Source organism: Aphelocoma coerulescens, chromosome 1 (genome assembly GCF_041296385.1).
Source record: "Aphelocoma coerulescens isolate FSJ_1873_10779 chromosome 1, UR_Acoe_1.0, whole genome shotgun sequence".
Classification (NCBI taxonomy): domain Eukaryota; kingdom Metazoa; phylum Chordata; class Aves; order Passeriformes; family Corvidae; genus Aphelocoma; species Aphelocoma coerulescens.
Genome location: NC_091013.1, coordinates 105,458,256 through 105,526,908, shown reverse-complemented (window position 1 = coordinate 105,526,908; position 68,653 = coordinate 105,458,256). Strand labels below are relative to the sequence as shown.

The following is a 68,653-nucleotide window of genomic DNA, read 5'->3' as shown; positions in this document are numbered from 1 at the left end:
CTCCCCTTTGGTTTGTCTTGAACCTGGAACACAAGATCATCATTTTATGCTTGTTTGGAGAAAGAAAAGTCTTGAATGAAATTAAATAATTAAATGAATGACTGAAGAGACTCAGCCACTGTTTCTCACTAGTTTTATCCAGTCAATGTCCTTTCATAGCATCATGGAATCATTTCATTAATATATATCTGCCTCTTCCTGCAGATTTGTAGGAACAGGTTGTGTATCGGGTCTTATGAACAACTGTAGTGAGAAAAAAGCACAATGGCAAAGGGATAAGTCAAAAAACACCTAAGTATCCTTTGACTAGCAGAGTGTACAAAGTATATATTTGTTTCTCAAAAGCAGTCTCAGAAGTCAAGAACCATTCCTGGGTCAGCAGTACAGGGATTATCTTGGTTTTCACCCATGAGTGTTTTCCCAGATCCTGCTCTGGCCACCCTCAGCTCTCCATAGCAGTGTTTGTTGTTTACTTGTACCATTTTTCTTCTTTGTTCCCTCACCAACCTCCACAACATAACACTTCATCCTTCCTTGCATCCATCATTGCTACTGAATTTAAATTAGGTGAAGCCAGAGAGAGCTTATAAAAAATGCATGCTCAGGTCTGTCACTTTGCTTTCCTTATAAATACCATGGAAATGGCACATTTTGTACAACCAGGCTGCACTTAAGTCTTTTATAAACCCTTCTTTTCAGACATTAACACTGGCAAAACTGTTTCACAGGTGAATTTTTTTTTCTGACATCACTTCCAAGGTACCTGCCCCCTCCCAGACAAGCATTATTGTAGATGACCAGATCTGTCTAGGTTTTAGTGCGGATGCTAAGGGAGAATATTGGGAAGATTTGCAATCATCTGTCCTTTATTACTGCTGAGGGCCAGTAAGAAAGTGTCATGGTGCTATTGGATGGTAAAGTGCCGCGACCTTCCCAAGAGCGCCTCTAAGGAGGAAGCCGCTCGGTGCAGCCAGCACACTTGCACACACACACCGGATAGCTAGCAAAAACAGTCCAACAATGAATGAGCAGGAAGGGTCTTCACATGGGGTTCTACAGGAGAGATTTTAATGCATCTGCACTCGTGCAATGTTCCAGAGAAGTCTGGGGAGAACAATGGGGGTTCCAGGGTGTCTTGGTTTGAAAGACAGGTGTCTGCTAAGGAAGGCAGGAGCCTCCCTTGGAATGGCAGATGCAACCCCCCTTCCCTCTGAGTTATTATAATTTTGAAATCAAGGGGCTTTTAGGCAAAGATGTGGAAAATAGGAATAACAGTTCTTTACTATTATATATATATATGTATATAACAAGTCAAACAAACAACAATAACTATGGCATTAACAGCAAACAATCACAAACCCAGTCCCAGCCTTCTTGGCTGTCAGGCCCTTTCCCCTCGGGTGCAGTTCCGCTCGCAGCCGGCAGGGGCGCTGGCGGCTCCCGGTGAGCAGGGCAGGTGCGATGGTTTCCCACGGCCGCAGGGGGCGCTCCGGAGCGAGCTCGGGGAGCACGTGGCACTGGTGCCCTGGGATCCCGGGAAGGGATGGAACAAAGGCTTCACAAACTCCTGGGCAGCCAATCCCGGTGTCCAGCAGGACCCTCAGGAACAGCAGGCTGGAACGGCAGGGATGAGCACAAATCCTGGGTGGCAGACAAGACGTATACAAACGGGGAACCCCCTGGAGGTCTGGGCAAGCAGGGCGAGCAGGGCTACAACATAGCGAAGGCTCGAAGCAACGGCAGGGCAGGGTGGCCACAGCCTGGCTCCCAGCGGGGCACGGAAGGCGGGCTTTCGGATCCTGGGGCTTCTCCAGCAGAAGGAAAAAACAGCCAAAGAAAGCAGCCGAAGAAAGCAGCTTCCCTCTCTGTCCAAATGCCAGAGACCGACTGCCCACACACCCAGGTGAAACAAAAGAGTAGCCATATGTGCCCCACCCCACAGCCAGCTCTTTCGTTTTTCTTAAGTGCCCAGCCATTTGTCCCCCTAGCAACTCGTATAGGGAAAATTCCTTTAACAGGGAAAAAAAAAAACAAGAAAAAAAAACAAAACCAGGAGAGCTCCTAAAACCCCAACACCCAACACAGGGTAAGGGAACCAATAGAGAAACTCTGAGGGCATATCAGGTAACAAGGGTTGCGGCAGCAAACAGAGCCAACCAGGGGAGCAGAACTGGGGTACATTAACATGACAGAACAAAGCATTCTGGGGGAAGCCTTTCAGTCACCATAAGCTGGAAAGGAACCTAGGACTCATCCCACTGCAGGACTCCTTTCATTCCTTGTCCAGCAGGCCCACCGGCCTCCACAACTACCCCTTCTATATTAATTAAAAGGGCTTTTCCTAGGGATCTCAAAAGCAAGGGTTTTTAAGCAACTGAACACACACAAAACAACAAAAAAGATTAAAAGAATCCATAACACCACTTTCAACAGGGAAGCTAAACACCTTGAGAGTCCCCGATGTCCCAGCAAGTCCTCAAACCACTCAGGTAGTTTTTCTTTCTTTAAGTCTATGATTAAGTCTTTCATCTTTTGGATGCTGGTATGGATGCTTTCGCTATATGTTCTCCTTGGGCTGCGCTACCAACCAAGCATCCCCGGCCAATGTTGTCAAGACCATCCAGAAAAAACTGGCAAGGCAGGTGCTGGGCATCATGGTGTTGGGTGTGGGTACAGGCTCAGGTAGCTGCTTCTGTTGGGGTTTTCAGACAAGATTGTTTAAAAAATTTGCAAAATTTCAGGAGGGGGCCTTCCTTTCTCTCCCTCTTTGCATTTCCCTTTCTTTATTAATTAAAAGTCTGGGAGAAAGGGGGTGGTAATGAGGTGATGGGATATGGGGTTACATGGCTGAGGAAAGGGTAACGAGGAGTAAATAAAAGGGGAGTGCAGTGCAACAGAAAGCATCCCAACAGAGGTATTGGGGAGCGTGGCTGCAGGAAGGGCAAAGCGGAGGGGTGGAGACAGGGAATATTAGCTGGGGGGAAAGCAACAGGAGGATCAAGGGGGTAGGGATTGCAATAATGAAGGCAATTTGGGAAAGACTTAAGGAGACACCACGAGTTAAACTTATCCGCTCAACGTCTTGGTTGAAGTTCTGGTGACAGGACAGCGGGTCGATGTCTGTAATGGAGATCTGCACTGTCTCCGGGCTGCATTTCTTTGGTCTTTAGGTTGTTCTCTGTCAGTCTCTGGCGGGGTTGTGTCCATGGGGGCAGTGTTTGCTGGGCCAGTGTAAGGCTTGATGTTCTTTCCTGGAAGCTACCTCGGGCCTACAGGGATGCCCAGGGTGGCAAATGCCAGGAGGAAGTGTCAGATGGTATCTTTGGCCTTCTCTCTTGCGTGGGCCAAGGCAAACACGGCTCCTGAAAAAGTGTTGCACAGAGCCATCCCGTGCTCTGCCGGGCGTTTCTTGAATGCCGCTGGTGGTGGTGTTGACAAGTCGGGTGATGGTGGGCACCCCACAGGTCAATGAGAGCCTTTGGCTACACAGTGTTTTAGGCAGTCTTTTATAAAATGCCCATGCTTTCTACGGTTAAAACACCTCCACTTACCCCTTGATGATGCCACTAAGGCTTCAGCCACTCCTTTTGAGACCACTGTTGATATTATGTGTTCAGTGGATGTCAGTTTGGCACAGGCTTCAATCATTTGGTCTATTGTAGGCTTAGGGTCGAGAGGGAGGGTCCTTAAAATTTTCTTACACTCTGAATTTGAGTTGGTCATTGCCAGACTACGTAAAATCTCTTTGCTGGCTTCTGCATTCTTGACCTGCCTCTCAATAGAACTCTTTAGACGATCAATAAATTTAATAGAAGACTCTTCTGTGCCTTGTCTAACATGTGAAAAGTTCAGGGTGGGAGTGGCATCATCTGGGACCTGGAGCAGTGCTGCCTCTGCTACCCCTTTGATGTCTCTTAGGACAGCCTCGGGGATGATTTGTGCCTGGTTCTGGAGGCGCTCCAAGTCACCTTCTCCGCTCAGATGCTCAGCTGTCAAATGAGCCCTAGTACCATCTCTTTGATATGTTTGTAGGAGCCCTCTTAATTGTTTTTTCCATGTCCTTTCCCACAGCAAGAGAGTTACTGGCAGTCTGTCAAGCTGTAATTGGAAGGATCTGAGGTCTGCTTTCCTTCTGCTCAGTCAACAAGTTATGTTCTTGGCATCAGTGTTCTCAAAGTTATTGGAGTAATGCCGGCTTTTTGCTGTCTCCGGAGAGAAGAGTTCTAACTCCGAAATAACATGCAACAAGAGGGTTAGAGGCTCGCTTCTGCAACACCTTGGGGCACACCACAGGCACAGGCTGAGTGCAGACCCACAAGGCAGCACAACCCAAAGTCAGGGCAATTGTCCTGGGGGAAGTCTTCCCTCTGCTCTGGTCTACAGTGGGGATATTCAGACTCTTTGGCAACTCCTCTGTATTTGGGTTTGTGTGGCCAGGTTTTGATAGTGGGGAGGCTACAGGGGTCCCTTCTGTAAGAAGATGACAGAAACTTCCTCCATCTCTGGCAGAGCCAATGCCAGGTGGCTTCAAGGCTGATCCATCACTGGCCAAGGCTGAGCCCATCAGCAACACTGACAGCACCTCTCACAAAAAGCATTCAAGAAAGTAAAGAATACTGGGCTACTTCAGCTGGACAGAGAAGAGAGAATATGTGAGTCCAACAGCCCTGCAGTGTCCAAGGTCAGTGCAGAAGGAGGGGCAAGAGGTGCTCTGGGTGCCAGAGCTGAGATTGCCTGGCAGCCGAGAGTTCAGCCCATAGTGAGGCAGCTGTGCCCCTGCAGCTCATGGAGGGCATGGGGGAGGAGAGATCCACCTGCAGCAGCTGGAGGACTCCACACCAGTCAAGCTGAGCCTTAACTGAACTCAAGAAGAGTGGAAAAAGAGGAGTACAAGGAAAGTGGTTTAAGATTTGGTTTTTATTCCTTATTATCCTACTCTGATTTGATTGATAATAAATTAAACCAATTTCCCCAAATCAAGTCTGTTTTGCCTGAGATAGTAATGAGTGAGTGATCTCTCGCTGCGCTTATTTGATCCATGAGCCTATCAGTAGATTTTTGTCTCCCCTGTCCCTCTGGGGAGGGGAGTGAGTGAATGGTTTTTGGGCCATACCCTCACTGCATCCCATGAGAAGTTTTTAGCTGTTACAGACCATGAGTGAAAATCAAGGAATGCAGGAGCTGAGTAGTCCAGCCTGGACAGGGAAAATAAATGTGCAAATGAAGGAGTCATGAGTCTACCTTGCAAGAAAACCTGTAATTTTGAAACTGTATGGAGATAACAAATTCATTTTGAACATACTTGTGAATGTTGTCATGGCAGAACATTTACAAGAGCACAGTTGCTCTGCAATTAATAAAGAGTACAAAAGTGTTTTTCAATTTCGAGGTGAAAATGGCTTGAGAAATGCAAAAAGCACTCCTATTAAGCTGCAAAAAGACAGCTACAACCATATTTCACCTTCTACGTGTGTGGTGATGCGATGTTTTTATTGTATTTTTGTATATTCTTTGTACCCTAATGGTTCGTCCCTACCTTCCCTACTTCTACTCCCAGTTGGTCTATCCCAGATCCAAGCTGCTCCCTCAGTGCTCCCAAAAAATGGTTATCCCCTCCACTTGTTCTGGCACCTTCCCTATCAATCACCCAAAGCCCTCCCGGAGTTCTGGACTGTTCTGTGCCTGTCACCAAAGCCCTCCCTAATTACCCTTTTATGGTCCCCGTCAATCCGCTGAGACCCTGCCCCCTCGGATACCTCCCCTCTTGGAAATCCCCTAAACCTCGAGGTCCCATTGGGGCATGTGACCCCTTTTCCTCCCCCCCTCAAGACTACTGGTCCGCATGAATGTCTATCCCTGTCCATACACCCCCCCCCCCCCAAAGACCCCTATTGGTCCCCTGTCAGGCCATCCCCGTTGTAACACCTCCCTTTATAAGCTGCTGCACAGGTCTGATCTCTGCTTCTACTCCTTGGACTCCCTTGGGCAATTAACCTGAAACTGTATCCAAAGGCAAGCCTCCCCGCAACTTTTTATGCTCTCCGTCATCGGGGCTGCCGACAGCCACAGCACCTGGAGCCTGGGCAGAGCTGAACTCCAGAGGAGCAGCTTTAAAGCCTCAAGCCTTCGGCTGCTCCCCACTCCTGCCGCACACCACAGGTGCTGGCCAGGGTTAAAGATAGCGGTCACTGCAACATACGTGCTGTCCTCTCTTCCCTGCTGGCTTTGTAGCACTGCTTCCAACATGACCATGACCTCAGTGATGGATTGGGAACTCCCACTGCCCCTCCCCTCACCAACATAGCAAACACCAATGGATCAGTACAAGTCACACAGCACACAGCAGCCCATGACCAGGGGCATCAGACTGTCACCTTTGAACCCAACAGGTTGAACATTACTAGAGTGGCAGCTAAAGCAGAGTAACAAATTTATCTTAGGAGATGGATTTCATCCAGCCTGTCTCTGCTGTGCTATTCCGCAGAGGAGAACAGGGCCACCTCACGATTTATTTTTCACACCGTAAAGAATGTTTTCTTTTGGGCATGTGACCATAAGGATTGTCACTGTGCTTTTGGATGGGCCCCTCTGGACCACAAGCTGGAAGAATTTGGAGGTAGTGCTGAGAGTGAAGCATCTCCTCCTTTGCAGAGTCAGCACAGTTTGGTGGGACTTCTCTGCACATCACACTGCCTAACTCAGCTTCATTTTTCCAACAAGTTTTCCATCTATACTTTTGGACCACTTTAGGCTTTGTTCAGGCATCTCTTTGTCCTCTGCTGTTTGGCCATGTCAGGTTATTTATTTCGTCTTCTCTTGTCTTTTTTATCATTCCAGTTGTGCTTTCCTTGCCTGACTATCAGACTACTCTCCCAGCTGCAGATCAATTCCATTAAGCACAGAGGCCAAACAGCCAGCACATAGTTCATTAAGATGGTTTCTGAGGAGTGTTGTTCTGAGCTCATTAAAACCCTCTTGGGAAAATCCTCCTCTTCTCTTAACATGGTGTCGCGGGTTGGGTTTGTAACCGGGCAGAAACACCAATTTAGTGTAGTGGTTTGGTCCAAAATACTCATTACTGTTTATCTTCTGTGAGATAAGAATTAGGAGAAATGCAAAGCAGGCACCAACTTGAATGAATATAAAGAAGTTTATTACCAGACCTAAAAGAAGAAAAGAAAAAAAATTTATACCACCTTTAGAACTCTCCTCCTCCCCCCACCTTCCTCCCGTCTCCCACTGACAATGTAGACAACCCTTAAGATGTTCAGTCTGTTTACCACTTCCATAATAACCTGGTTCAGTCCATTTAGAAAGAGAAGTCTCTTTTTGCTCATGCTATGAAAACAGTATCACACTGAGACAGCCACCCACTTCCAAATATTGTTCAGTCCATTTAGGAAGAGGAGTCTCTCTGCTTGCGATGTGAGTCCCTTCCCCCGACTTGCAGCTTTTCCCGCAACTGCTTTCGAGGGTCCACTCTTGAAGTTTTTCGGGGTACAATTTTAAGGTTGAGCTGTTCAGAAAAAAAAACAGAGGCCCTTCTCCTTCCCTGGGAGCAAAGGGTCATCTTCATCTTTAAGACTATCACTGGAAGCATCTCTAGGAATTGAGGTTTTTCTCCTTTCCTCTTTGGAGCAAAAGTCCTCATCTGGTTCATCTGGTTCATCTCTCTCTGTCCAAACTTCTCATGAAATTACAGCTGCGTCAGCATCTGCCTATCTCAGCGCAGGTGCTTCTGCTTATGAGTTGAACACTCCACCCCCCATATCTTCATGAAATTACAACAGGATACTCTGATATATCATAGCTTCACAACAGACTTTCAGCTTTAAGCATCTCCTCTCTCTCTTCCCTCAGGTTTTCAGCTCTTCACAGCACTAAAAGGGTTAATCTCACCTCGGCCTTACAGCTGGAATGTGGCTTATCGCAGTTGGTCACCTGACCTCTGCGGACCGAGGTGCCGCTTTGCTGAATCTCGGCCGCAGTGGAGGGGGGGGTTCCGAGCCGCTCCGGCTGCCCACGGCAAGGCAGGGGGGGGGGGGGGTTCCATGGCTGGAACAGGCTCCAGGCTGGCCGTGGCCCGGCCCGGCCTGGCCCAAGCAGGGCCTGGCCGGGCCTGCTGGCCCCTGCACGGGGCCCGCAGCCACCTGTCCCAGCGCCGGAAACGAGAGAGAGCTGAGGTGGGAGTTTGTCTATTCTTAAGTGTGTATCACAGAGGCGGTCACAACTTTAAGTGGCTTAAAGAATTGTCCATATTCAAACTGGCCAGCTGATAGGTTCTATCAGGTCCCAGAGGAAGCTGTAAGCACCCCTTAGCAAGGATATCCCTTCCGGGACTATGCTTGCTAACCTATGACACATGGATATCCAGCTGAGCTCCATTCCTGAGAGGACAGGACATACAGAGATATATATGACTTCCTATACATTAGGTGTTGTTAAGTCACTCAGCAGTGCTCCACAAACCCATTGCACAAAACAGCTGACATCCTTCCTCCTCTTCCTCAACCCTCTGCTCATTATTTGTCTAGTGACAAAAAACTATTACACCTTTCTGCTGTTTATTTGGCCAGGCAAATGGCCAGTTGCTCAGGCAGGAGCAGGTCCCCTGGCACTGCAGAACGACAACTGTTTTGGGCAGGTAACAGTTTATAGATCAAATCAACCATTCTTCAAATATCAACCCATTATGACATTTCACCTCTCTGTTCCCTTGGGAGGGAATCCAAGTGGCATTCCTTTGATTTTCACTCTATCCCTCACTGAAAAATGTAAACAAATGTTGGAAAAAAAGACTTTCAAATTGTGTGTGGAGGATAAATTCTCTCTTATCCTCTTACTGTTCTACGCATATTTGCAGGTCAAATGGGCTTCCAAGTTTAACTGAAAGAATATGGAAATGTGGCTGTAGACAGGGAAAATGTTCAAAATCCCAGCCTAGGAAATGGACTATTAAGGAATACATTTAGGACTGTCAGTTCAGTGTGCAAGCTGCAGGTTGAGCTCCACATGGTGGGAAATGGCAGGAGCCTGAGGCCAGAGGCAGGTGAGCAGTTACCCAGAGACACACCAGGATCCAATGGCTCCAAAAGAAGACCCCAGACTATCACACATAGGATGGAAAATACTTTTGCTATTAAAAAAAAAAGTAAATGAGAAAATGCTTTTAAGTTCTGTTGTGGTCTTCAGGAAGTAGAATCACAGAATCACAGGATGGCTTGGGTTGGAACAGACCTTATAGATTATCTCATTCCAAACTCCCTGCCATGGGCAGGGACACCTTCCACTAGACCAGGTTACTACAAGCCTCATCCAACCTGGTCTTGAACACTTCCAGGGATGGGGCAGCCACAGCTTCTCTGGGCAACCTGTGCCAGTGCCTCCCCGTCCTCACAACCAAGAATTTCATCCCAATATCCCATCTAACCCTGCTCTCTGGTAGCATGAAGCTGTTACCTCTTACCCTGTCACTACATGACCTTGCAAATAGTCTCTCTCCATCTTTCATGTAAGTTCCCTCTAGGTGCTGAAAGGGGCTCTAAGGGTTCCCTGGAGCCTTCTCATCTCCAGGCTGAACACTCTGAATTCTCTCAGCCTTTAATCACAGCAGAGGCGCTCCACTCCTCTAATCATCTCCATGACCTCCTCTGGACTTGCTCCAACAGGTCCATGTCCTTCCTATGCTGGGACCCTGGAGCTGGATGAAGCTCTGCAGCTGGGTCTCACCTGAGTAGGGTAGAGGGGGAGAATTCCCCCCTTCCCTTCTGCCCACGGGGCTTTGGATACAGCCCAGCACACAGGAGTTTTCTGGGCTCCTAGCGCACACAGCTGGGGCATGTTCAGCCTCTCACCCACCAGCATCCACAAGTCCTTCTCAGCAGGGCTGCTCTCAAAACCATTCTCCACCTAGTCTGGATTTGCGCTTGGACTTGCCTCAACCCAGATGCAGCACCTTGCACTTGGTCTTGTTAAACCTCATGAGATTCCTAAGAGCCAGTTCTCAAGATGTCCAGGTCTCTCTGGGTGACATCCTATCCTTCATGTGGGTCACCTCCACCAGTCAGCTTGGTGTCATCTGCAAATTGGCCGAGGGTCCACTCAATCCCTTTATCTGTGTCATTAATGAAGATATGAAATAACACTGGTCCCAGTGCCCTGAGGGACAGGCCCCTGAGGGACACCACTGGTCACTGATGTCCATCGGGACTGAGCCACTGATCACCACCCTCTGGATGTGACCATGCAACCAATTCCTTATCCATCTCACAGTCCTGTTGTACCTGCAGAGAATTCTGGCATCTAATGCACTGCAATTAAGGTATAAAATTACTCTGCTTGTGTAGCAGACACTGTACATTACGTATTGTTCTAGCAAAAAGGTAACAGTATGTCCAACCAAACTTCAGCTGTGCCAAAGGAAAGTGAAATATTTAGACTTTATTTTGGGGAAGGGGCAACAAATGATAAATCCAGAAAGAACAGAGGCAATAATTGAGCTCCCATGGCCGGTCACAAAAAGCAGGTACAAGGTTTTCTTGAAGGTGCGGGGTTTTGTTGGCTGTGGATTCCAAGGTTGGGGGAACTGACTAAGTCTCTGACTAAAGCAAACAAGAATGAAGAGACAGAGAAGAGCTGGCCACAACTGGACCCAGGTGCAGCAGGAGCACCAGACTCATTAAGTTGGTGGCAGCAGTAGCAACTCAAGCTCTAACACCACGACAAGCATAAGATGACTTAAGAAGATGCATCACCCTGAATCCAGTGAGCCTATTGCCTCTACCTGATGATGGAGAACATCCCAGTGTGAGCAAGTGATGCACATTTCAAAGAAACCACAGACTGATTTAACTGATGTTCCCTCACATTACCCAGATACAGCTCTCTTTGTAGATGGCTCATCCTACTCCCTGCAAAGACATCTCTTTTCAACCCCCCTGCCATGGGAAGGGGCACCTTCCACTAGACCAGGTTGTTCCAAGCCCCTTCCAGGGATGGGGCAGCCATAGTTTCTCTGGGAGATCTGTGCATGTTTCCTGCTCTTTCTGAATATTTCTCTCTCTAATTATATCACTTTACCCTATGTGATAGTCTTCAGAACAGATATAATCATGCTTTCCCCTTAACACAGTGATCCATGGGATCTCAACTAAGAGACAGGATTTAACTTACTTTATACTTCTATTTTCTTGTAATTTTACATATTTATGTCAGAGAACACATGACTCATCTGCATTCAGTTGAAGGTACCTAACATTTGGTTTTTGAAAGATGCCATTGCCACACAGTCACAGAACTATAGAATGGTTTGGGTTGGAAGGGACCTTAAAGTTTAGCTCATTCCAAACTCCTGCCGTGGAGGCGGCAAGGAATTTCAAACATGAAGCATTAAAGATTCTACTGGATGAAAAGCTGGATATGATCTAGCAAATGAGAGATTCGACTGTACCTGTGGTTCTGGCTGTGGCTGCTGACAGAGAACATCCTGCAGTTGTTTGATCATAGGCTTGTGTTATGTCTGCAAAAGAAAACAGACCAAAAGAAAGAAGAGAGGCTTCACAAGGGCCTGGAGCAACAGGGCAGGGAGAAAACAGGTTTTATATTTAGGAATAACATGTCCAGCTCTGGGACCCCAAACATCAGGACATGGAGCTGGTGCAGCAAGTCCAGGGGAAACCATGGAGATGCTTCAAGGGCTGGAGCGCCTCTACTCTGGAGACAGACTGGGAGAGCTTGGGGTGTTCAGCCTGGAGAAGGCTCCAGAGAGAAGAGAAGCCCCTTCCAGTGCCTAACAGGACTCTAAGACAGCAGGAGAGGGACTTTGGGCAAGGGCCTGGAAGGCCAGGAAAAGGGGAATGGCTTCCCACTGACAGAGGGCAGGGCTAGACGGGATATTGGGACGAAATTCTTGGCTGTGAGGATGGGGAGGCCCTGACACAGGCTGCCCAGAGAAGCTGTGGCTGCCCCATCCCTGGAAGTGTTCAAGGCCAGGCTGGATGAGGCTTGGAGCAACCAGGTCTAGTGGAAGATGTCCCTTCCCACGGCAGGGGAATGGAACTGGATAAGCTTTGAGACCGTGCGATCCCAGCCCACCCCGCCACGCGGGGTTCCCGCACTGTCACACACCGCCCTTTTCGCGCATGGCGGCGCCTCCGCCCCGGTGACGTCACTGCCGCGCGTTGGCATGTGACGTCACGAGCGCGCCGGGCGGGCGGGCGTTGCTATGGAGGCGGTGGACGAGTGGCTGCTGCAGTCGCTGCGACTGTGAGGGACCCCCGGACCCCCGGCACCCGGCACTGACCCGGGCACCACCGACCTCATACCCGCCCTCTCCCTGCAGGTACCGCGACCTGCACACCTTCGAGCTCCAGGCGCCCACCCGACTCATCGAATGGGCCCGCGGGAGCCGTGAGTGCGAGGCGGGGAGTGCTGAGGGGAGGAGAGGGACTGGGCTGGGGTCTGTCGGGGAGGGGTGGCTGTGCCTGGTCGGAGGAAAGAAGGAGGCCCAGGGGCCGGCCTGGAGCGCGTGCAGAGGGAGAAGGGGGAAAGGAGGATGTAGGGTTGGACAGGCTGGGGTCCCGGAAGGGAGGCCAAGATGCAGGGCCAGGACCCCAAAAACGGGGCTAAGTGGCTGGAGCTGTACCGGTTTCAGCCCGGGCTCGAGTTCTGGGTCTGGGAGTCCATGGACTGTGCGGTAACTCGGGTTTGCCCCAGGGACGGTGGGCTGGGCAGGGGGGCAGCCCTCACCGTGTTTCTGGCTCTTCACGCCCACCCCCCAAGGTGTCTGTGTAGCTGGCTATGGACAGTCTGATGGGAACGAGATCCTGCAGCTGATCCCACCGCCAACGCTGCTGACAAAGGAGACCCAGGTGGGTGTTGCAGCCATGGTGGCACCAGACCTCTCTGACCTCCTTGGCCTGATATTTTCAGAGACCAGGTCAGGGCTTGGTGGCCTTCATGAGGTGTTACCTGTTGCTGTGACAAGGACATGGCCAGGGACTGAGCAGCTTTGGTTGAAAGGTAAAGCATGTAAGTCACCTGGTTGTTGTCCAGTCATGTTATCTTGCAGCTGCTCTGCAGACAGCTTGGGTTGTGGACACTTCATTTCCAGGTGTGTGAATGAAAGCATTTCATGGGGAAAGAGGACACATGAGAACAGCAAGGCAAGTGAAGAAGGGACTTGCTGAGCAACCCAGGCCTGGGGGACCACCCTGCAGAGCACCAAGGCTGGCCCTCGGGTGGGTGACCCCTGCACTAGAGTAGAAGGTGGTGTTTGGTCACTGGGTAAGCAGAAAGCTCCTGAGCCAGGTGTGCACAGATGGCAACAAACATAGGCAGAGCTCTTGGCAGCAGCTTTCTCCGGATTTTTGTTCTGACTATTTTGGGGTCCTTCAGTCCTGTATCTCCTGTTGAAAAAGGCAACACTGGATGGAGAAGAGCTATACCAAGCAAGACTGTGCCTTGTGTCTCTGTCATTTTTTTGTGATAACTGCGCACAAGTTGTGCACCATTGTGTAAAGAAATTACTTTGCCTCTGATTTCTAGGGCCTGTGTCCAGAGAGAGATTTCAAGGTAGAATGTGGTGGATTTTCAGAGCGCCCAGTATACAGCCTGAAATATGTGCCGGACACCAGGTATGACCACAAGGCCCTTCCCAGGGTGTATTGGAGATGGAGAGAGGACTTACCCACTGAGAGAAAACTCCTTTTCCATACCTGCTTCCCAACCCAGCTGGTCAATCCTGCCAGCTCAGAGACTAGTGTGAGTCTGGGCCAGTGACACACCAAGAACTGCTGCTGCCTCACCAGTGATCCCTCCCTACTCCACTTCTGAGCAGCAGGGGCCGGTAGAGTTTTCCTGCTCTACCCTTCTGCATTTGGCACTGTGTGGAAATGCTCAGCAGCAGAGTAGGACACTGGTGGCTGGTGTCACTGCTCTGCAAGACTCTATGTATGCAGGTTCAGAAGGTTTTTTTCCTGCTCTGGATTTAGACCAAACAAACACCTCTGGCTGATTTATATCCCTTGTTCAGTCTCTCCTACACAAGTCCCCATTGACTACTTTTGGGGCTGTCTGCATCATTCTTAGTCTAGTCCTTCTGGAAAATGGGATAACTAAATCACAGAATCACGGAATCATTTAGGTTGGAAAAGCCCTCTGAGACCACTGATTCTAGCCATTCCCCCAGCGCTGCCAAGCCCACCACTAACCCATGTCCCCAAGTACCACACATGACTTCTAAATCCCTCCAGGGATGGTGACTCCACTCCTGCCCTGGGTAGCCTGTGCCAAGGCTGGACAACACTTTTAGGGAAGGAATTTTCCAATATCCAACCTAAACATCCCCTGGTGCAACTTGAGGCCATTTCCTCTTGTCCTGTCCCTTGTTCTTTGGGAGCAGAGCCCAGTCCCCACCTGGCTGCACTCTCCTGTTAGGCAGTCATAGAGAGCAAAAAGGTGCCCCCTCAGCCTTCTTTTCTTCAGGCTGAGCCCCCCAGCTCCCTCAGCCACTCCTCATCAGATCCTCATAAAATATTGTCATAAATGCTGTTGCCTGGGACTGTGTTTGTATCGACTGTGTGGAGCATCCCTGCACAAGGAGTTCTAGGATTATGGTCCTTCCAGCCACCACTCTGCTCCAAGCAGAGGCAGGAGCTCTGCTTACAGAAGCAGCAGACCAGTTTGTCCCAGGCTGGGAAAAACAAGAATGTTCTCTGTTCCTGAGAAGTTTTCTGAGACTCTTCTGTTTCCTCAGCTTGCTGGTAACGAGTGGCCCACCTGACAGCTCCCTCCAGGTCTGGCAGGTGTCAGCAGAAGACTCTGGTAAGGGTTTCTGAGCTCAAGTGGTTTCTCAATGTAGTTGTTGCATCACACATTTCTAGCTTCCCCTTCTACCTTTGTATCAAATGGGGAGAGGAGTGCCACTTCCACGTCCTGAGTGACCACCCTTGTGTAGCACAGGCTGAAGAAGGGTACAAGACAAGGATCTACACCGGTTTTGGTGGTTTGGACTTAAGAGCACAAACCTCGTCAGGAAATCAGTATGTTTAGGCCTGTCACAGCAGCCTTGTACTGCATGTAGGTGACACAGTGTCCCCCTAGTAACGCCAGTGGTTAGAAATAAAGGAGCTCCATCCATTGCTTTTTGTGATAGACCGTGATCCACCTTACTTCTTTCAAAAAGGATCACCATTGTTGAGGCTGCTACTGGGAAATACTTGTAAACCACCAGAAAGGAAGTCATTAGAAGAAAAAAACTTCTTCATAGAACATAAACATCTTGATTCACAAATTTTCATGCATTTTTCTCAGCTTTTTGTCAGTCCCTGCTGAATGGGTTGGAAAGGGGTTTTATCCTGGAGAAGGGGTTAGGCATAATTAGATTTCTTACTGGTTTTGTAGGTCAGTTTTAGCTTTGTGAGGCATTGTTGTGAAATGGCTTAATCTGATGGATTGCTTGGCTCTCAGTGGGTTTTACAGCTGTTTCTGTCTCTTCCTAATAGATATTATCAAATCTGTAGGCCTCATAGAAACAGAAAATGACACTGGGCAATCCTGGGCTAAAATTGCCACCATTTCAGCCAGAGCCCCATGGGTCCTTCACAGCTCAAGACTTGACAGAGTCCAAATTACAGAGGTTGAATCAAGGAAAAATGTCTACATAGCAGGTATTTGAGGCAAGCCTAATGTCTGATTTTTGGAAAGGTGGGGTTTGGGTAAAGCAATGCTAATTGCTTGGGTAACAAACATTTCACTGAGTAGGTACTTCTGGACATGTGCAAGTGGTTATAAAGATATTTGCCACAAGTATATTGTCTTGAGGAAAGAGGTGACAATGGTCAGGTCCATCTCCAGCTGCTTACCACTTGCATTACACTGATTTATCACGATTCTGCCCCAAATCTTTGCACTACCAGAGTGCTGCAGATTGTTTCAGTATGGAGAACTGGGTTCACAGAGGGCTGCTGTGTGTGCTATCCCAAACAAGGGAGGTGACAGCCTGGTTACGACAGGTGGTGGGTGCAGGTCTGGTTTCCTTGGGGATCTGAGGACTCTACCTTCACCTACACAGTGAGACTCAGTCCCAACAGAGCTCATCCTGGGGAGGGAAGAGGGGATGTGTGTGTCCAGTGGCAGTATCACAGTGCTGAGGAAAAGGAATGTCTGTTTGTCATTGTCCCTGTGCCACAGGGACTCACAGAATCTTGGGAGTGGTTTGGCTTGGAAGAGACATTTAAAGCTCATCTTATTCCAACCCCCTGCCATGAGCAGAGACATCTTCCACTAGACGAGGTTGCTCCAAGCCCCAACCAACTTGCAGGCATGGGGCAGCCACAGCTTCTCTGGACAACCTGTGTCAGGGCCTCACCACCCTCACAGCCAAGAATTTCTGCCCAATATCCCATTTAACCCTGCCCTCTGACAGTGTGAACCCATACTCCCACATCCTGTCACTCCAGGCCCTTGTCCAAAGTCCCTCTCCAGCTCTCTTGGAGCCCTGTTAGGCACTGGAAGGGGCTTCTTCTCTTCTCTCTGGAGCCTTCTCTTCTCTAGGCTGAACACCCCAAGCTCTCCCAGTCTGTGACCAGGGCAGAGGGACTGTAGCCCTCAGAGCTTCTCCATGGCCTCCTCTGAACTCATTCCAGCAGCTCCATGTCCTTCTGATGCTGGGAGCCCTGGAGCTGGATGCATTATTCCTGAGCATACATCCTGCTTTCTTTCTCAGGCAATACTGCAGCACAGAAATCCTGAAAATGCTCCTCATTTGACCTGTGACCTGCCTCTCTTTTCCAGCTTCCGGAGGCAGCGAGGAGCTCAGCAGCTTGGCCTTCCTGGACTGCAACACACTTCTTCTGTGCTGCACCACCGGCCGGCTGTGCCTGGCCGACATCCGGCAGCCACAGAGTCTCGTGGAGGCCGTGTCAGTGCCCTCAGCGCCATGCAGCGAGCAGTGGTGCATGGGCACCAGGCATGGAGCTCAGGGCTTGGAGCCAAGCTCCCAGCCTGTGGCTCGCCTCTCGAACAGGGGGCTCCTAACCCTGACAGACCTCAGGAAAACATCTGAGTTCTTGGCCTTGGCAAAGGCCAGAGTCCCCTCTCCTGGCTCAGGTGCAGAGTTCCTGTGCGTCTCCTGGGCTCCTGCTCTGGAAGGCTGCCTTGCCATTTCAGGTAGGTGCTTAGGGTAGAGATCTCCTTTTCTGGGTGCTTTTTGATTTATATTTTTGTCAAGGCCCAGTTCACTCCACCTAAAACCCCCGTGACAGGGTGGCTTTTCAGAGCTGCCCCTGGAGCCAGTGGAAATGCCAGCTAATCATCCTCTGCAGCTGCCTCTTTCCAACAGCTCCGGAAGGGGCCTGCGGTGGGTTCTGGGAGATGCCTGCTGCCCTTCGGTGAGATCAAAGGCCCCAGGCTGACCATAAGCACTGCCATGATAGTGCCAGTGACAGCATGGCTGCAGGCTACAGCACTGATAACGCCAGCTGGGCAGCTAGGCTGCCTCTTGACCAGAGCCTTGCATGTTCACACTCATGAATCCACAAACTGTAGGGATTTGGTCCGGGCTCTCCCCAGCAGCTGTTTCCTTGAGACATGCTCCTCAGAGGCAGACCTGCTCTCTTCTCACAGGCTTCTAGTGGGGCCAGTTTTCCTTGTTCCTGCTGGGAGATGATCCTGAGCCCAGCTGAACTAGAGCAAAGCAATTAATTTCTGCACTCTCTAATTCCATTTTATCCAAGGTTTTGATGGCACCGTGCATGTGTATGACACACAGAGCTGGGACAGCTCTGGCAAGGAAGCAGAGCCCATCTTCGTTCACAAAGGCCATGCATTTGGCGGAGCAGGTGGCAGCGGGGACTCTCCCCTGGTCACTGTGCACACATGGCATCTGCAGAAACCCAGAACTTTGTTGTCAGCAGCAAGTGATGGTTCCCTGCATGTCTGGGACTGGGTTCAGCCCTGTGGGAAGGGTGGGTAGATGGTGTTTCAGTGAGATGAGGCATTTCCTGCCTCTGCTCTAGTTTGTGTTGGCTGCAGGGTGTCTGTTTGCCTGCAGATACTGTTTGGAGACTGTTGCAGTGAGCAGAACCAATTGTAAAGTTTCTATTTTAATAATAGTAAAAATTTTGGCTGTTACTTGTTCTCCTGTGTACCAGCCTTCAGATGAGAGCTGTGCCTGTGGTTCTGACTGTGGCTGCTGGCAGAGAACATCCTGCTGTTGTTTGATCATAGGCTTGTGTCATGTCTGCAGAAAGGGAGAGGGTCAAAAACGAGACTTGACAAGGGCCTGGAGTGACAGGACAAGGAATGGCTTCACACTGACAGAGGGCAGGGTTAGATGGAATATTGGGAAGAAATTCTTCCCTGTGAGGGTGGGGAGACCCTGGCACAGGCTGCCCAGAGAAGCTGCTGCCACCTCATCCCTGGATGTGTCCAAGGCCAGATTGGATGAATCTTTCAGCAACCTGATCTAGTGGAAGGTGTCCCTGCTCATGGCATGGAGTTGGAACTGGATGAGCTTTGCGGTCCCTTCAAAACCAAACCATTCTCCGATTTAATGAAAAAAAAAACAGGAGTTTGAGGAAACGGGCTCTTCTGTGGGATATCCACTGTATTCCAGGCCCAGAGCACGAAGGGAAGCTGCACCCCCCGCGGGTTGTTGACATTTATCACATGCACGTGTGTCACAAGCAGCGGCCTGGCCGCTACTCAGGGAAGTTTCAGTGTAACCACTTGTGTTCCTGCTTGCAGCCTCCAAAAGGAACAGGAACAACTTTTCCAGCCCCAGCCTACTCCAAGCTCTGCCCCTCCCCTTCTAGATCCTGAGAGCACCTGGTCTGAGACAAGGCATTGGTGTCCTTTGGCTCTTTTCCCACCAACTGCAAGTTTAGATTTGATGGAACTGATGTGATTTCCTGGGCTGAGGAAGCAGGCGATGACTCCTGCAACACCCATGCTGTCACCAAGGTGTTGAGAAGTAAAAACCTGCCTGCAAAGGGTTCCCTTCTGCTCTGGGTGTCAGCTGAGGTTAGGAGGGGTTGAAGATAGGTGAGGTGGGATGAAGGCTGTACTTCAAGAGCACCTGGGGAAACTTTACACTGGGAATGTGCTGTACTGATTCACTCTGTGCCATGGCAACAGCTTTCTGCCTGGCAGCTGAGCCTGGAACTTGCTCCATTCTTCTCCCAGGACAAGCCATGTGAGTGCTTCCACTCATCCCAAAACTCTGCCCAGCAGCAGATGAAGCAGGGGCAGTATGTCCTGCCCAAGGCTGGGGATGTTGATGCTTTGTCACTTACTAAAGCCATGGGTCTGTGTCACCACCATCAGTGAAGGCAAAAGCCTGTTTGAGTCCTAGAGGAGCTGAGCTCTCCTGCGGGAGTGCCTGAGCATCCTTTCCACTGCCCAGGGCCCACAGCCAAACCAATCCAGCTGAGCCAGAGCCGAACTGGGGGAAATGGGTTCTGACCAAGAGCCTGGGAGCATTTCTGCCCCAGTGCAGGCAGCAGGGAGGGCTCCTGGCTCTCTAGTCTCTCCATCTGCTATTGAGTCAGTTCCTTCCGGTTGTGGTAAAGCTGAGTGTGCCCTTCCCCTGCACCAAGACCTGCAGGTTATTGCGTTTAGGAGGTGGCCTTTCTGCCCCATGACTGGGACCTGTAACAGCCCCAGGAAGGGCAGTGTGTATACACAGACATGAAGGGTTCCTAGGGAGGGATCCTGGAGCTCAGTGGGTTTTCAGGCACCCTGGGAGCAGGCAATTTGGCAATCTGGTGCAGACTCAGATTGTGCGGCTTCCCCTTCCTGGGGGAAACACCCCCCAGAGGGAGTGTCTCACCTTGGAGGAGGTGGGCTCTGAGGAGAAGACCACTGGAGCCTTCCCAGTACCCCAGCTACCTCTTCCTCACTGCCTCCTTCGCTGGGACATGTGGAGAAGCTGACCCCCTCCCACATCACAGTGATGCAGATAGTGTAACGAGGACAGGGAACTGAATTTGCTTGGCTTTCAAAACAGGGCTTAAGCAATAGCTCAGTTTGTACCCATCTGAACTTCCCTTTTTTTTCCCAAAATAACTTAAGCCTTCTTGTTCAGCTTGAACCAGATTTGACAGGAGACTGGAGATATCAAAAATATTAAGAACTCACAGATGCTGTGGGAAGGGATTATGCACACAGGAGGGATCTGAAGAGTTGCAGCAGGCAATAGGAACATTGCTCCCAGGAATGCACCGCATGGAGCCTCTGTCAATGCCCGTGTGGGATCAGAGTCTGGTTGTGTGACTGTAGGGACTTTGGCTTTGCTGGAGCCAGGTTTGTCTTTGGTGGGGAAGGTTGGGACAGCCTCTGGCACAAATGCTGACACCCATGAAGTGGACCAACTTAAGGACAGTCTCTCCCTCCCCACAGCATCAGCATAGCAAGGGGAGTTCAAGCTGCATGGGACACAAATGTGTCCAACCTCTGCTCTCCCTGGGACCACAGAAAGGTCCTCCAGAAGGCCTGTCTTCACTGAGGCCACAGAGTTTTAACCCCTGGGCAAGGTAACACAGCTGGGGACATAGAATCATGGAATCATTCATGCTGGAAAAGCTCTTTAAGATCATAGAGACCAATCTTTACCCACACACAGCCAAGCCCACCACTAAACCATGTATGTCCTCAATTGCCACATCTACACATCTCTTAAATCCCTTCAGGGATGGGGACTCCACCACTGCCCTGGGCAGCCTGTCCCAAGGCTGGACAATCCTTTCAAGGAAGGAATTCTCCCTAATACCCAATCTAAACCTCCCCTGGCACAGCTTGAGGCAGGGCTTCTCCTTTCTTGCCTGTGAGGGAACAAGCCAAAGCCCTTCCGTGAAGGTCTCCAAATTCAGGCCCATAAATAAATGGAGGTGTTATTTGGCTCATCCTCCAGTCCTGGCTCCAGCTGCTCTCAAAGAGGATGAGAGCAGCATTAACAGATGTTTGGATGTGGCTCTTGGAGACATGGCTTAGTGGCCTTGGCAGAGCTGGGGGAACCATTGGACTCTATGGTCTTAGGGGGTTTTTCCAACCTCCATGATTCTGTGATCCTTAAAACAATCAGCCCTAAGCAGTTCCTCAGCAGGACACACGCTGACATGGCTTGTTTAACAAGCAGCTCGTTAGTGCCCTGTGCTCATCAGGTACTGCACGGCCATGCATTTTCATTTCCAAAAAAATGCCCAGTCCCTGCTGCAGACTACAGAATCCTTCATCTCCTCCTAGGCTCCTCTCTACGTGTCTCTGCATGCCAGGGAAGCTGTCATCAGTGGGAGGGATGGGGTGGCATGAGCAGGACAGGCGCTGCTGCTCCCTAGTCCTTGTGCAGGAGGGAAAAAATTCTTCCCTGTGAGCATGGTGAGGCCCTGGCGCAGGCTGCCCAGAGAAGCTGTGGCTGCCGCATCCCTGGAAGTGTTCAAGGCCAGGTTGGATGGGGCTTGGAGCTACCTGGTCTAGTGGAAGGTGTCCCTGCCCATGGCAGGGAGGTTGGAACTGGATAAGCTTCAAGGTCCCTTCCACCTCAAACCGTTCCATGGTTCTGTGACTTTCTGCCTGTGTCAGCTCCCCTGTCCTTAGCCAGCAGAAGTGTCCAGGCATTGGGACTGTATTTTGCTATTTTTTCTTTTTTTTTTTTTTTCTGAGTTTAATAAACTAGAATAATTTATTTGACAGAACACAGAAACATCACAGACAGGGTGGAGAAACCAAAGCAGCAGGTATCAATGATCAGTACAAAGGAACCACTTTACAAAAAGAAGTACCACGCTGCCCATCAGCTTTACCCAAAAATTATGGGGGGAGGGGGGTGGGCTCAGCTTAGCACCCCACAAACTGGGTGTGGGGGATGGAGCTATCCCCACAAAATGCTCTCAGATGACAACGCTGACTGCAACAGCACAATAAATAGTGGGAATGGCCTCTCAGTGGGTGGTGAGGGACCAGAGACCCTTGGAGGGGGGAAGGGAGTCCAGGCACCACCAACCTGGGAGGTACAAGCATCTGCTGAAATACTGATTAGGGTGGCAAATGCCCTGCTTCTCCCCCACCCCCAAATAGGTGCTAGATCCCATGCAGGCAGAGAGAAACATCAGCCAGGAGGGCTTTGCAGCTTGGCAGGACAGAAGTATCCCTGGCAACATCCTGGTGGGGAGGCGGCTATTCCATCATGACCCTGCCATGGCTTCGAAGAGGCATTTGAGGCCTCTCCCAGAGCAAGCAGTGTGTGCTCAATGGCACAGACCCACAGAATCCCCTCTGCCACCTTAACCTGGCCCCAGCAGCTCCCAGCTCTGAGCTGGTTTCCTCCAGGATGATTATACTGGTGTGAAAATGAATGCAGCTCGGAGGACCTCTGGGGTGGCCACTTTGGGGGTACTTGGGGGAAGAGAAGGGTGGGTGCTGCCCACCCACTTTGGAGCAGCTGGGGCAGGGGCCAAAGTCAGAGCCAGGCTTGTGCATCCCAGGGAGGGAACACATGCAGCAGGGCCGGACAGAGGGGGACTGGCTGTGGGTGAAAGGAGGGGACACCGAGGTGCACAGGTGCCTTTTCCCATGAGAAGGCTGCCTAAAAAAGACACCCCCCCTATTCTGCTGCAGCCCCCCCTCCCCGTAGCAAACTGGTGTTGATACTGGGCTTATATAAAACACATAAAAGAGGCAGCTCATAGGAAAGGGCTCTGGTAAGTGGCAGGGGGCTGGACAGGGACGGGGTTATAGTGAGCCCCACTGCCTCCAGTGCCCCCCTGGCCGTGCCCTGCACGGGAAACAGCAGCTCTGGCAGCTGGATGAAGAGACAACACAGCACAGCTGGACGGTTATAGGTCCTGTGGCCATCGGGTGATCCATAGGCTCCCAGTACAGGTAGAAAACAAAATTAATTAATTATAGAAAAGAGAAGCAGCCTAATGTAGGGGTGTCCCTGGGCCGGGGCAGCGAGCAGGGTGGGGCTCGCTTATCTGTCATTGAGCTGCGGGGAATTTGTCCGCTCCTCCTCATCTTCCTTGTCATCCTTCATGCCTTTGAGTCGCTGGCGGGCGAAGTCTTCAAACACAATGTCATCATCACTAGTGGGGACACGAGGGAGAGGGGTTTAGGTGGGGTGCAAGGTGAAACACCCCCTGCCCCGCAAAGCTGTCCCAGCTTGCCTGGTGAACTCAACCTGCACCGCCACAACATTCCAGCAGCTCAGGGGGCCCCAAAACCTTGCACCCCTCAGCAAACAGCCTCGGTTTTCACAGCCTTATTAATACTTGCCCAATGCACCCAAAAAAGAGCCCTCAAGCTCTCCAGCAGGTGCAGCATTACCAGGGCCATTGGCATTTGCCCCACTCTAGGGGAACCGCAGACCTGCAGGGAGTAGCTGGGTGGATAAAAACCTCCCAAACATATCACCAGCCTGGGGAACTGTGGTGACAACCTCCCCCACCCCCAACACGATCCCAGCAGGCTCTTACTGCAGTTTCTCCTGTTTTTTGGAAAGCCATGCAGGGAAGGGCAAAGGAGGAGAGAAGAGAGAGGGGAACAGCACGCGTCATGCATTACAGGTGACATGTGTGGGGTTAATCACATGTGCCAATGCCATGGCACAGCGGGTGTTAGCAGGTTGGGGGGGTGCCATGCAACCGCCACGTTTCCCATTCCCACATGGAATGTGGGAATTGGGGGAGGAGTGTATTTTAGTCTCTTACTTTGTATCGAGTTCTATCAGATTTGTATCTATGGGCACTTCATTCTCTGGAACTGAACAAAGGGATGACACAGGGTTAGTCACAGGGTGGTGACTGCCATCCCACCGAGGTGGGTGACACCTTCCCCAGGAGCATCTCTGCCCTCCTAGCAGGGTGGGTGAGACCCTCCTGCGGTCATCACTGCCATCCCATTGGGGTGGCTGAGATTCCCCTGGGGTTGTCACCACTGTTCCCAGTGTGTGGATGCAACCCCCCCAGAGTTTGGCTGCATTAGGGTGATGGGGGCACCCCCATGGTTTTAACACTGAGGCCCTGTGAACAGGGTCAATGGAAACCAAGAATCTCCCTCCCCACAGCCTTACTGGTCCCTTTTGCCCCCACCCACCCCCAGGGATGCTGGCCCTGTTACCCAGGCCTGGACACTCACTGTCCCGGTGTACTGGTTCCTCCCTGGGTTTGGGATGCATCAGCGTGAAGGGCAGCTCCACTGCAACGTCACTGCAAAAGACACCAGGGTAAAGCATGGGCCTGCCTGCACTTTACATGCAGAGCAAGGCAAATTTGCAGGGGAGGAGCAGAGCAGCACCCCTCATTACAGCTGCTGTAGAGACCATAAAGCTGGGCAAACCCCTGTGTTATCCTCCATGGAGCTGCTCAGCAGCTCTCATGGCTCTTGGTTGAGCTTGGACCCCAGGGTGGGGGATCAGCACGGGCCCCCTGGAAAGTAGAGGGGCATCAGGAGGGAGAGCAGCACGGCAAAAATCTTGTCTTTAGAAGCTATGGAAGGGATCCAAATCCATTGTCCTTAGGCTGTAGCCAGCAGTGCCATGGGAATGGCAGGAGGTGCACCAAGTTTCCCAGTGCTCGGTGGGCATGGTGACATCAGGATGCGACAGCCTGAGCACAGCCCCGAGCTGCCCCAGGGGCAGGTAGGACAGAACTCAGACAAAGAAGTGCCCCAAGGGAGGACGAGTGGTCCTGTGGTCCCCATAGGACCCTGTGAGGGGAGTGATGTGAGGATGAAGACCTGGAAAGCCCCAGAGACTCATGTAACCACATCCAGAGATGCTCAGCCCTATGAAGCACCTCTGTGCCCTGCTCACTCTCCCCAGCAGCACCCACAGGCCTCTCACTCCAGTACAAGGAGGAGGATGCAGGATTCAAACCCTGCCAACATTCCCAGCCTCACTACCCCAGCCCCACCTCTGCCAGGCTTTTCGCTTTGGGTGAGACAGCATCCCCAACACAGTGGAATCCCAAGGACAGGCATGGGGTCAGAGTGGTAGCACCCTGAAGGGCTGGGGGGTGCAATGCGGGGCTGCAGTGAGGATTGGGGGGTGCTGGGGGGAGTGGAATGTTACCTGGAGGCGAGGTCTCCCAGCAGGCTGGCATGAGTCAAAGGATACAACACATTAGTCACTGTCCCCTCCCAAGGACACACAGCCCCCACACACATTTTGTCCCGCCTGTGCTGCTTAGTCCCAGGGGAGCTTTAAGGGTGATGGGGCCCCACCTGCAGCACAGACCAGTCCCAAGGTTAGAGAGAAGGTGCAGCATGGCGTGGGGGGTGCCCAACACTCACCCTCCTCGTGACACCACCAGCTTCACCTTCACCTTGTAGGAGACAATGATGCCCAGGATCTCCTTGTTGGCTCCATCTCTTAACCTGGAGGAAGGGGCAGGTGGGCATCAGTGAGGGACTGGCCATGGGGACCAGCCCCCTGTCCTCCTGAAGGTCCCCCCCCGGGGTCTCCTCCACCCCAAGCATCACCCCTGGAGCAGGGGCTGGATGCCCACCAGGGCCAGGTCCTGCCCCCCCGCTGCAGGGGGGACAGGAGCCCTGGGGGATGGAGGGGCTCACAGCGTGCTGGAGGCCAGGTTGGTGTCCTCATGCTTGAGCTTCCCATCCAGCGCCAGCCCCCGCTTCTCCCGGTTGTTGGCAAGGAAGGGGGTCAGGGTGTAGACTTTGCAGAATGTTGAGCTCGGGGCCACCATGTCACTAGAGATGACAGCCACCATCAGCCAGAGCCCCAGCTACCCACAGCTCCCACAGCCCCACAGGTCACCCCAGACATCTTGATCTTAGCCTGGTGAACTTCTCCACATATTCCCATCCCTGCCTCAGCCTGATGAACATCTTCCCAGGGTACGCAGAGGGTGGCATCCCCAAGATGCCACCAGAAAAAAGGTCTCCATCTCCCTGTTCCTCCCACCATTCCCTGCTTGCCAAGTGCAATATCCCACTGGGGCTGCACTGGGGCAGGAGACCTCCAAGGTTCCTCCAAGGCCCCCCCCGAGGTCTCCAGGGCTCCTCATGATGTCCCCAAGGAGTACTCACTCAGCATCCTCCACAGCCACCGGGCACTTGTACTGGGCAGTGTTGAAGAGGCAGATGTCGGCATACTGGCGCACTGGGGTGAGACACAGAGAGATGGGAATCAGGGTGGGCCCCCACAGGGACGGGGACAGGGACACCAGTGGAGTGGGGGACATGGCCCTGCTGCTCACCTGAGATCTTGATCTTCTTCACGGTCTTGTTGGTGTTGTTGGTGACATGCACGTTGACACTGATGGGCTCCCCATGGTAGTAGATCTGCAGGGGAGCAGGGCAGGGGGGATGGTGAGATCCCCAGGGTCACCCCACCAGTGTGCACCCCCCAGTCCTTGCCCACCTCCTTGTCCAGGGATGCCTCAAGGTGCAGTGGCTTATCTGACATGAGGAACTGCCGGGTGGTCTCTGCCATGGGCTGGGGGCCGGGTCTCTCTGGTGCGTACTGGACCTTACGGATCACCAGGCGCACTGAGTTCCTGAGGGAAGACAGTGAGAGGAGAACTCAGGCTGCCCATAGGCTACCCTCTTTCTTGGCCCATTCTGGGTCAAATCCTTCTTTTCTTCTGGTCTGCTGGGTCAGAAGGATGCCATGAAAGGTCTTGTCTGGATGCCCACCAGGGCTACAACCAGGCTGCCCACAGCAAGTGTTGGGCTCCTTGCACAGTGGTGTTTATCTCCATCCCAGCCCCAAGATGTTCTCTGACCCATCCCTACCCTGAAGAACACTTCCATCCCAGCCCCATCCTGGAGAGCACCCCCATTCCAGCCCCATCCTGGAAAACAACTCTATCCCATCCTGGAAAACATTCTCATCCAAGCTGGGTAGCAAACTGGGGTGCCCCTTTCCTGCTGCCAGCCCCAGGAGCCTGCCGGTTCCATCCAGGCTGGATGGATCCTCTCTGCTTACCTCTTGTGGATCTTCTCCTCCAGGTTCTCGGCACAGAAAGCTTTGACCTCGTAGTCCACCCCACAGGCCTGAAAACCAGGAAGGGAGGAGAAGGAGGCAGGGAAACCCCTTTGCACTCCCCAAAGAGGTGACCCCAGCAGTGCCCACTCATCACAGCCTGGTGGCATGGGAACATGGAGGGATCTTACCTTCCCCGTGTCCTCTGGGCCTGGCTGCAGTGTGACGGAGCAAGGCAAGTTGGGGGGGATCTGGAGGGGAAAGGGGGGTGAGGAGCTTTTTGAGGGGCTACCAGCACTTCCCTTTCCTGTCCACAACGAAAAGAAGTAAATCCAGGAAGGATTTCCTCATTTTACTATTGCATTTCCCAAATCCCAAAGTGTTACAAAAATACATTATTTTAGAGGGCTTTAATTAATCAGGGGAATTTTGAGAAATCAGGGCCATTTTTGAGGCCATAGGATTGAGCCCTGTAAAATGTCATAGAGCTCCAGAGTGGGTGGTCACCATTGCCAAAGCTGCACCAGGGAAATCGAACGAGCAGGTGCATGAAGCAGGGGGTCTACCCCCCAGCCATTCCCTGCCAGAGCTGTCCAGTGCTAGCATGGATCCCCAGTGCCAGCATGAACCCCCCAGTGCTGACATGGACTGGCAGTTTCCCTACTGATGGCTGCTCTCTGCTCACCGGTTTGAAGATCCACCACCAAAAGTGTGTCTTGATCACAGATAGCAGCATCTCACCCCCAACCACGACCCCACAGGGCCAGATGGGACCCTGATGTCCCCATCGCAGGGTTCACTGTCCCTTCAAGCACGCCAGAGCACCCGCTGTCACCCTACCTCAAAGGTGAAGGGGTAGGCGTGCTCGCCCAGCTTCTTGATGAGCCGCTCCTGCAGCCGCGTCAGGGGCTTTTTGTCCTCGGGGACCGGGGGGAAGGCCTGGGAGTTGGCCACAAACAGGTCCTTGCGGAAGGTCAGCCCCAGAACATCCAAGTCCTCACGGCCATAGCGGAAGGCGCAGGTCAATGTCACAAAGACTGGAGAGGGTGACAAGGGGAAGTTGGTAGCAGGCTGTGGGTCATGGAAGGGACCATCACGGCATGGGGACACCAAGGCAAGGTGGCATTCTGGCTCATGCCAGTCCCACCAGCACTGGGAAGTAGTGGTGGCTTGAGGACATGCCATGTTGAGAATATGGGGATTCAGCAGCCTGCTGTGCCTTGGGATGCCCACCACAGCACCCCCATTCTCCACAGGACAGGGAACCTGCCGTGGGGACAGGGGGGCTGGAAAATGTCACCAAAGGGCCCAGAGATGCCAATGCCTGGGTAGGACTACATGGAGATGCCAGCATCGCCCTGAGGCAGTGCCACTTCTGTGGCCCCAGGGATCCCAAAGGTAGACATTACCTTTTCTCTCCTTCAGGTATTCAGGATCCACCAGCACTACTCCATCTGCAAGGGAATGGCCAGGACAGAAATGCGTCACAGGGATAGGGCAACGCACTGGCAGGATCAGGGAATGCAATGGCAAGGTTATGGGACACAATGGCAGGGTCAGGGCAACGCACTGGCAGGATCAGGGAATGCAATGGCAAGGTTATGGGACACAATGGCAGGGTCAGGGCAACGCACTGGCAGGATCAGGGAATGCAATGGCAAGGTTATGGGACACAATGGCAGGGTCAGGGGACATGCTACTGGGATGGGGGGACACCACTGGCAGGGGGACACACACTGTCAGGGTCAGAGGATGTGCTGGTAGGGGGACATGTTCCCCCTTTATACTGAGAGTCATCACCTCCAAGCTGCCAGCCAGGGCCTGGCAGGAACACGCTGCCAGCAGGGGACAGTCTGCACCTACCACACCCAGGGCATATGCAAAGCCACAGCGAGACATGACTATTATCCCAAATCAGCAGTTTTCTGCTCCCCAAAATCTTTCCTCCCAGACAGCCCAGCCCACCTTGGCATGCATCTCCCTGCAACTCAGGTCCCCTTCCTGCCACCACATACCCACAGGGTCCACCACATCGATGTGGTCCACGAAATCCCTCTTCCCAAGGTAGACAGTGAGCTGCAGGAAGGAATAGTGTGTCAGGGGTGTACAGAGCAGACCCCCAGGCCCCCCATGTTGTCACCACCCAGTGGGGTCCATATTCCTCATCATCCCCAGTGTCACCCTGTACCTGTGGTACCCAAAGTCAACCCCACCCCATTCCAGGCAAAGCCTGGAACCTTTCCAGATCCCCAGACCTGGAGGCACTTTACATCTGGGGACCGTTGGGTGTCGCCCCAGGGGTTTGTACCCCACTGTGGAGCAGGGATGAGCCCCCCAGTGTCACCCTCTCATCTCTCTCCTGATGGGGAAACTGAGGCACAGGGCAGGCAGCTGCCTGGCAGAAGGTTTTCTGCCTCAGCTCCTGCTGCCAGACCCAAAACCCCCACAGGCAGGGTCACCTGCACCCCAGCACTCCAAAACCTGTCTGCTTGACCCCTGACCTTGGGAAAGCCCCCCCCCAGCCCCACTGTGCCTCAGTTTCCCTTCCCGCTGCTGTGGCAGGATGCTGAGGGAGGCAGTAGTGCGCAGGGTGGATCTGGGGTTCAGGGACATGCCCATCCCCCACTCCCGGCCATGCTTGTGACCCCATGGTTTCCACCGCCATGTCCCCCTTACCTTCCCATTAGGACTGGCTTTCTTAAACACCCTGCAAAACAGCAAAGGGGAGGTGAATGCTGGAGCAGGGGGCACCCTCCACTCCTGAACCCCCCACTCCGCTCCTGGCTCCCTGCCCATGGAGCTGTCCACCTTTCCCCCAGGAAGGATCCCTGGGGGAAGAAGCACCCACTGGCACAGTCCTGTTGGGTGCCGGGTGCATCCAACCCTCAGCACCCAATGCCAGGACCCAATTTTGGATAAGGGAGGCATTGGGACCCCAGCCCACCCCTTCGCATGAGGATGGTGCCCAGAGACTACTGTGAAGGGCAGCAGCACCCCAGCACCCAGCTTGCCCTGGAGACCAGAGTGTGGGACCATGGGGTCAAGGCACACAGGATGGGAGCATCCCCTGGGGTGAACCCACCTTAACACCACCTCACATCGATGCATCCCAAAGCCACTGGAGAGGCAAGAAAAGTCTGGGGTGCTCCTGTCCCCAGAGCTTTTCATTCCCATTCCAAAACATGGGACTAGCCCCCAGACACCGCTCTCAGCTCCCAAAATCCCTCTGGAAGACTCCACAGAGAGGAATGGGAGAAAGGGTGTGGGTCCAACATGCCACTGCTGGGAAATGCATGTCTGCTGCAGGCAGGGAGCAAGCAGAGGCAAGTAGGGTGCCTGGCGCTGCCAGATTTTTTGGAGCCTGCCCTGGCACAAAGCCACCCGTAATGGGTTCTCCTCAGATAATCCCTCCTTGCCTTTAAATTCCATTAAAACCATCCGGGAAGATTAGTAGTGGTTTCAGCTGGAAAAAAAAAACAATTTCCCAGGGCAGCTGCTTGGCTCTGCCAAAATCCCCCGGGCTGCTACAGGGTGATGGACCCTCAGCCACACTAGGAGTAGCCCTCAGCCACCTTGGTGCCTGCAGCTGCCCACACCCAGCCAAGGGGCAGGCAGGGAAGGCAGCAGCCAGTGAGTGCCAGCTTGGGGGTGACCATGACCCTGGCAATGGGGTAAGATGCATCAAGAGATGCGTGGGCACACCCCTCACTCCCATATCCCTGAAGTCCTGTGTCCCCACCTCCCTGTGTCCCTGCATCTCCATATCCCTGCATATGTGTGTTCCTGCACCCTGAAGTCTCCACATCCCACTCTCTTGCAAGCCATGGGGACCAGCACAGCCTGGCCAAGCTCTGCCCAAGAAGCAGGATATAGTCTGGATAAGGGGCTGAAGCCCCTCATTCCCTTGTCCCCAGACAAGCCCCAGGAACCCTCTGCCAGGCACATAAAATATTTGGGACATCCTTCTGGGGGTCCCAAGCCACTGGGAACATCAGGAACATCCTGCTGACCCTTCCTGGGTGGCTTTTCCCTGTGGGGGTTGCGGGATTGATTTTTCCCAGTCAAAATGGGAAAGCACTTCTGCAGATGGATGTTTGTCATGAGGGTTTGCTGGTGAGGGTGTGATCCCGCACTGGTGCAAGGAAAGACGGAATTAATGGGAATGCTGCTCCAATTAAATAACTGGGGGAAATAAAGGCCTAAACGTGCCATGGAAGGGCAGCAGCATGCCACAATTTTTGGGGTTTGAAAGCCATGGCAGGATCAGTCTCCAGAGTCAGGAATGGAGAGGCAATGGATGCATCCTCCTGAGAGCCCAGAGCAACTAACAGCAGGATTTTCATGGGTAATTATTGAGGTGTTACATAAAAGCAGGATGAGGAGCATCCCCTGCCAGCCTGTCACCCCCTTGTCACCCCACACCCCACAGACCAGCTCCCAAGGGAGACCCCAAAGAGGGTCCAGCATGCTGGATCACAACCTGAGGCGTGCTGGGAAGCCCCAGCACGCCTCAGGCAAGGCAGCCAAGGCGGTGATGTTCCTGCCCAGCCCTGGGGACACTAACAGAGCCGCTAATGAACCCAGTGCAAGTGAGATCGATCTCAGGCAATGGCAGGCGCTGCGGGAAGCCATTTCTCACCACTCTGCCTGGTACACTCATGCTGGCCCCACACTGGGGCAGGAGTCCCACAGGGCCTGAGACCTGCCCAGCCCCACACTGCAGGTGCAGAAGCCCCACGTTATGGGTGCAGAAGCTCCACAGAATTCGAGATGCACACAGCCCCACATTGTGCATGCAGGAGCCCAGGCTGGCTCCACACTGTGTATGCATGAGCACAGGGTGCCCTCATCCTGTGGGTGCAGCAGCCCTGCCTGGCCCCACACCATGGGTGCAGGAGCTCACATCTCCCCAGATGTACGTGCTGGGGGCCAGCTCTCTCCGGAAGCACCAGTGGGGGAAGGGAAGGGGCACATGGGGACACGGTAGCCTGTTGCTGCCAGTGGGGTGACCCTCGCCCGCCACCGGATCTAGAGGGAGGAAAGGAGGAAGTGTGAAGCCTTCCCTCCCCCTCCAGCCCTTCCTGGTGTCGAAACACAGGAGACACAAGGCAGGAAGTGGCCTCTGCCGCTGCCCATCAGGAGCTTGGGGCCTCACGCCGTGGGCTGGCAGCCCCACTGCCCCCCAAGCCCCTGTCATGCTGCTGCACAGCCGGATCCCATTTCTCCTGCCCTCTCCCTGCCAGGGATCCCATCCCTTAATGAACTTGTTAGGCACCCAGCCAGGGCTAATGATGGCTTTATTGGGTGGCCAATAATTGAGTGAGGTCCATTGGATCTTGGTTGGGAAGATTTATGAGGATTTGATTCCCCTGGGCATTGGAACAGGATCTGACAGCAATGCCATTGATTGCCTTTGAACCCAGGGCGGAGAATCCAAGGGTTTTGCCAGCTCTCACACTAACAAGGCTGGATGGTGGATCTAATTAGCTAGAGCCACGTTAGAAGGGACCTCCGGGGATAATGGAACCACCAGCAACCACATGATACACTTCAACACAACCCCGTGGTGGCGGCCAGAGGCTCCCTGCCAGCTGTGCCGGGATGAGCCTGGAGCACCATGCCAGCTGATCCCAAAGCAAGAGCATCCCACGGGCCCAATGCTGCATCTTGCATTCCTGCTGCATCCATCCATCTACCCCTGCCAGGCTCAGCAGCAGCATCCCCCAGCCAGGTCAGAACTCCACAGACTTTCTTGGCGAGGAAATACCTCAGCTGTGGGATCTGGGATGTGTCTGGATCCTGCTGTTATTACCAGAGTTTGCTCTTCAAACAACGTCCAGGAAGCAGGAGTCTCCCGTCCTGGGCCACCTTCCAGGGCTCTTTCTCTTCCCAGTGGAGATCCCTGTCCTGCTCCCAGATCCCATGGCTTCATCCAGAAGGATGAATGGGATGGTAGAGGGACTGATCAGCAGGTCCGGTGGTAGGTGAAGGTCACCCCCCTGGCAGCAAGATGCTATGGTGGAATGCTACAGAGGGGCTGGATGGGACTATGGGGTCAGAGGAAGGGTGCAAGGGGAGCTTAATGCCAAGGTGTAGGCTCTGGTATACCAGGACCACTGCAGCACTTCCCAGACACCAGGAAACCACCCTCAAGCCACAGGCTAGGAATCCCAGCAGCCAGGAATTCCAGTAGCTATGCATCCTGTGTGGGGGTTGCAGCTGCCCTAGCTGGGTGCTGAGTGGGAAGAGCAGGGAAAGGTGATCGATGGTGCCAGTAGCCATCAACTCAGCTGTTTCTTCCAGCTCTTCCCACTGCAGGGCTTGGTGACTCCCAAGAAAAGTGGGGTGCCACTGCAGGAATCAGCAGAAATGGGCTTTTGCGGTATCAGATAGTAAATCAGCTCCCACAGCTGAACCTCCTGATCAAACCAAGTGGATTTGGGTTTGGAGATCCAAACTGGAGAGGAAGAGGGATTTGTCAGCCTAATTCTTCTCCCTCCTGGCTCCCTCCGTACACGCTGCGTAGGCAGCTCATGCCTCTCCTGTCAGCACGCCTGCTGATGGGAATGCCGCTCACCAAGCTCCCCCCAGCACCCGAAAACCTCTGGAGGCCAAATCAGCTGCATCCCAAGGACTGCACCCAGCAGTTGGGGGAAACTCAGTGGGTGCCCCAGCCCCCTGATCTGTGGGGCTGTCCACCTGCTCCAGGAGTGCAACATGAATTCTCAAGAATGCAGGATATTGAGTCGGGGGGAAGCGGATGCTGTCAGCCACAGCTGGGGCACCAACACCTGGGCAGGCTGGCAGCAGCAACAGCCCCTTCCCAAAATGCTGGGTGAGTTCAACAGGAACCCACAACTCCCATCCTGCCACCCCAAAACACTGCAATGTTTCTGGAAGGTTCTGCCCAGGCAGGGCCAGACCCCCTCATCCTTCTCTCCTGCTGTGGCCATGGCGGGCGCAGCGGCTGCACCGAGGGCCCCTCACCCTGATGCCCAGGGGACATGGAGATGAGCAAGGGGAGGGTGATGGTGTTGTGAGGTGAGCAGGAGCACCCTGTAATCCCTGATTAATGGCCACTATTAATGGCCAAGAGGACAGAAAGGGAGTGGGGTGAAGAATGGGAGTGTCAACCCCTTGACCACTCTACTGCCACAGCCAGAGCCAGCCGGCGAGTGGGTGTCACAGGAGACCCCCCCCCAGGCCTCCCTGCAAGGGCTGGCAGGAGTCACTAGCCTCTCCTTCAAATCCCAACAGCGCCTTGCAGGATGTGCAGCCCAGCGGGTCCTGCCACGTTCTGCACCTGGAGCCCTGGGGAGCACAGGGGGGGTCCGCAGCCACCTCGGCACAGGGGTCCCCAAAAGACAGCATCCCCATGGCAGCATTCCCATGGGATGAAGGCGTCGCACGCCCGAGCTCCAGGGCTGGCACGTGCTCCCTGACACCCCCAGATGTGCCGCATGCCGGGAGTGACATCAGGGCCTGGGTCCCCTGGGGTCACCGGGGTGACAACAGCCTCCCCCACCCCAAATCCATCCAGGCTCCAAATCTCATGGGGAGGGAGCAGTGACGCCCCCGATAACTCCACGGACCTTCGGTGGGACCCGCCAAACACCCCCCTACCACTCCCAGTCGCCGGATCCTCACTACCCCTCGGGGGGGCACCGTATCCCAGCAGCGGGGCGACCCCGGGGGACCCCCGGCAGCTCCAGCGGAGAGCACGGGCAGTGCCTGTCCCACCCACCCCCCATGCCCGGGGATGCCCCCCCGGGATGCTCCGCTCTGTCCCGGTCCTCACTCACCGGGTGCCTTTGTCTCCCATGGCCCCGCCGATCCTGCGGGCTCAGCCGGGAAGCGCCGGCTGGGCTTGGAAAATTACTGGCTGGATGGTGGAAGCAGCAGTGGCGGGGCGGGCGCCGGGCCCGGTGCGGCCCTACTCGGGCCCGCTCGGAACCGCTCGAAACGCTCGAGCAGGCTCGGAAACACTCGGAACCGCTCGGCTCGGCCCGGGCGGACGCCACGCCGGCCGGTTCGGGGTCGCTCGGAACCGCTCGGGCACGTTCGGAACCGGTCGGAGCCGCTCGGAGTCGTTCGGACACGCTCGGAGGTGCTCGGCAGGGCCCGGTTCCGGTGCGGACGCTGCCGCCGCCGCCACCGCCGCTGCCTCCGCCCGCCTCTGAGCGGCGCGGCCTGGGGGGGCGGCGGGGCGCTCGGGCCGCACGGGCGGGGAGAAGATACGGGGAGAGAATACGGGGAGGGGGCACGGGGCGGACAGGGGGTGGGTGGGAAGGCGGCGAGGGGTAGGAGAGTGTGGGGCAGTGCGCGCGCGGGGACACACGAGCACGCGCGCGGACACACGAGCACGCGCGCGGGGGACACACGAGCACGCGCGCGGCTCAGGGCGCCCCCCAGCGGCTGCATGTGGACATACAGGGGCGGGGGGAGCCCCGTGTGTGATCATACCGAGACACGTGTGTGTGAACAGAGACCTGCGTGTGAACGGAGAAGCGTGTGTGGACACAGACACACCAGTGTGAATACAGAGATAGGTGTCTGTGAACACAGAGACGTAACTTGCACATACATGCACACACACCTGCATACAACCGCCATGCGCACACACGTGCACACACACGTGAACACACACAGAGATGTGCACACGCATACGTGCACATACATGCATGCACAGACGTGTGTGCACGCATCCATGTGCGCACACAAGCACACACATACGTGCACATCTGTGCACACACACACCCCATGTGCATACACACCCGTACACGTGTGCGCACACACCCCAGGTACACACACACACACTTGCGCGCACGCCGCCCCCGAGGTATCCATCCGCTCCTCCAATGGAATCCAGCACTCCCTGCAGGAATACGTCGGTACTCCTCCCCCCCACCGCAGTTGGCTGCGTCCCCTTCCCGCCCGCCTCCTGCTGCAGAGCAGCCCATGATTAACGGGCTTCAGGTGGTTCCACTGGTACCTCCATCCCCAGCTGAAGTATCTCCTCCCTATCCCGCCCCCACGGCCACTGTGGGGCAGATGGAGGGGACCAAGGGTGGACACGTCTACCCCACCGTGGGGCACCTGCACCCCACCCACGGGGCATCTTTATCCCATCCTTGGGAACACCTGCACCCCAACTTAGGGATGAATTGGGACAAAAGGAAAGAAAGCACTAATGGGCGGAGGCTGCGGTGAGGGTCTGGAGGGGTGGCTGTGATACCCTAACGTATCCAGGAAGGGATGTCACCCAACGGCATGGAGCCATCAGTGGCAGAGGCAGAAGGGGGGCAGCTCCTGGCTGGGGACCATAAGCCCTGCTCTGGGACTAGTTCGGAGGATTAAAGGATTTAATCTCAGGGTTTGAACTGCCGCTTGGAGCAGGATGGGGACATTTGGTAGTTTGGGCAGTTTTTCACCCCAATTTTGGCAGCTCGTGGAGCTCCAGCATGTGCCAGCACCAAAGCCTCTGGGGACTCTTCCTCTGGGTATCAAATGCCACAGCCCAGGATGAAGCTGTCAGATTGGGCTGGGATAAAAGTGCTGCATTGATCTCGGATAATAAATTGCTCCCTAGCAGGACGGCAGGAATGAAAAACCACGGCCCTGATGCAAGGATGATGGGCAGACTACAGGGTGCCCTCTGGGGCTGTGCAAGGATGGCTATGGGAGCCAGAGGAGCAGCTGGATTCTTCCCCAGTCCCAGCGCAGGCACAGAGGGGCGCTAACACAGGCCTCATCCTGCATCCCAGCCCAGGATCCCGCTGCAGTCCCAGCCCACGCTGGATCCTGCCCCAGGCCTAGCTCCCCCTGCTGCCAGGCTGGATGGGTCCCAGCATGGTTCCTGTCCAGGCATGGGGGGTCCCAACTTGGCAGATGGGGATGGAAAGAGCATTCCAGGATATTGGAGCATCCTGGGATTCTGGACCACTTCAGGATGGAACAGGGCACAGGGAGGGGATCAGAGCAGCTGGAGGAGCTGGAGCACTCAGAGGGGATCAGTGAATCTTGGGGCATTGGAGCATTCCATGGGAGTGGAACATCAATCAGGGAGAGGCTAGAACTTCCTGAGGTGTCACAGCTACACAGCCCAAGCTGGATTCCCCCCCCCCCCCCGCGAGGTTGATTTGTGGGTTCATAAGTCTTAATTGGATTTCCCCAGTCCCCAACACCCACCAACCTGTCACAGGGAGGTTGACATATGAAATTTATTTAGGAAAACCAAAACCCACCAAAAAAAGAGAAATAATAATAAACAAGGAGGAGGAGGAGGAGGAGAAACAGTAGGGGAAGGAGAAGGAAGAGGAGAAGGAGGAGGAAGAGAAGAAGAATAAGAAAAGCTGGAGGAGGAAAGGAAGAAAGAGAAGTCATCTCCTCCTCAGGCTCCATTGGAGTCCAGAACAACCAGTGCCGCAAGACAGAAGGACAGAAAAGCTGGAGGAGGTTTGCACACCCACACACGCCTGTGCACACTTGTGGGTGAGCTGGGCTAGGTGCCAGCTGCACTCCCCAGTATCCAGAGGGGTATATACAGGGGCAGGAGCTAGGAAAGCATTGACTACCTACACACACCAGCAGCAGGGGCTGGAAAAGTGGGATACGGCTGGGAAATGGGCATCCCGGTGTGCCCCCATCATGGTGTAGTACCCAGGATGCAGAACCCAAGTGCAGGACACCCCCGCATCTATCAGATGGAGAGATCCCTGCATTGTCAGGCATCCCTGGGATGCAGGGACTCTCTTTGAACAGTTGTACCTACTGGCACATTGGTGCCAGTGCTGTGCCAGCATCACAACAGGGATGGAGCTGCTGTCCTCTTGCAGCTTGGGGGTTTGCTGCCTTCTGGGACCATCCCTACCCCCTATAGCAGTGTGGGGAGGGGGAGAAAGGCTTAAGGGGGTCTTGGAGGAAAAGCCACGGGCCAGCAGACAGACTCGGTCACCAGGTGGGTCCCACCAGGGTTCGGGCAAAGCATCTCACTAAAGGCATCTCCGAGTAGGTAAGGCAGAAGGAATTCAGGTCACTTCATCCACGTGGAGCAGCTCAGCATTGGGGTCTCCCATTGCTCCTGCAGAGACATGCTCCAGGTATCCTAAGAACATAGGCAAGTCATTGCTAACAGACTAGCCAAGGAGTGAAGCAGCCACTGTGTAGCCCAAATCCAGGAGGGACCTGCTGTGGCACCATTTGGGATAGTGCCATGGGATACTGCAGAGGAGTGGGGATGGGGCAGCAAATGGCCCCATGTCCACTCTTGATCCCAATGTGCCCAACACCAATGCCAACAGTGCCAGAGTTTTCCCATGCTGCTCCCATCGCCTTTCCCTGCTGTGGTGGTGGACTCATTCAGCTCCCATAAGCTAGATGATGCAGCCTGGGGGCTCAGTGCACCCTAATCCCTCAAGGCTGAGCATCCACCCTCAGCCCCAGCTCCCTCTTCAGCTCTGCCCCAGCAGGGTGAGCTGCTCACCGCAGTTACCCTGCTCATGGGTGTTTCAAGTGGCTTTGGTTGGGGTGACAGAGCCCTGGGTTACACACAGCTGGTCGGACCCTGGAGGCTGGTGGAGCCCCTGGGACTGAGGGGGTCCATATGGGTTGGGTTGTGGGACTGGAGAGACCACAGAAAGGCCAGCAGGGTCCATGCACAGTGGTCTGTAGGACAGGAGGAACCAGAGGAGAGCATCGGGGTCCATGCACGGTGGTCTGCATGACCAGAAAAACCACAGGAGATGGTGGGGTGCATGCGTGGCAGTCAGGACAAGAAGGGAGTGGTGGGAGACCACCAGGATCCATGCATGACCAGATCAACCATGGTAGACCAACAGCATCCATGCATGGTGCCAAGTAAGACCGGAGAGACCACAAGAAAATGGCAGGGTCCATGCATGGTGGTCTGCAGGACCAGAGGGATCCCAAAATGTTGGCAGGATCCATGCACAGAAGTTGGTGTGGCAGGAGTTGTGAAGCCACTGTGAGCTAGGGATGTTCACAACATGGTCACCAGGGAAGCTGCTTGCAGTGAGGAGGCTCCCAGGTGGACACCTCAGAGGAACACCTACATAGTGAGGATACAGCAAGGACACAAATGGGACCAGATGGATCCCCTCTGGAGCACAGCCTCCCCTGTGCATGCAAACCACCAGCAGGACCCCCCAGCCTTGGCATATGTGTAGCCCTTGCAGGGGACGTGGTTGTGTGGTTGCATGAGACTGGGCTGTGTGAGAGATATGAGCCCTTCCATGGGTGAGTGGGTCCAGGGGTCCTAGGGAGGTGGGGCTTTTAGCCAACAGATGCTCAGCAGCTGCTGGGAAGAGGCTGGAGCTGGTTCTCTAGTGTGGAACCCAGCAGGGGATGCAGGCACATCCACATGGCCATGGCCATCCCACTCTGGTGTCTCTTCCCTCCTCCAGCTGGAGCCAACCTTCTTCCATGGACCTGATCCGTGGCCCATGACAACACCCCCCATATGCTCTACAGCCACCCCTCAGCTCACCCACTGACCCTCGCCATCCACTGCCCACACCATCCCCCTCTGTCCTGCTCACCCACGCACACCCATGTCATGGTGACCAATCCCTCTAGGAGTGCTTCCACCAAGGACATCATTCCTATTGTCACCCCATGGGGACAGGACCTGCATTCTTAAGGCAGCTTAAAGCACATCCATTCCCCAGCCCCACTGTGTCCCTTGGTGCTCCCAGCCACGAAGGCAGTGTCCCAGGGACCACCGGGTGGACAGGACACCTGAACACCTGCCCCAGAGGGAGGAGACAGTCACCCAGTGGTGGGGAAGGACTGGTGGTGGGTGCTGGCAGCACACAGCCCTTGCTGTGGTAGTCCAGAGTCACTGATATTCCCCCAAACCTCTTCCCCATAGGCTGGGGGATGAGGTTTGGGGATGCTCCCGGCCCAGCCATGGCTGTGGCCCCCCCATCGCCTCCGTCACTCGGCCTCAGCCTCAGGGGGCTGCCCCGCCTCAGGTTCCAGGCAGCCATTGAGCTGGGGGTCAGGGGCCTGTGGGTCATATTCCTCATCCAGAAAGTCCAGGGAGTTGTTACTGGGCAACCCCCGGATGGTGAATTTGTGGGAGACCTTGGTCCACTGCTCCCGATTGCTGGCCACCCGCTCGTAGAGCTCCGCCGCCTTGGGGAAGAGGTCCTGCAGCAATCTGGGGAGCGGGGGATGCACTCCATCAGCACAGGGCTGCACCCCCTTAGTTCAGTGCAACCCCCTTAGTTGAGTGCAACCCCATCCCCACTGTTTGGAGTCCCCCCAACACCTGCAAGACTCCCCCCCACACAGCACCCCTATCCCACCCTAATGGAAGTGGGGGTGACAGGGGGTCCTCCCCACCCCAGCACCAGCACTGGGGCTCACTTGTAGATGGGCATGGCAATGTGCTCCATGAAGCTGATCTGCAGCTCGGGGATGTAGGCTTTCTCCCGGTCCATCATCTCCAGCGGGCTGTTCCCCATGGCTTTCTCCTGTATGGATGGTGAGGGGGGTCAGTGCCAGTAGCACTTCCTCCCATTCCCAGGCAAGACCTCTCTGCTCACTGCCCATGCCCCCCATCCCATTGGTGCCTTGAGCATTGGCCAAGCCCAACCCTGCCAGCTGGTACCTACCAGGTCACCCTGGGAAAAGAATTCTTTGTAGATCAGCTCCTGCAAGAGACAGGCATCAGCAAAGGCAGTGCAGCCTGGGATGATCCCCCATCCCCCCTGCCCTCCAGACTCCTCCCCATGGCTCTGAATCAAGCAGGGACATGGTCCTGGCATGGAGGGACTGCTGCATGGTCCAGGGTCCTGCATGGAGGGACCTCCTCCATGAGGAGCCGGTGTGTCCCTAGTGCCTGGGGACATGCAGGTAGCCTAGGCAGGTTGTAAGATGGCATTCAGGGGGTTTAGCTCCATGGTGTGGCACTCACTGCAATCTTCCTGGTGGTCTTCCAGCCCTTGGTCTGGTCAGAGAGGTCACAGGAGGTCATGAGCAGGCAGAGCAGCAGGCTTCGGTGCTGTTTGTTCTTGGGGTCATATCCCACTGTGGGCAGAGTGTGGGGCAAGGGTTGGGAGGGGGAGCTCAGGACAGAGCTCCATAGCCTCCATCATGCCACACAGGAGGACTTCGGGGACAGCCAGGACCTGCTGTGTCATGTCCCAGCCCTTATCACCCCCAACATTGGAACCACCTGTGCCACCTCCTTGCCTTGGCGGGATGAGTTCCTACCACCCCTCAAATCCCAATCCCCATCTCCATCCCAGGAGCTTCACCTTCTGCCATCTTCTGGAGATCCTTGAAGATGCGGAGGTGGTGGGCCAGGTCAGTGGCCAAGATGATGTCCCTCATCAAGTCCAGCATGCGCTGGTAGTCCTGTGGGCAAGTCAGCTGCCATGACCAGCTCTGGGCCCCTGCCAGCTCCCACATCCCCTAGGATCCAAGGATGGGGAGCAGGGGGTCTGGCAAGAATGCAGGGGCTCAGCATGGGCAGGGGGTGGCCTGAGAGGGGTGTTAAGGTGGGGGGCTCACCTTTCGGGAGAAGTGGTCAAAGATGTTGCAGCCTTGGCTGTTGAGGATAGCAATGGCTTGGGCAAAGTGATGCCTCTGTGGGAGAAGCCAGGACCATGAAAGCAGGCAGGGAGCAGGCAGGGATGCTGCCATGCAGCCAGAACCCAGGAGAGATGGGCAGTGAGAGATTTGGGGGATCTTACCTCCATGACAGAGCCCTCTGAACTGTAGAGTGCAGCCAGGACCGATTTCTGCAAGGTAGAGAAGCCGGAATGATGGAGCTATGGGGGTGAAGACCCCCACAGCTCTGTCCCTGTCCCCATACCCCCCATTCCCCCTTGCCCATCCCAGCTCTGGGCTCGGCTCACCGAGGCCACCTGAAAGGAGTTATTGGTGCCTCTGTGGTCCAGGTCGTGGCACATGCAGGAGATGAAGAGGGCAAAGATCTCGATGTCTCTGCGGAGGGGGAGGAGGGAAACTGAGGCAGGCAGGAGAGCAGGGAGCACCCCAGCCAGGACAGGGGATGGAGAACAGGGACAGGGATAGTGCCTGGGCTTACTCCAGGTAGTTAACAAGCTCCAGGTTCTTGTAGAGCAGGTAGCAGAAGTGGGAGACAGAGAAGGCGTGCATCCAGTTGTGGTAGGGAGGGTCACGGTACCCCTTCTTCACCATCAGGCAGAACCTGGACAGGGGGGCAAAGCCATGCAGGGAGGTCTCACCCCACAGGGACCTCCACCTGGCCAGGTGTCCACCAGGCAACCACGGAGATGGAGATGAGGATGGGATGGGGAAGGGTTGGGAATGAGCAAGGGGAGAGGGATGGGGACAGAGAAGGTGGACAGTGATGAGGATGTGGATGGGGACAGGGATGGGGAAGGAGACGGAGAGGATGGAGAAGAAGAAGGAAATGGGGAAGGTGGATGGTGATGTGGATGGGGATGGAGATGAGGATGGGGACAGGGATAGTGGTCAGGGATGGGAACTCACCTAGTGAGCGTCTGACGGTCCATCTTGTAGTTGTTGATGAAATTCATGTCCTGCAGCATGCTCAGGATGGCCTGCAGAGGGGACAGAGTGGGTGGCAGGGAGTGACAATGCCCAGTAAGTTTCCCCGCGAGACACCCCTGCCCCTGCCCAGCAGGACGATGCTCAGGGGTGCAGCCACATCCCTTCACCCCAACACCCCAGCACCCCAGCATGGGGGTATATGACCTGACCAAGGCCAGGCAGGGGATGGTGGCAGTTGTCCACTGCTGTTGACAGTTGTCCCCATGGTCCTCACCATAGAGGTGTCATCCTCAGGCAGTGAGCGTGGCGTGTAGGTGAAGCTGGCAAAGTTGGGGTCAATGGTGGACACGGGCTGGATGCCCTCACTCAGCAGTTTGGTGTACTCATCATCTGACACCTGCAGGAGCCGTAGCCAGTGGCCCACACTGTGACCAGGTCCCCAGGTGTTCCAAAGGCCACATGAACCACAGTGGGAGCAGAGAGCCCTGGGGTATCACCACCACCCAACTGTGCAACCACCTCAGGGTAAAGTGTGGGTGCACCATGCTGGCAGTTAGGGTCCCACCCCTGTCCCCATCCCTGTCCATGTCCTCATGCTACCTCACCTTCATGTGGTACATCATCATCTCGTTGGCCAGGTGGCTTCGGTACTGTGCCTCATTCACCTTCTTGTACAGCAGGGACTGTGGGGCAGGATCAGGTTATGAGAGTGCTGGGGGTGGGCAGACACCCTCCAGCAGCCCCAAGCTCACCCTGGCACCACAGCACATTCTTATGCCCATTAATTCCCTTCCCATCCTATGGCCAAGTGGTACTTGTCCCCAAGGAATGGGGACCCCACACACACATCCCCCCCATCCCCATTCCTCTGTGCTGTGGCAGAGTTGGGACCCCACCTTGTGTGTGACCCCCTCCAAGCAGAGGATCCCCCAGCACATACATGGGCAATGCTGATGCCGCAGTAGATGGAGAAGGCAGTGGCCAGGTCCTCATCAAACTTGCTGAACCAAGGGCCATTGATCTTGTTGACCAGCTCCGCCACCCCAATGACCTCTGGAGCAGAGGAGGGACAGCAGGGGTATCAGGCCCTTGTTTTGGGTACAGGGTCATGTCTGTGTGCTGAGGACAGCACAGTGTCCATGGGCTTAGGGCAGGGTTGTGCCCAAGTAGCAGGGACAGTGCTGTTCCTGTGGGTTGGGGACAGGATGACAGCCACATTCTGGGGGCAGTGTTGTGCCCAGGGGCTGGGACAGGCTCATGCCCAGGGACAGTATTGTGCTCAGGTGTTGGCAGACAGGATCATGCCCAGATGCAGGGTACATGATCATGCCCATGTGCCCATGGGCTGGGACAGAATCATGGCCATGGGCTGGGAGACAGTGCTGAGTGTCTGCAGGGGGACATGATCACACCCAGGAACTGTGCCCTTGTGCCAGGAGACAGCACTGAGCCCAAGGGCTAGGACAGGACCATGCCCACATTCATGGGACAGAATGGTGCCCTGATGCTGGGGACAGGACTGTGACTATGGGATTGGGACAGGGTCATGCCCATGTGCTGCGGCAGTGTTCTGCCTACAGGCTGGGGACAGAATGGTGCCCATGGGCTGGGGACAGAACGGTGCCTGTGGGCTGGGGACAGAATGGTGTTCGCATGCTGGGGACAGTGCTGTGCCCACAGACTGAGCCAGGACTGTGCCCCTTGAACAGGATTCATGCCCACAGGCGAGGGATGATGCTGTGCCTGTGACTGCATGCTGGGGACAGTGTTATGTCCACATGATGAGTGACCAAACCACTACATGCTGACTGAGGCACCTCCTGGGCCAGATCTGTGCCCCCCTCTTCCCAGTGTGCCTCCCTCACCCCCTCACCCTGGCTCTCATTCTTGATGGGGAAGCAAAGGATGTTGCGGGTGCGGAAGCCGGTGCTGTCATCCACCCCACGGTAGAAGAGCGGGTGCGAGTAGGCATCCTTGATGTTCAGGATCTTGCCGGTGGTGGCCACATGCCCAGCGATGCCCTGGTCTGCCGGAATGCGGATCTCATAGCTCTGCGGGCAGGGGAAGAGGATCACCAGCAAGGCCTGGGAGGAGGGACACAACCCCAGGCCCCCCAACTCCATCCTGTGCTCACCTCATCGTCCACCACTCCACCATCGAACACCTTGGCCACCAGCTCATGGCTGAGCCGGTCCAGCAGGAACACAGAGCATCTGCAAGACACACCACTGCCATTCACACCCACAGGCCAGCTCAGTGTCCCCCCCGTGCCCCCTCACCTGTGTGCCCCACCACCACCACTCACATCTCAGCATTGCTGAGGTTCCGGGCCTCCGTAATGATCTCCTGCAGCAGGACAGAGACATCATCTGCAGGGGAAGCAGTGAAGGGTCAGGGACCCCCAGCTGGGCAGCACTGCTCCCTCATCCCCCACTCATGCAATGAAAGAGGGGGAGCTTTAGCTCAGGGCCCTGGCAGGAGGTCTGGGTGGCACAGAGGGATGGGGGCTGTGTGGGGCATGTGCACGTGTGAGCAGCACATACGTGTGTGCAGCAGTGCACACACGCAGCTGCACGTGTGCACACACGTTTCTAAGAGCTCTGTGGTCATGCCACATGCATGCCTGCATGGAGCCATGCAGCATCAGTGCATGCCAGGTTCTGTGCCAGCTCATATCACCCTTCTGTGACCATTCCCCAACAAAGGGACAAGGTTCTCCCTGTCTGGGGACAGAGACCCCAGTGCCACCACCCTCTGGGGCTGGGGCAGGGGTTGGTCATCCATTCCCCATTCCACTCCCTCACCATGGGTGCTCTCCCATGCACCTACCCAAGTGGGTGAAGAGGTTCTTGGCCACCTGCAGCAGGGCCTGAGGGGACAGAGAGGATACCATCAGTGACTACTGCAAGATGGGGCACACACACGCATGTGACACAGCCCTACACATGCTCACCTGGCACTCGCACTTGAGCTTCTGCTCCTTCTGGAAGGCCAGGGTGCTAGTGAGCACCGTGGAGGTGTAGCAGAAGCAGTGCTGGATCTTGTGCTCATCCGTGTCTGTGTAGCTGGCGGGGGCACACCTCAGTTCTCTGTCCCTATTGGTCCCCCCCTTTCTCCACAGCGACAATGCTCCAGCACCCCAAAAGTGAGGGAGTGCAGCCCCACAGAGAGTCCCAGCCAAAATGCTGCTCACCTCTCCCCAGTCAGTTTGTTGAAGGCGCAGGCCAGTGCCACCACCTGGGAGGTGGCCCGGCTAATGACAGGGACACAGAGCATGGAGGTGACCTCGCAGCCCAACATGCTGCTCAGCTGCTTGTGCTCCTCCTGCAGGGAGAGGCGAGATGGGGCTGGAACCAGCACACCTGGCCTCCCCAGGAAGTCCCATGGGACATTGGGGTGACACCCATGTCCCCAGTTGTGGGAGGGACACAGCTGGTACCCACCTCACTGATGTCCTTCAAGGTGATGGGCTTCTTATCCTCCACCACCTGTCCCAGGCGCCCAAAGGTGAGCTGCGGGGAGAGGGGACATGTTAGCGTGTGGCACCCATTGCCCACCCCCCTGACATCCCAACCCCTCACCACTCCCCCCTGCTCACGGAAAAGCTGATTTCCTCATCCAGGACACGGTCCCCCACCACCTGGAAGAGATGGGGAGAAGGGGGTGCCCATGAGGATGACACCATGTCAGGGGGTGTCACGTAATCCTCTGTGGGGGTCAGGCTTGGGGGACTAGCCTGGTGGCACCTACCTGGCAGAAGAGCTGGTGGTTGTCCTCAGAGACGAGCAGGAGGCAGCAACACAGAGACTGAGTCTCCTGCTTCAGCTGAGGAGTAAGGGGATGGTCAGCACCCCAGCCTGCCCCAAGCACTCCCCAGGTAGGATCCAGCCCCTCCTCTGCTTCCCTGTGCCCAGGGCACCCACACATGCCACAGGGAACCAGGTGCCCCTCCCCAGAACCTCCTTCCTGTGACTGAGCAGGTTCACTGTGGAGGCTACTGATGGCAAGGGCAAGGCTGTTCCCTCTGGACGCTACTGAGGGTCGTACTGAGGTACAGAATGATAGAGAGCAGGAGAGAAACCTGTATGTTCTCTCACAGAGCTTTTGTGGTGAGGGTTAACTCTGGAGACTATTGATGGTTGTTACAAGGCTGCTCACTCTGGTCACTACACATGACTGCACAGCTGATGCTTGAGGCTTTACTCAGCTTTGGGGAATTTTCTTGTTTTGAAATAAAATGGGGCTCCCTGGTGTGTCCTGGGGCTGGGGACAGATGGGGGCAGGGGGCTGGTGGAGCAACTACTCACATAGTTGATGACCTTGAGCTGCAGCGAGGCGGCATCCAGGTCATACAGCTCACCTGTACAAGGGTGACAGTGCTGTGAGGGGCTGAGCATGGTTTCACCCTGTCCACACCCCCCACCCTTCCCAGTGTCCCTCCACTCACCACAGAGCTGTAGGATCTTGCAGTCCAGGTCACTATAGCTGCTGTCAGGTGCCTTCTCGGGCTTGGCCAGGGAGGTCTGGGAGGAGCTGGTGGAGAGGCTGACCTGGGGCCAAGGCTGCAACTTCTGCAGGGCTTGCAGGCGTCGGAATGCCACCAGTGCCTGCAAGATGGAGCAGAAGGGACAAGCAACAGCAGGGCTTGGGGAAAGGGTGGTAGGTCCCCAGGTGGCAGGTCCCACAGTTCAGAAGGACTCACTCACATGTCTCTCTAATGCACGCAGGTTCTGTTCGTCTGAGTCACTCAGCTGGCCACAGTGTACCTGGAACAGGAGTGATGTTAGGACCCCCAAGTCCAGGCCCTCTCCCTGTCCCCAGAGCCTTGCCCATGTTCCTGCACTCACCAGGATGACGCATACCACGGCCCCACTGTTCTTGTCCACCAGCGGGATGATGAGCACTGCAAGCAAGAGTGTGTCGGTTCCAGGTGGGCCCCAGGGACAGCCCCGAGCTGTGGAACTCAACTCTTGGGGTGCGTGTCTATTATGTTCTGACATGTCATGACCCACCCACCCAAGCCATCTATCCATCTTCCCATCCATCCATTATCCATCTGCCCATCTCCATGCTTACTTGTTCCTGAGAACACCCCTCAGTCCCAGTGCCCACCTGTCCCTCATGCCTCCATCCTGCTTCCACCCACCTGTCTGTGCATCCATCACTCACCCACATGCTGTTGTCTCAGCCACTGCCTCTGACCACCCATGAACCATCCATCCATCCATCCATCCATCCATCCATCCATCCATCCATCCATCCATCCATCCTTCCACCCATCCATCTTCTCACACCTCCATTCCCATCTCTATCCCTCCACCTACCTACCACCCAGCCCTATGCCCATACCCCCATATATGTCCCCCAAGACCACCCTTCCCACAGCTCCCACCTTGTGTGCCAGGGGCCAGGGGCGCTGCCAGGGGTCCCAGGTGCTGGCCAGGGAGCTCAGCAGGGAGCAGCCCCCCACATTCCAGCCGCTTCTGCTTCTGCACAGCATCCCTGTGGGGACAGGGATACTTTTGAGCACCCCTCGGGGAGGGCACCTGGGAAGGAAAACCCCCAGGAAGGGGCAACCCCCTGGGCGGAGACACCCACAGGATGAGGACAGGCTCAAGGACTGTGCAGCACATGTGCATACTTGTGTCCCTGCACAGGCAGAGCCCCTATTCACATGTATGTCCCTGCACACATGCACAGCCCCTGGGCACAAACGTGTGTCTTCCTGTACACACACAGCCCCTGTGCCAACATGTGTGTCCCTGTACATACACACAGCCCCTGTGCACATGTGTGCACATCCAGGATGAAGATGAGGATGGGAAGGGAAAGGCAACTGGCACATGGATGGAGATGGAATGAGGATGGAGATGTGGAGAGGGATGGGAACCCTCCTGCCTTCCATGTACATGTCTGTTCATGCACACCAGTCAAGCCACACACGTGTGCCCACGCCCAGGGCTGGGGAGGTGGCCGAGCTCACCTGAGCTTCCCGTTGGGAGGCAGCTCATGAGGGGGGTCATCGCAGAGCAGCCGTGTGTCCCCATCCAGCAGGTAGATATAGACGTGCTCCTGGAGGAGGGGGCAGCACACGCATGTGCACAGCCACATGTGTGCATAAACACGTGCACACCCACATTTGCACATGCACACATTCACAAATACACCCCTGTGCACACAGAGTCACGCACAGATGTGCACGCTCACCTACACAAGTGTGCACCACTCACACCCAGCCATGGCCAGGAGACCCATGGAATGGCACTGGCACAATGTCCAGCCACCACCAGCACCAGGGTCACCAGGATCAGGGCCACCAGCACCCCCAGGGTCACCAGCAGCCTGGGGCCACCATGAGCACCAGGGCCACCACAGCACCCTGGTGGTGACAGGTGGCCCATATAGGGGGAGAACTCTGCAGTGGGCTGGGGATAAGGAGACCTCACCCCAGACAGAACCCCAGCATCAACCAGCAGAGAATCCACCCTCCAGTCCCTCCAGGGCTCCCCCCAACCCAGGGGGTCTCAGCAACCCCACAACCCCCACCCGCCCAGGAGGATGCTCTGCTCCCCATTCCTCCCAGCCCCCTGGGGGATGCAGATGCACCCCCACCTACCACAGCAGGCAGCAGGGTGACAAGGGCATGGCGGAGGGCATCACGCAGGGTGGTGGCATCAAGCGCAGCACCCAGGCTCAGCAGAGCATCCTGCAGAGAGAGAAGAGCAGAACAGGGGGTCTCTGGGAGCCAATACCATGTGGAGGGGCCCTGTGGCACCACCCTCCCTTACCCCTGCCACAGCACGGGTCCTCCTGCCACCAGACCCCTTGCAGTGGCCTCCAGACTGCCTGGTGCCTTTTTTGGGGCCAAACCCTCCTGTTTTGGTCAGTGTCCATCATGTGGGGAGGTGGAAGGCCCCCAGAAAGGGAGAGGAGGCTTTGGCACTGAGCCACACTGCCCTCATGCCATAAAGCACCAGTAGGAAGAGAAATGAGGCAAGGAGATGGATAAAAGCTTATCTGAGGATTACAACCCCATGGTGGGACAGAGGTGTTGGGATGGACACATGGAAAATCTGGGGGCACGGTGGGCTCTGTGGTGCAACTCTCCCAGCTCTGCTCCTGCCTCCAGCCCTTGTCTGGGAGAGTGGGATAAGGATGATATTATGATAGAAATAGTAGATGCTCCGAATCAGACACTGCATGATGGCGTTGGGATTTGCTCTTCCTCTGGTCCCAGTTTTGCCAAGTGGCTCCAGGCTCCATTCCTGATAACCAGACCTGGGGACTGTCATGCACCCCAAGACCCCATCCAGGACAGCAGCCCCACGCAGGGCCATGCCACCTACCCACCCGGGGAGCATACTCGGCCATGGGGCCAGATCCAAGTGGCGCTGGGAGCGTGGCTGGCGGTGAGGGTACTTCCAGCTGAAGACATCGGCACTGAATGTTATTCCAACAGGGCTGCATCTCCAGTCACTTACTCACACTGGAGACACATGCACTGTAGAATACAGCCAGGCCTCAGCCAGGTGGCTGTCCTGCCATCCCTCTGTCCCACCGGATCCTCCACAATGGCCCCCCTGGGGCAGGGGAAGATGGGGCAGAGCCTGAATGGGTCCCTTGGGTCTGCTTGGGGCATCAAATGCCAGTGGCATGCTTGGTGTGGGGACAGTCAGGTGGCAGCTGGACATGGGTGGAGGCTTTAATAGGGCTGGGAATACGGCTCCATCCCTGACACAGTGAGGGGAAATCTGCAGGAGCTCAAAGAAGATATTCCCAAGACAAGGACACAGCAGCAGAAGCTGGCAGGATGGTTTGCAGCCTAGGAAGAAGGTAGGGAGAGTGAGGGTGGGCTGGGAAGGACATCACACTCATTCCACTTGACCCACTCATCCCACTAAACTGCTTCTCCCACTCATCCTGCTCATCCCACTCAGCCTATTCACTATATTAATCCAGTTCATCCAACTCATCCCATTTGATGGCTCATTCCACTCAGCTGCTTGTCCCACTCATCCTGCACATCCCACTCATCCCACTCACCTTGCTTGTTCCATTCATCCAGCTCAGCCCACTCATCCCACTCAAAGGCTCATCCCATTCAATGGCTTGTCCCACTCCTTCCACTTGTCCCACTCATGCTGCACATTCCACTTGCTCATCCCACTAATTCCATTTGTCCCACTCATCCCACTCCCAGTCCAGATCCTCCAGAGCAGAGGTTTACCCCAACACCCTCGCTCCCTGTCACCCTCTGTCCCTCAGCCCTTGGGATGCTGCAGACCCACTCTGGGGGCTCTGCTGGGACACAGCCAGGGCCCAGAGCCAGCACAGCCAGAGCCACCACCATAGCTATATCCCAGTTATTGCTATAAACAGCCTTTCCCTTTTCTGTGGAGTCAGCAGTGTCCTACTCCTAGCAATCCACACCATCCAGGCACTACCTCAGTTTGGGTGGGGGCTCCTCCAGATCCATCTCTACTCCACAGATGTTGGGGTGTTTGGATGAGGCTGCATTGGCACATGCATCCCCATCACCAGTGGAGAGATGAAACAATCAGCCACCTGCTCTGCATCCCAGCTTCCATGGAGGGCAGAGCTATGGTAACACTTCCCAAGTGGGCACAGCAGGTTAATTAACTTTGCTGAAACAGGAGGAAACACTGAGGGATTTCAATTCCCAGCTCCTGGAGCAAAGTCCAACACCCTCATCCCAGGTGCTGCACACCCAGCAGCTCTGGAGGGAAATGCTGCCTGGAGATGGGCATGGAGAGAAGGCTTTGGGGAGAGATCTAAGGACAGGGTGTGGGCAGGGGATACAGCATGGCATCACTGACAGCCCCAGGAGCTGAGGATGCTGCTCCTGCAGAGCAGGTGAACAGCACCCTGTCCCTGTCCTGTCCCCATGGTGCGCACACGTGGCCCTGTGGGACTCCCACCCGGGGACTGTTGTCACCTTTTTTCTGGCCTGAGAGGACAGGGATACTGGTCTCACCCTGCCGGACTCCTGAGCTGACAGGGTGACTCACGGGACCTCAATGCTGGCAGGAATTTTGCCAGCTCCCCTTGGCCAGCACCCCACGGTGCAGTGCAACACCAGAGCCGTATCTGCCTCAATATTCCCACTGGAGCTGGTGGAAGATTAATGACACCATTTATCTTCTTAGAGTAAGGATTTGTCTCTGCTCCAACTTGGACCCCTCCACTCTAGCAAAGCCAAATCCTGACACAGGCCAGCCTCCAGAGTACTGCCTGCTCTCTCCCTCATGGAAAATGGCCCTTTTTTTTTCCCTGCTATTTTTTCCCCTCATTTCCCCTTTGGATAGTGGCAGCAGCATCCTGTCCCCAGACATGTGGTGGTGAGGACCCCCAGCACAGGCTCCCCAGCCCCCATCCCAGGCTTCCACAGATCTTGCTGGGATGTAAAAGCAGCTTTTTCCACCAGAGGAAATTGACCAGCAGTGAAAACATGACTTTTTTCAAGAGGATCAGCCACATCTGTCCCCTGCCTCCCCCTCACCAGCTGTGGAAGCTTGGTTTGTCCCCCTTGGCACCCTCAGTTCTCTGGATGTTTATGAAATAGAGAAATCCCATCCTGGCCAGCTTCCTCTCCAGAAAGGTTCATTTTACACCTGCCATGTGGAGGGTGGGGGCCTGGAGGGGGAGGACACTGACCTCACAGGGTCTCAGGTCCCTGAGCTTGCACCCCTTCTCCTGGCCTTGCTCCTGGGAGTTGAATGGAGGCCCCCCAAGGGTGAGAAGGAGGCCCTGGCAGCAGGCAGAGGCTGGATCCAGTGCAGTGAAGCACCCACTGGGATGCTCAGCCCTGTTGAGGGTACCTGGAACTTGGGGTCTCTCTCTGGGTGGGGACACACCTAGGCACTCGGCAAGTAGAGTTTGCATTAGGCAGAGCTCAAAACCAGGACCTGCCACCCACTGGATTCCTCTTTAACCATGGGAAAACAGACACAGAGACCCAGGCAGCAATACCTGGTGCCTAGGAGCATCCCGCTCCCGGAGGAGCGCTGAGCAGGGCTGCAGGACCGTCACCCTGCCTTGCAAGGGGATGCTGGGCTGGGGAGGCCCCAGATGGATCTTGCCGGTGCTGCCAGAGCACCCATGGGTGCTGATTCTGCAGAGGGATGCTGGCAGCAGCCCAGGCTTCTGTGGCAGACTCCTGCCACAACCCTCCCCAAGGAACCTCGAGGAAATGAATCATCTCCCTGCTGAGCTTCCATCCCAGCTTTGCTGTAAAAATTCCAAGTAAATGATCTGCCAGAGGTGACCCCTTGAGCTTGAGGCATCCATGACGCAGTGAGCCCTCAGAGCTCACTCGGCTCTTGCCCTCCAATGGGACTTTATCCATTTGGGAACACAAGGAAAATGAGCCCAATTAATTTCGGCAGTGGATTAGTCTATTAGCCCCTGCCTGAGCAATCACCTTTGGGATGGAGCTGGACATCGCTCCGTCTGGACAACTTCACCCCCAGTTGTGGGCCCCAAATCAAATTAGAGCATTTGAGATGCTGAGTGAGCAGGTCTCGGTGCCTGTGGGCAGCACATCCCAGTACCCAAATCCCATGCAGATCCTTCCCAATGGATTTTCCAGGCTCAGGTTGCAAAGGGATTGGGATGCTTGGGAGTGCAGAACACATCAAGGAGGGGTCTGGGGCAGAGCAAAGGACCCCCCTGCAGCCCATCTCACCAGCCCCTATATCTCTCACAGGGGGTTTACAGACTTCAAGGACAGAGGAGCTGCTCCCCAGGGAATTCCCTACAGAGCAGAGCCCTGGATGAGGAGGGTGACCACGTGGTCACCTCATTGCAAGGCTGAGAGCCAGGGCTGGGGGCTTAGGGCTCCCTCCCACTGTGGACTCTTCAGATAGGATGCATTTTTAGCCACTAGCCTCTGGATCTTGTTACATCTGATGGGCAAAAAGCAAAATCCCATTTGGATTCCTGGGAGGCAGCCTACCTCACAGCCCCTCACCACTCCCTGTGTCCCACCCACAGGGTGCCTGGGTATGTGTCCCTGTTCAAGGGTTCCCTGCCTGCCCCAACCCTGCAGGCAGAGACACCCACCCCCTCTCCCTTTTCCTAGCTCTGCCTTTTCCTAGCCCTTTCCCCTTTCCCCTTTCCAGGGGAGATGATGGGGAAACTTTCTCCCCTCCAGCCTCCCCTTCAAGGTGGAAGATGCTGCTCCCGGACCCCCTTTTGCCCCCACCCATCACACCCAGAGTTGTTTCCAAATGCATGGGGACAGATGTCCCTGCCTTTGTCACCTCTCCAATGCATGGCTGCAGGGTGACAGCACCACAGGGAGCAGCTGATCCCCCTAGGCCCCCCAAGCTGAGCCACAGCTGCCAGCAAACACCCAGCCTGCGCCCGCGCCGCCCTGCCCAAGCATTTGCCGAGCAATCTGGCAGCGTTAAAAATATCCCAAAATATCCCTGAGCTGTGATTCATCCTCCTCTCCCACCTCCAGCAAAGCTGAGCCCCCCCAGCCCCACTCCCCTCCTGGGGGGCTGCTCCCCCCGGCAGCTCGGCCTCGTGCTCTGGCCGTGGCGGTTAAATATAGCCAAGCTCTGGCGGTGTGTTGGCAACGCAGGGCTGACAACAAGCGGGCAGGGCCATGCAGGGCCAGGCAGGGCCAGGCAGGGCCAGGCAGGGCCAGGCAGGAGATCACCAGCTTCTGACACTGGGGTGTGAGGGGGGAAACTGAGCTACAGAGCAGGGAAGTGACTCCTGAAGGCAGCAGGTTACAGCTTTGCTGTCACCAGCTGTACTATGGGCAGAGTGACATTGCTAAAGCCCTGTCACCCTGTCCCTGTCCCCGGCACTGCTCCTTCCCCCAGGCCCAAAGCCACCGTTTCGCAGGGAATCCTCTCCATAGAGCTGAGGAAATACAGGCAGCACCCCTGTTCCCACCCCCGCAGGAGCATCCCTGATACCCTTCAGCTCTGCCATGGGCTGAGTGACACTGACACCCTGTCACCCTGTCCTTGTTGCCCCCCACACTGCTCCCAGCTCCTTCCCTCTGCCCCGCAGCCACAATTCCCCAGGGAATCCTCTCCGTAGGGGTGAGAAAACAGAGGAAGTATCCCTAATCCCCCAAAGCAGCACTCCTGATAACCCTCCAGCAGTGTCCCTGGAGCAAGGTCCAGGGCAACAGAGGATGGAGGGATAGATGGAGGGTAGAGCTGGCAGCTCTGCCCAACTCCAGCCGGGAAGCCATCCATCCATTTCCTCCCAGCACCGCTCTCAGTCCCAAATTACATTGCTTTAATCTAATCAGGCAGCAACAACCTGTAACACGGTAGCTCCTTAATTACCTCATCTTTTCCAGGGGGATAATGAGGGCAAACGGGAAGGAAACACTTCTGGGATATTTCTTGTCTCCTCATGGTCATTTGCCTGGGGTTCTGTTGCAACGTATGGATGGGAAGCAAGGGCTGGGGTGCAGGACTCCGTCATGGAGACACCCTGGCACCCAGCGATCCAGGCTGAGGCTTCCAAGGGCTGGAGGATGCAAGTCTGTGGAATCAGCCATCCCAAAAAAGCACGCAAGGAGCCCTGTATGCCTGTGCCTACCTCAGTTTCCCTTTCTGTGGAGGTTCCTTACCTCAGTTTCCCCACCTGCAAAGGGACATGGTTGTGCAAGGTCTGCTTAGGATGGCACTAGAGTTTAGTCCAGGTAGAATGAGCCATGCTGAGCCCAGTGTCTCCCCAGATCTCAGTGCATCCCGCACCCCATCCTCCTCCTCTTCACCCATACATCAGCCTCACTGGAACCTGGCATGCTCACAGTGCACAAGGCATTTGCACAGACCCTTTGCACGTGGAGTTTCTACAGCCTGGAACCAGGCAGATGCCACTCCGTGAGGACCCTGCACATTCTGAGTGGGATGTTTTGCTGAACCAAGCAAATTTCCCAAACCCTGGCAGCTCACAAGCCCTTGGGGTGCTCCTTGTCTGTCCCCCCACATCCTGGCCTGGCCTCCCGGGGCCAAGAGAACAGGGCCGGAGTCAAGGTTGCTTCCTGTTGATGTCCCTTTGTTGGGCAGGACAAATCGGGACAGCAGCCACACTCCTCAAGGATTTCCGTCCCCAGAACATCGTGGCCTTCTTGGAACAGCCGGCTCGGCCACTAGCCTAATGATCTGTCACTAATTTGTCACTAATTAGTTCACTGTTCTAAGAAAGAAGGTGGTGAGGACTGGGGGTCTCACTGTCACTTGTCTCTAACCCATGTCCGAGAGGGGGACATATGGACCCTCCTACAGCAGCTGCAGGGAAACTGCTCCATGTTTAGGAGAATCCCTGGTATGCGGGTGCCTTCACCCCAAAGGACAGAGACATCCTGGCACCCAGCTGGCACTAAGCCTTGGGTGCTGGCACTGGCAGTGCTGGGAGGGAGCTGGTATGATGTGCATTCCTGGGACATGGCATTGCTGCAAAAATTTCCCTGGCACACAGGCCCCTTCCCATCCACACTGGCCACCTGGCTGGGTTTCCAGGACTTTCCTAGATGTTTTCTGGTGGATTAGCCATGCAGGAGTCCCCGTGCCTGGCTCTACTTGGGAGCATCATGTCAAAGAGAGGGGCTCAGGGACATCTAGGTTCCATGGGGAGATAGGAATCAGTGGGATGGGAAGGGAGATGCAGCGTTCCCACATCCATCCCTGCATCCCCTCCTGGTATGGCTGGCACTAATGGGATCTGCACAGTGATTAGGGACCTCATTTATCAGCCTCTGATGGGATCTGGGAAAATTGAATTCCTGGCCATCTGCAGCTGGGGAGGAATTCGATTTGGGGCAGAGCTCCGGAGCAGGGTGTGGGGGGCTGGAGGCTGGCAGAGCTGCCCCCCCCCCCCCAGGGGGTTCCACTCTGTCTATACAGGGACTGCTCTTATTTTCCATGTCTAAGAGGGTTCAGTGGTGGGATGCAGCTCTTAATTGCCGTGAAGGGGTCTAGGAATTGTGGGGGTCTCGCTACTCAGATGGGGAAATTGAGGCACAGCCAGGAAAAGCCCAAAGCCTGGAGGAAAGGATCACAGTGCTGGTGTTTAATGGGTCAGCACCCAGCCAGGGGTCTGGCCTCCAACCCCCCCTTGTCTATTGGGGGTCCCAAAGCTGTGGCCAGGGCATCCAAAGGTGCCAGACAACCTGCATCTGCCAGAGCCGGGCCAGGAGCAGTGATCTCTCCTGCACCACAAGGAGGGAGACCTGGGAGCTAGCTCTGCTCCCTGGCATTTTCCATCCCACAGCTCCCTTGGGCAGGTCCTCACCATCCTCCCCCCCACATCCATGGAGTGGCCAGGGTGGGGATGTAGTGGGATTCAGCTGCAAAGGTCCCAGGCCAGTCCCCAGATCCATGGACTCAGCTCCCAGAAGGTCACCCTTCAGACCCAGGCTTGCAGGGAATCCCAGTCCATCACTTCCCTGCCAAATGTCACAGCTCAACTCCAAAAAGCCAAGGTCACCCGAGGGGCCTATCCCAGTCAGCGGGAAGATGCCACCATGTCATCCTGTAACAGGAGCATCCTGATCCCAGCTTTTCACTGCCCAGGGTGCGGCAGGACTAACCCACTCCAATTCCTTCGGCTTGGGTGCAGCAGGAACACCTCTATCCCAGCTCCCCTGCCTGGGGTGCAGCAGGGCACTTCCACCTCAGACATCCCTTCCCAGGTGATGTCATGGGGCATGAGAGCTCTGGAACCTATATCCCAAACCCCACTGCCCCTCAAAAATCAGCACCAGGGCACTGCAGTGCCAGCACAGGCTGATTCCACACCCGCAAGCAGTCACTCCTTGAGACACCCACACCTATGGCCTGTGGGGACCACCTAGCTGGGAAACACTGGGGTGTTTTCCTCCCACCCATCCCAGTTTGGGGGTCTTTCTCTACCCCCCAGCCCTGCTGAGGGTGGGAGGAAGCCAGCCCTGCCGCATGTAATGGAAAGAAGCCGCCACAGCCCTTTCCTCCCCTTTATTGCCCTGCTGATGTGTTTGTGTCCGCCAGAGGAAACACAAGGACAAACGCCCGCATACGCATGTCCCCTCACTGCCCTCAACGGGTTCTCGGCCCACTGAACATGGCCGGTCCCACACGGGGGGAAACTGAGGCAGGAGCAGCCCCACGATGCTGGCTGAGGCTCCCTGATCCATGGCAGGTCACTAAAGGTGTCCGAGTGTAGTCCCTCACAGCCCCCTCGCAACCCCTGGGGACAGCGGCGGCCCCCAACCCCTCCTGCTTCTCCAGGCTGTGAACATGTATCAATTAGCGCTTGATTGATGATCCAGTCTGCAGGTAATTGCATTGGAGCTGGTGGCTGGGAGGGAGAGGAGGAACAGACATTCTCAGCCTCACCCCACTACAGGGTGTTGGAAGGTAATAATGCCCCAAGCCCTATATATATCCTATATGCCCTCCCAGGCTCGGGGATGGGAGTTCCAGATGCAGTCAGCGCTCAGGACACCAATGGGGACTGGGGTCCAGTGGTATTTTGTGGGGGATAAGCTGTTCCTCACTCACCCTGTGCTGGAGAAGGGGCAGGATCCACACCCACCACTCACTTCTCATACATCCTGGGTCATATCCCACTGCCACTGTGGCCTCACACACCAGGGACAGCTAGGAATGCATCTCTGCCCCACCATGTGATCCATTCCTCCTCCTCGGTGCCACTGGGTTAAAACCAGTCTGTGCACCACCACCCCATCTGTGTGGGTTTTGTACTCCCCAGGCTGGAAGTTGTGGCTCCCTTGCCCCCACACCCCCAGATCCCCTCGGGGGGTTGTGTCCAGGGTTCAGAGCCTGCCCAGCTGCCAGCACCTAGGTCAGGCCCAGCTGGGTTCTGGGGGCTGGGACTGAGAGGGATCACAGGGAGCCCCGTATCACTGCATTGGACAGTGAGGAGTCTCACATCCCAGCCCCATGCTGAATGATAGTTCTGATGTCCTCAAGCTGCCACCTTCCCATCCGGAGGGGAAGGGGGGGCTCATTTCCCGCCCCCCCCCCCCCCCCGCCCGGAGCACGCTGGCCCTGCTCAGCTCCTTTCTCTCCGTCAGCAGCTTTCGGCAATTTCCCAGACAGCGTTTCCTTCCCTTCGTTTTGTAGCTTGAATCTCCGGGTCCTCGCTCCTGTCTTGAAGCCACCGCCCCCTGGAGCTCCCCAAGCCCCCCAAGTAGCTGTACCCTCAGGGGGACCAAGGCCACGCTTCTCACCCCCAGAACCATCAGCACACCAGTCAGCGATCCATCCAGGGGAACAGACAGTCGCAAGATGGGAAGAACCCCCCTGAAGTCATCCCCTCCCCAAACTTGGGTGTGCTCGAAGGCGCAGGAGCAGGAAGGACCAAGTGTTTTCCCACCCACATACTGGGATGCAGCTTCCATCTCCCCAAAATGTGCAGTTGGTGTAAGGAGGGTGGGGGGCTCAGAGCTGGGTCCTGCTGGGGGTGCTGAAGGGGCTCCCTCCTTCCCAGCACACCCACCCCGAGGTCTGGCCACAGGATGGAATACACAGCCGAGTTCTTGGGGGTCCCACTGCCAGCGGGGCAAGGGGACACAGGGAAGGGGGAACTCCAACCACCCCAGACAAACAGAACCCCAGACACTCCCAAGCACATCGCACCCCCAAACGCCCCACGACAGAATGGACCCCCAGCCCGAGGCCACCGATCCCCCGGGACCCCCTGGGTACCCCTTTCCCCGGGGTCGCTCACAGTGTCCTGGAGAGTCCCCATAGCGCAGCCCGGCTCCTGGGGCGGCTGCGGGAGGGCGTGGGGGTCCCCCCGGGACAGGGCCGACCCCCCTCCCTCCCGGTCCAGCCCATTTCCTCCCGGGATCCCGCCGGGCTCCGCACGCCCCCAACCCGCTGCCTCCTTCCTACGTGAAGTCCAGCGTGTCCTCAAGCCTCGGGTGGGGGGGCACCGTCGTCCCCAACCCGGGAGCCCCATTCGTGCCTCAGATTCCCTGTCGGGTTCTCCCCGTGGGGTTCAGAGCCCCCCCACCGAAAAGGGGGAGACAAGTGGGTGCAAACGTGCTCGGGAAAGCCCCCTCCGCCCCTGGTGCGGGAAGGGATGGGGAGTCCAGCAACTCCCGGTCCCATCGCCCCCTACCCCTTACAGCGCCGAGCACGGCGAGTCGGGAGCGCCGGCTCCCAACCCTGCCCCACAGCATAAACACGGGGACCCCCACCACCCCCGGGACCGAGTGGGAAGGGAGGCCGTGGGAATGGGGGTCCCGGGTGGGAGAGGAGGTGGGTCGCGTGTCGTGGTTTGGGAGGGGAGGAGGGTTGAGGGTCCCGGGTGGGAGGAGATGGCTTGGGGTGGGGGTCCCCAGAAGGAGGGCACGTGAATCGGGTGTCCCAGGTGCAGCGGACGTAGGTCGGGGGTCCCGGGTAGGAGCGGAGGCGAGTCTGAGTTCCCGGGAGGGAGGGGAGGTGGGTTGAGGGTCCCAGGTGGAACGGGAGATAGCTGGGATGGGGGTCCCGAATGGGAGGGGACGCGGTTGGGGCTGGAAATCCCGGTTGAGAAGAGAAGGGTCCCGAGTGAGAGGGGGGTGCGGGGGACCCCTTGGGGTGGAGGTCCCGACGTCCCTACCTGTAGCGCCTCGGGGCCGGGAGCGGCGTCCCCCGCCCGCAGGAACCCGCGGCTGAAAAAGCGAAGGAGCGCGATGAGGAGCCGTGGCACCATCCCGGCACCATCCCGGCACCATCCCGGTCCCGCGCACCCCCGCACCGCCCGCGGGCTGCGTGCACGCCCCCGTCGCGACACGCCCCGTCACGATACGTCCGATCACGACACGCCCCGCACCTGCTGTGCGGAGCAGCGGCTCCGCAGGGTTCTAAGAAGCGAGGATGGGCGGGGGAGTGTGGGGTGGCGAGGGGGTCGGACATCATTCTCCAATATGAGGTGGGGGTCCCCGGCGTGGGGCGGGGGTCGAGAGGGTGGTCTCGATGTGGGAAGTGAGTTGGGATATCACTCCCCGGTATGGGGTCGGGGTGGGAGTCCCAGTGTGGGGTGGTGAAGGGGGAACCCGGGGTGGGGAGGGGGTGCCCATGTGGGGAAAGGATCAGGGCATCGCTCCCCAGTTTGGGTGGCCTCGCTCTGGGGCGCGGGGCTGGCAGTGCTCTCCTATGGGGCAGGTACCGGGCGTGCCCTCACGGGTCTGGCATCTGGGGGGCAACAATCCCCCTCCTTATTAAACCCTCCCCTCGTGGGGATCGGGCCAGGAGTTGCCCCCTTGCCCCTTCTCCCTTCTGGGGCGTGTCTCACCTCCCAGTCCGCTCTCCCACCCCGTGCAGTCTCCAGATAAAGCGACCTCTGCCCCCTTAAAGGCTGCGCCTCACGTTTGGGTTGGGACGGTCTTCCCCTCATCCTCCCTGATGGGGGGGGGGCGAAATCTCACCCCCTCCCTTGCCCGTGGGTAATTCTGATGCAGGGCTCAGTACAGAAAGTCTTCCCTGCCCCCATCCCGTAGGATACTGAAGGGGTCCTACCCAACATCCCTCTCTTGGATAGCGAGGGACCCCCATCTCGGGGGCCCCTGATAGGGTCTGTTCGCCCCTACCCTCCTATAACCCCCCACTGCCCTCAGTGAGGAGTGACACCTCCTCCCCTTCCCCCCGTTCGCCCCCACCAGAAGCAAGTACCAGGATTTGGGGATGCTGCCCATACCCCAGAGGCCCCAGGGAATCCGCATGGAGGATCGACGTGCTCAGCCTTCACACGATGGCCACATGTCACGCGGTGAGAGGGACACCGGCAGCGCGACAATCTCCATCCCTCCCCCTCCTCCTCTGGGCAGAGGAGGAAATTCTGGTCTGGGGGAGGATGGCCTGCTCTTCCTCCACATCCCGGGACTCGCCTGTCCCCAGGCACTCCCGTGTCCCTGCACCCCTGTATCCTTGCTCCTCCATGTCCCTGTGTCCCACTCCCCTGTACCCAGGCACTACCGTGTCCCTGTACCTCTGTGTCCCTGTCCCCAGGGTGCTCTTCAGGGACAGGGTGCTCTAGGGTTTGGCTGGTGGCTCGTAAGCACTCGACCTTCTTGCATTGTCTCGAAACCCTCGTTAGGACAAGTCGTGACAAGGAAATGCCACCTCGAGGCGGGGGCCAAGCAGGGGAGGGTTTAGAGACACTCTGCGTGCTGCGCCCTGCATCTCGCTCCCTGAATCCCGACCCCCGGGATGCTGGGCCGGGCGTCCCGGAGGAGGGTCAGGGTGGCCAGTGGAGCCGCGGGGCCATCTAGTGGCCAGAGCCGCCGGGGCCCCCCGGGTGGCTTGTGCCGGGCACTCTGCCACAGCAGCCCCGGCGTCAGGGTGGTCTTGCCCCTGGGGGTGACATAGGGCGACGGGCATCTCTCCCCGGCGTGGCACAGGATCATGAATACCTCAAACCAATGCAGCCCCCCCAGGGCAGCGTCTCACAGTGCCCGTCGTCCTGACTAGAACACCACCAGAGCCGCCAGATCCCCAAGATCAGGGCATGGAATCCCCCGCTATGGGTTCACCCTGCTGCAGGGACCAAGTGTCGCCCCAGCCTGAACAGGTCCTGCTAGCACGGATGCAGGTCCGGGGGTCCATGAATAAAGTAGATGCCTGGTGGGAATAGCAGATTCCCAGTGGGGCCGGCAGTGGGAACACCCCAAGGAGCCGAGTGTTGGCAGGATCCATGACAAACCTGGCACATTCCTGTCACCACGGAGCAGCTCACAGCCAGCACAGCTGCCCAGGGAACACAAAGCCATTGCTGGGCACAAGGACACAGCACGGAGCTGTCCCCAGTGCTTGCCCCAGGGGTGCCTGGGGGCAGGGGGTGGGACAAAGGGGTGTAGGGACACAAGAGCTGCAGGGACATGGAGGGGGCTGGGAGCAGGTGGTGGCACACAGGGGTATAGGCACAAAGGCCTGGTGACAGACAGTGAGACACAGGTACAGGGACACAGGGAAAAGGGACACGGGTGCAGGGACATGGGGGTGGAGGGACACAGGAGCAGGGACACAGGGACACGGCAGTGCAGGGACACAGGAGCACATGGAGACAGGGGAGTGGGACATGGGTGCAGGGACACAGGAGCACGTGGAGACAGGGGAGTGGGACACGGGTGCAGGGACACACAGGTGCAGGGACTTGTGCTGCAGTACTGCTGTTGCATCAATGCATCATTGCTCATCTCCCAGTCAGGTTGTTAATGACCCGGGGTAATTATGAGCGGCTCCCTGGCTCTTCTGTGCGCCCCAGGAATGGCATCCCTTGGATGGGAACATCACAGCAGTCAGATAGACACACACAGCCTCAGAACCAGGCCCTGCAGCTGCTGGGGAATAACTGCAGGTGCTGAGGAGAGGCAGCAGTGTAGGCTTCCCAGCCAGGCTTCCCGTATTTCCATCCACTCTGTAGTTTTCCCTTGTTCCCAACCTGGGGTGGATCAACTGGCACTGTGCATCCTGTCTCTTCCTGGGAACTTGGGGAGCAGTCATCCCGCATCCCATCTGGAGGCTGTCTGATGACATCAATGGGAGCAAAGTTCATGCAGGCGAGTAAATATTAACCCTTATTCCATGGTAATGGAATGTTCCACACCAAAGACACTGAGATAAACCCCACTCCAGCTTTCCCCTGGGAGGTGCTGGCAGCAAATGTTATCAAATGCCCAAAGCTGAAGGATTTTGGGGGGTTAAGGCACCAAGATGAGCCTTCACACTCTGTGTAACCCTGAAAGCCTGTTTCTCCCCATCCCCAGCAACTGCAGCAACCTGCCCCAGAGCAGCATCTGTGGGGATGCTGGATATACTGGGAGCGCTGGGATGGGAGTGGGGCAGGAGGCAGCATGGCAGGTTGTTCCCAGCTGCGCCAGCACTGCTGTGAGTCATGTAGGATCAGCAATGCTCCATTAAACTGTGGCACCGGGATGGACCCAGGGCCAGATCCTGGCTCTGGGGAGGCACAAGCTGGAGCATCCCTGTCCTCCAGGGAAGGAGGGGACACACAGTGTCCAATGCAGGTGGCACATGGGGCTGGGGTCCTGCCCATGGAACAGAGACGACTGAGGCTGAACTGACAAGGCCACTAATGGACCTGCTGATCTGTGAATGAATTGGGGTGTTATTACTCTGGAGCTGCTAGTCCAAGGTACACTGACAGCTCTAAATCCTATCAGAAATCAATTCATCTGCTCTTCCGCTCTGCACTAATCCCCACAATGGCACCTGATCGATATCCCATTTACTGCTCTGTGGTTTCCCCATGGATAAATCCCACCCAGTGCCCAGAACGCAGCTGCAGTGCCCAAGCGGGGCAGGGAATGCTGCGGGGCAGGGAATGCAGTGGGACAGAGAATGCTGCGGCATCCACTGCCTGAGCAATGCCAGGCATAATGCTGGGGGCACAAGGAGGCTCCATGGTACCAGGTGGGTTCATGGCATGGACCTGCTGGGAGCAGCAGGAGAGTTGGGAATGTGTGGAAGCAAAGAAGAGCTGTGCCTGCAGCTGTTGATAGGTGTGCATGTGTGTGAGTGTGTGTGTGTGCACCACTGTCACCCACAGAAATCTCCAGCACCCCGGCAGGGTGGGATCCAGGATCCAGGTGGATCCCTTGATCCACCACAGGAGTCACAGCCCAGAATGATCTCAGGCTGGGCAAGGAAGGGGGTGCCCTGGCACCAGCCCCTCTGTGGGGATGGCCCCCAGAGGTGCCAACTGCAGGGACCTGGATACATTAGGTCTGGGGCTTGGGCTATCATGGGGTTCAAAGCAGGATAACAAAGGGATGAGGAAGGGATGAGGAAGTCCTGTGGTCTTCAACATCTTTATAAATGATTTGGACACAGGACTGGAAGTTCGGACTAAGCAAGTTCACAGACAATAAAAAATGGGGCAGGGCTGTTGACAACTTGGAGAGTTGGACAATCACCAAGTGTGTGAAGTTCATCAAGGATCCTGCACCTGGGATGGGGCAACCCCAATGCATGTACAGACTGGGGAATGAGATGCTGGAAAGCAGTGTTGTGGAAACAGACCTGGGGATGCTGGTCGACAGTAAGTTGAACATGAGTCACATGAGTCACACCCGTGTCCCTGGGGGGCATCAGGCCCTGCATTGCCAGCTGAGCGAGGGAGGGGATTGTCCCGCTCTGCTCTGCATTGGGACAGCCTCACCTCGAGTGCTTGGGGCAGTTTTGGGCATCATGAGATAAAAGACATTAAGCCACTAGAGAGCGTCTGAAGGAGGGCAATGAGGGTGGTGAAGGGCCTTGAGGGGAAGCTGTGTGAGGAGTGGCTGAGGTTACTTGGTCAGTTCAGCCTGGAGGAGACTGAGAGGAGACCTCATTGCAGTTACAACTTCCTTGTGAGGGGAAGAGAAGGGGGAGGCACTGATCTCTCCTCTGTGGTGACTAGTGACAGGACCTGAGGGAATGGTCTGAAGTTGTGTCAGGAGAGGTTTAAGCTGGATATTAGGAAAAGATTCTTTACCCAGAGGGTGACTGGACACTGGAACAGGCTCCCCAGGGAAGTGGTCACAGCACCAGCCTGACAGAGTTCAAGCAGCATTTGGACAGTACTTTTGGGCACAGAGTGTGACTCTTGGGGATGGTGCTGTGCAGGGCCAGGAGTTGATGCTCCTTGTAGGTTCCTTCCAACTGAGCAGATTCTGTGGAGGGATGACAAAGGGATAAGGAAGGGCCCAGCTGATTAAGTCATACTGCTGATGAGTAAGGGATGGAGCCCTTAGAGGGTCTCTATGGAGACAGTTCAGAGCATGGCAGGGGCTGGGGGGCCACCAGCAGCCCACACACACCACAGGGCTAATTAGGGGGATGAATATGATGGCAGAGCCCTGCTGGTCCCACTATGGTGGTCGGGTCCCTGTGGGGCTGAGATGGCTCTTGGCTCTGTTTCCATACCTCTCTCCCCATCCTTTGGCTGCTTTCCCAGCTGGCTCAGACAGTCCTCATGGACAAGCTTTAGCTGTGGTGGCCACCAGCATCTTCACCAGCCCTGGCTAGTGGGATTTCATCTCCTGAGTCACACACAGCCTGTCTCATGAGAGTATCCTGTGTGGGTAGGGACAGAACACATCCCTACTGCACCCTTAGAGGGGTGAGGGAGAGGGGACATCCATGGGGACAGCCTGCATCTGGGGGATTAGCATATGCCATGGCAAGAGCATGCATCCAGGGGGACAGCGTGTACCCAGGGGGACAGCATGTGTCCATGGGGACAAAATGAATCCAGGAGGAGAGCGTGTATCCATGGGGACAGCGTGTGTCCAAAGGGACAGCATGTATCCATGGGGACAGCCTGCATCCACAGGGACAAGTGTGTCCATGGAAACAGCCTGAATCCCAGAGGACGGCATATGTCCATGCAAGACAGCCTGAACCCAGAGGGACAGCATGTGTCCAGAGGGACAACCCACATCCAGGGTGACAGCATGTATCCATAGGGACAGCCTGCATTCATGGGACCAGCATGTGTCCATACAGGTGACATCCAAGAGGACAGCGTGCATCTGGGGGACACCCTGTGTCTGGAAGGACACTGCACACCTGGGGACAGCATGTGTCTTGAGGGAGAGCAGGTGCCTGAAAGGACAGCACATGCACAGAGGGACAGCATGTTTGACAAGGGACAGCACTTGTCCATAAGGACAAGGCCTGCCTGGAGGGATAGAATGTCTCTGGAGGGACACATGGATTTTGGGGAAAGCACGTGCCAGAGTGAGAGCATGCAGCAGGAGAAGGGACAGCAGGTGCCTGTGGGACAGCATGTACTGGGGGGTACAGCAGCCCCTGGACATGCAGTGCCACACCACTATTCCAGGTGGCCCAGCAGCAACAAGAAAAATCCCAGCCCAGCCCAAGCATATGGAAGACAGGAATTTACTGCCAGATTAAATAAAAGATGAGGAGATGTTATCCTTTGACACTGGCTGCGTCGCTCTGAGCTGACCCCGCTCCAGCTGCAGGACACGAGGACTTGGCCACCAGCTCTCACTCATCCTTGCCACTCTCCGTGGCCCCTTGTTTAGGGGTGGGGTTGCTGCCAGGTGACAATGGAGTGTAGTGCCACCATGAGCACCCAGGGATCTGTTCAGGGACAGAGAAGCAGGCCTGGTTCCCACCAGCTTGGAGACCCCAAAGAAATGTGGCACACAAGGAATAGGGTCCCTGTCCCTGCGCTGGGGATTTTGAGAATTCCACAGGATTCCCAAAAGTGGGGGCATGAATGATAATGTCACTCAAGAAAGGGATGTTCCAAGCCCTGACTCCAGGGATGTTCTAAGCCCTGTTCCAATGGGTGCTCTGAGCCCAAAGCCCAGGGGTGCTCTGAGCCCCGATCCCAGGGGTGCTCCATGCCTCAATCCCAAGGATGTTCTGAGCCCTCTTCTTAGGGGTGCTCCAAGCTCTGGGCCCCCGAGGATGGTCTGAGTGCTGATCCTGGGACACTCTGAGCCTTGACCCCAAGATGCTCTGAGCCTCTCTTCCAAATTCCTCTTCCAGCTTCCCACTCGTGTCGCCACGATTTTCCTCCGCACTCAGGACAGCTCTCCATGGGCATCCCTTGGCATCTGGATGCTTGCTGCCACTGTCTCGCCTGGCACCTGCCTGCTCCAATTCTCTCTCATCATCTCTTCTGTTAACAAAGCAATCACTCCCCAATTTAACCTGGATTAAAGCAGGATTGCTCACTCGCTCCCTCGCTACTTCTCTTCCAATTAATTTGTTCCTTGCTTTTATTTCCTAATTAATTCTTCAGGCTCTTTGGCAAGGAAACAACAATGGTGCCCAGGGTCTCAGGAAGGGATCAGGATTAATTATCCCAGTGGGAATGAGCAGAGAGGAAGCAAAGCAGGGGCTTAGCCCAGGATGGGGACATGGATCTGGGGTGAGCAGTATTCCCTGGACTACCCATAAGCATCCCATACAAAGAAGGGCCATGGGATGAGGGACCCACAGCTTACATCATTTCCATCTTCCCTTGGGAATGTGACAGGGACAAAATCCTCACAGAAACCAATATGGTGCCTCTGGGGGGGTCAGCCTGGGGGCAGGGTGAAGTGGGGGGCCAAGTCCTGCAAGGGTTAATGCACAGTACAGCACAGGGTGTTGGAGCTAAAAATACTGTGCCTTTCTTGGGATTTGCTCCAATGACTCATTCCTTTCCGTAATTTATTGCTCGTTACATAATCACTTTCATTTTCAGCCAGAGAGAAATGGAATTTTCTTTCCCGTTTTCTTCTGGTTTTTTTTTTAAATGAAAAGGGCATTTTAGCACATGAACACCAACCATTTTCCCAGTTCTTCCTGGCATCTTCCTGGCAAAGGGTTGGGATGCTGCCGCTGGCTCCAGCCTTCATCCAAAGACTCCCAAGACTGTGGTGGGCACTGGGATCTGCTAAAGAGGGAATGGGGGGTGAGGGGCCTCTGGGTGCTGGGAGCACCCTGGGGGCAGTTCAGTGGGAGGTTCTGGGATGGGATGGGATGGGATGGGATGGGATGGGATGGGATGGGATGGGATGGGATGGGATGGGATGGGATGGAGGGGCCAGATCCACCCATTGTGCCCATTGCCCAGCCAGGGTGAACACCCACTGGGCTCCAGCTGTGTCCCAGCAAACCCAGTGCTGTGTCCCAGCAAGCCCTGATCTATGTTTTAGCAACCCTAGTGCTGCATCCCAGCAAGCCCAATATGGTGCTCCAACAATTTGAGCACCATGGCCCAACAATCCCAGTGTCATATCCCAGCAAACCCAGTGCTGTGTCTTAGCAATCCTGGGGCTGCATCCCAGCAAGTCCAGTTCTGTGTCCCAGCAAACCACTGGGTTTGCTGCATCCCAGAAATCCCAGTGCTCTGTTCCACTGAGCCAAATATGGTGTTCCAGCAAGCCCAGCGCCATCTCCCAGCAACTCCAGTGGCATGGCCTAGCAAGCCCAGTACTGCATCCCAGCAATCCCCTTGCTGCATCCCAGGAAGTCCAGTACCATGCTCCAGCAATTCCACTGCTACTTCCCAACAAAACAAATGCTGTGTTTAAACCCAGAACTGTGTCCCAGCAAGGCCAGTACAGTGCCCCAGCAATCCCAGTGCCATATCCCAGCAAACCTGGTGGGGTGTCCCAGCAATCCCAGTGCCATATCCCAGCAATCCTAGTGTCTGCCAGCATAGCTGTCCCCA

At 55.8% G+C, this 68,653-nt stretch overlaps 3 protein-coding genes across 11 annotated transcripts; 1 reads left to right on the top strand and 2 right to left on the bottom strand.

Annotated features, from left to right (window-relative positions):
- The first annotated feature begins 12,192 nt into the window (after positions 1-12,192).
- On the top strand, positions 12,193-18,160 carry WDR73 (WD repeat domain 73). 5 transcript variants are annotated; one of them, XM_069023816.1, is made up of 8 exons: positions 12,193-12,264; positions 12,341-12,408; positions 12,931-13,163; positions 13,546-13,634; positions 14,756-14,823; positions 15,504-15,668; positions 16,795-17,169; positions 17,736-18,160. In XM_069023816.1, exons 1-8 carry the CDS (start codon positions 12,224-12,226, stop codon positions 17,972-17,974), a joined length of 1,278 nt encoding a protein of 425 aa, XP_068879917.1. In that variant the 5' UTR covers positions 12,193-12,223; the 3' UTR covers positions 17,975-18,160. The 5 variants fall into 5 exon arrangements, with proteins under 5 accessions (XP_068879917.1, XP_068879937.1, XP_068879914.1 ...); XM_069023836.1 differs by lacking the exon at positions 12,931-13,163 and adding an exon at positions 12,781-12,869; XM_069023813.1 differs by having other exon boundaries at positions 12,781-13,163; positions 15,522-15,668.
- Positions 18,161-18,816: 656 nt separating this feature from the next.
- LOC138114438 (beta-arrestin-1) lies at positions 18,817-35,149 on the bottom strand. 4 transcript variants are annotated; one of them, XM_069023849.1, is made up of 17 exons: positions 34,744-35,148; positions 29,618-29,648; positions 28,957-29,017; positions 28,351-28,395; positions 27,782-27,978; positions 27,133-27,192; positions 26,945-27,012; positions 26,378-26,513; positions 26,214-26,298; positions 26,044-26,116; positions 25,567-25,704; positions 25,288-25,371; positions 25,067-25,090; positions 24,133-24,203; positions 23,706-23,757; positions 22,974-23,081; positions 18,817-22,872 (listed from the first exon to the last, which is right to left on the bottom strand). In XM_069023849.1, exons 1-17 carry the CDS (start codon positions 34,761-34,763, stop codon positions 22,833-22,835), a joined length of 1,293 nt encoding a protein of 430 aa, XP_068879950.1. In that variant the 5' UTR covers positions 34,764-35,148; the 3' UTR covers positions 18,817-22,832. The 4 variants fall into 4 exon arrangements, with proteins under 4 accessions (XP_068879950.1, XP_068879959.1, XP_068879969.1 ...); XM_069023858.1 differs by lacking the exon at positions 25,067-25,090 and having other exon boundaries at positions 34,744-35,149; XM_069023868.1 differs by having other exon boundaries at positions 18,817-23,081; positions 34,744-35,147.
- Positions 35,150-37,147: 1,998 nt separating this feature from the next.
- Positions 37,148-60,193, bottom strand: PDE2A (phosphodiesterase 2A). 2 transcript variants are annotated; one of them, XM_069023798.1, is made up of 30 exons: positions 60,074-60,193; positions 49,083-49,172; positions 48,450-48,538; positions 47,859-47,968; positions 47,314-47,369; positions 47,173-47,232; positions 46,914-47,073; positions 46,774-46,826; positions 46,217-46,291; positions 46,065-46,106; positions 45,910-45,978; positions 45,660-45,790; positions 45,420-45,531; positions 45,296-45,335; positions 44,772-44,835; positions 44,601-44,679; positions 44,340-44,517; positions 43,407-43,519; positions 43,072-43,149; positions 42,741-42,863; positions 42,446-42,516; positions 42,018-42,140; positions 41,827-41,914; positions 41,662-41,709; positions 41,480-41,554; positions 41,224-41,323; positions 40,881-40,993; positions 40,579-40,617; positions 40,331-40,437; positions 37,148-40,121 (listed from the first exon to the last, which is right to left on the bottom strand). In XM_069023798.1, exons 1-30 carry the CDS (start codon positions 60,164-60,166, stop codon positions 39,896-39,898), a joined length of 2,805 nt encoding a protein of 934 aa, XP_068879899.1. In that variant the 5' UTR covers positions 60,167-60,193; the 3' UTR covers positions 37,148-39,895. The 2 variants fall into 2 exon arrangements, with proteins under 2 accessions (XP_068879899.1, XP_068879908.1); XM_069023807.1 differs by lacking the exon at positions 60,074-60,193 and adding an exon at positions 59,195-59,227.
- Positions 60,194-68,653: the final 8,460 nt, after the last annotated feature.

Excerpts from the sequence above, each read along its gene's own strand:
- WDR73 (XM_069023812.1), top strand. The coding sequence starts at position 12,224 with ATGGAGGCGGTGGACGAGTGGCTGCTGCAGTCGCTGCGACT. Across the intron at positions 15,669-16,794 it reads GAAAAATGTCTACATAGCAG|CTTCCGGAGGCAGCGAGGAG; the intron begins GTATTTGAGGCA and ends TCTCTTTTCCAG. Across the intron at positions 17,170-17,735 it reads AGGCTGCCTTGCCATTTCAG|GTTTTGATGGCACCGTGCAT; the intron begins GTAGGTGCTTAG and ends ATTTTATCCAAG.
- LOC138114438 (XM_069023849.1), bottom strand. The coding sequence starts at position 34,763 with ATGGGAGACAAAGGCACCCG. Across the intron at positions 27,013-27,132 it reads GCCCAGAGGACACGGGGAAG|GCCTGTGGGGTGGACTACGA; the intron begins GTAAGATCCCTC and ends CCTGGTTTTCAG. Across the intron at positions 26,514-26,944 it reads GAGGAGAAGATCCACAAGAG|GAACTCAGTGCGCCTGGTGA; the intron begins GTAAGCAGAGAG and ends GTCTTCCCTCAG.
- PDE2A (XM_069023798.1), bottom strand. The coding sequence starts at position 60,166 with ATGGTGCCACGGCTCCTCATCGCGCTCCTTCGCTTTTTCAGCCGCGGG. Across the intron at positions 45,979-46,064 it reads ATGAGGAAATCAGCTTTTCC|CTCACCTTTGGGCGCCTGGG; the intron begins GTGAGCAGGGGG and ends CTCTCCCCGCAG. Across the intron at positions 40,618-40,880 it reads AGACCACCAGGAAGATTGCA|GAGCTGATCTACAAAGAATT; the intron begins GTGAGTGCCACA and ends TGTCTCTTGCAG.